The sequence below is a fragment of the Neopsephotus bourkii genome, unplaced genomic scaffold (genome assembly GCF_033783945.1).
Source record: "Neopsephotus bourkii isolate Nb327-2 ecotype Australia unplaced genomic scaffold, CSIRO-AGI_Nbou_v1 NB_323, whole genome shotgun sequence".
Taxonomy (NCBI): domain Eukaryota; kingdom Metazoa; phylum Chordata; class Aves; order Psittaciformes; family Psittacidae; genus Neopsephotus; species Neopsephotus bourkii.
Window position 1 is genome coordinate 23,596 of NW_026900831.1, and position 72,089 is coordinate 95,684.

Here is a 72,089-nt window from a genome sequence, read left to right on the forward strand (position 1 = left end):
TTCTGCGTTTTCAGAGGTACCAAACACTCCTAGACTGTCAAACAATCCCAAGCTAACATACATGGGTATTCAGTAAATCTGAAAACTGATGAAAGGGAGGGGGCTTTTTTTGTTTGACACTACATCCCTTCTTCTACTTTGGTATCTGTGTGATCCGTCAGCCCCACATCAAGCATCAAATCTTGGCATTTGCTTTTGAGGTGGGATGTCCTTACACTTAAAATTTTTGTCTTTGGAGAAGGAGATACTGCATGCAGCTGTGAACTCTGCAGTTGGGACAGTGAGGTGCTTCAGCTTGCTGTTCTGTCTCTTCTCCTAAAAATCTGTAAATTCAGATTTTTCATGGCAGCAGAAGCTGAAGCTTTTCATTAACTTCTTGGAACAGAGATGCACTTGGATGTGCATTGCATAAGCTTAACACTGAGTCAGGAATATAAAACCTGAGTAATACTACCGGGATAAGAAAGTGCTAAGAAAGTAACAGGTATGATACACAGGAGTTTGAACCTAACTGAACATACAAAGTCCCAGTACGCAGAAGTGATGCCTGATAATGCCTGTTCTGTGTTTCTTTCAGAACACCATAAGCAACACGTAAAATGTAACCTGGACCCTGTGGGGCAGGCAGAAAAGGGAAGCCTAACTTGGAAAGAGTCCTGAGCTTGTTACTTGAGAATAACTGCATCTGAGTAACTGTAGTTAATTATCTGGCACTCAGCTTCAGGATAAAAGAATTTGAGTGGATGGGAAAATAGCTGGAGTTTATTTTTTTACAAATACTAAAAGCATTACTGTATGTAAATGATAGATTCCAATATGTGCGGGTGGGGGAAGCTGAACAACTGTTATTTTTAGAGTTGCGTAGAAAATCTGTTTACCTTATTTCTTCAGAGGAAGAAAAAAAAACAATCCTCTGAGCTAAGACAAAGCAAGAAACAGCCTTAACTTTTCCTGAAACAAAGCCCCACACACATTGTGGTGAAGAGGTGGAGAGTAAATAAGCAAAACGCGACCTTTAGCTTCCCTAAAAACAGTAATGAATTTAGCTAGCTTTGATCTTTGTGTTTAGAAGTGGGAAATCAGAATACTTCTTTCATTACATTTCTCAGTTCATATTCACCAGTGTGTCTTTACTCTTAAGTTCAAACCCACCAAACGCAGGAAGCAATTACCCAGATTTCGTGCGACCTTACAGATAGCTTTCACAAGCCTGGACTTTTTCACTGGTCAGCTCCTTCATGTTCAAACTCCCCCTCAGTTCTGCTTATAAGTAGAGCTTTCCAAGTTATCATTCTTCCGGCTTTGGTAGGGGTCTGCTGTGGGCAACACGCATTTCCCTCTCTCCTTCTGCCCGGCTGCGGCACCGACCCTCACCTGAAACCAGAGCCGGGGCCGGGTGAGCGGGAAGGTCAGCAGAATGGGAAGAAGGCACTGCCACTATAAAGGCTGCTCTAGAAGGCCTGGGCCACCATGCAGGGTATGGGCTGCGTGGGGCCTGGTGGACAGGGACATCGAGAGAGGCAACGGTCACCAGCAGGTGTGGATTGTCAAGGTAAACTGGAATAACAGTCAAGAATCTGCCCTACAAGATGTTTTGAAATATATTTTACTATGGGGTTTGTTATTATTTTAGCGTTCATCAAATTCATGTGTAGGGTTTTTTGCCCCTCCCCCCTTTTTTAAATTCTTTTTTAAACCTGTATATACAATGCATCAAGAAAAAAAGACCTGGAAAACTCAGAACATCAGTCATTTACTGCCTTTAAGTTTTGCATAGTTGGTGTGTGGCATAATGAAGACATGGCAAGGGATTGGGACTATATGGTGTTTAAAGTCCCTTCCAACCCAAACCACTCTATCATCCTAAATAACCTTAGTCTTTAGGATTATAGCCGTGATTGTGTTATGACTCTTCAGTAAATTCTAATCAAGCGTAAGCTAATGAGAGAAATTCACCATTCTGTAATAGATCATCCACCATAATTTGTATATGAATGATTTAGCATAAAACACTACTAAAACTGGCTAAAAGGGCTACTGAGTTTGGTTCCATTATAATAGTTTGCAGTGTTCTTAATATCTCATTAAAAGTAGTTCTTTGTCACGCTGTTACCTTTTGGGGTGGGTTTTTTTTGAGTCGCATTCAAGTAAGACCATGTTCACATCAGGATGTAATGAGTCATGGAAAACCCCACAAATATTTTAACGTGATCTCTTTAAATATTTGTTATTTCTAAATGTTTTCTTGCTTTTTTGATACAGGTTTTGATTAAAGTGACTTCATCTCATAAATGTAAAACAAGAACAATGAAGAAATATGCTGTAAATTCCACAGAAAAGGACCTCTCTGATGCTGGTAAGCCACAGGCATGAAAGCCATGTGTGTGTTTGAAGGGTATTTTCCACAGCTCCAAATCTAAAGGTGCATTATAAGTCTTTCCTGATTGCTGTGGTGATTTCATGGGAAATTACACAAAGAGTTAACTAAAGCAAACACCTAGAAAACATTAATGTATAAATAATTCCACCAAGTTCAAGAAATTTCATTGCCATTTCTATTCATCTGGGTTTTAGCCTGGGCATGAAAATGCTACTACAATAATCTCACTAAGGTGAAAGCACATTATTACCTTCAAATGGTTGTCTAAGCAGGTCTTTAAACAAATTTCTGAATGAGCCTTATGTGAAAAAAGAGTATGTAGAAAATTCTGTTCATGGTGAGTCATTATGTAAAGTTAAGGTAAATATAAATTGGGTATGACTGGTATGTGGAGCCCTTTTTCTCCCCATGTGATTCACAGCCAGCTCCCTACTGTGGTTGCTCATCAGTTTATTTATCCAGTTATTACATCTCATTTTATACATTTAGAAACATAATATTTCAGGGGTAAGATTCCTTTTTTGCGTAGATTGCTAAAGCCCCTAGCACAAAGGAAGTGGGATATGTGGTAACTATTGCAATACAAAGGAATAATGAAGACTGCTATTACAGGTAAAAACATGATTCTTCTGTTAACTTCTATCTGCTCTGTGCTACCTACAGCAATTATAATCTTCTCCATAAGCAAGTCCACTTATTTCAGTAGTGCTTCTCCTTGTTTGCATTCAGTTGTGTAGGTGTCTGCAGGATGAATTCTTACTTTTAGATAGCTTTTATGCATAAATATATTTTAATTGTAAAAATGAAGTTTGTTTCAGTCTCATAAATGGACCTGGGAGCTTTTTTCTGGCATAGAGGAGATGAACTGAAGAAAAATGAAGATTCAAGAAAAATGGATGAGGATCTTCCAAGAACATGAGAAAAATTAATCCTAAAGATTTAAATAAAAAAGAATTAGCAGGGAAAGCTACAAGAAATCAGTACAAAAGATGGTTTAGTAAGTAAAAAAAAAACCAAACCCAAAATCAACAACCTAAACAAAAACTCTGCTTTTTATTTCACACAATCTTCAAACAAGAGATACAACTCCTATTTCCAACAGGATGAAAATCTTGAACCAAGTGACCAGTTAAAGCCCAAAAACAAAAAGTAGGTACTCTTAAAAGTAGGTACTCTTAAAAGCAAGTATTCTTTGAACTTAACACATTGGCCACTGGTGTACCAGGTAAAATGCCCTGTATGGGGGCAGGGTGGAGGAGGTGGGGAAAGAGTTTAATATAGCTTTGCTAGAAAAAACACATGTTCATTAATCTTTTTTATTTTCTTCTAGGAAGGAAAATGAGAAGCCAGAGAAGTAGGTGGTTAGCATATTTGAATTGGTTAGTGTCCAAGTTGATGGTCTGCTTTATATTTTCTTTTTGTTACTTGTCATTGTGAACTGTTTATGAATTGCAATTAATAGGTGATCAAAATTTGGAGAAAAAGCCTGAGACCTATTGATGCTAGACCTCTCTAAAATTTGGCCAGTTAGGTCATATGCCCCCCTCCATGTATTGGTAGCAGTGACAGCAGTTCAACTGTAGTGGTGTTGGAAGATGAAGCTCACCCCTGCTGAGGCCGACCTAGGACATATATACTGCACAGGCCTTTGCCTTTGCTTTGTAAAGGATGTATCCTATGTTTGACATTTGAGGCATCTGCTTTCTGAGAGAACTAGTGGTATGGTTTTGTGTCAGTTTGCCATACAACAGCTATTCCCAAATAACTTCCATGTGGACTTGCTTATTCGGGAACAAGAAAAGTTTTATTCTTCTCTGTCTTATTCATATGTCACTTACACTTTGGAAGAGTGTTAGGACAGTCAGGAGTAAAATGCTCAGATTTCAGATTAATCACATCCAGGAATAGCTACAGTATTTAAATTCATAAATGTTCAAGGGTAGACAAGCCTTATGATACAATCCCTGCTGCAAACATTTTCTGCTAGTAGATATAACACAGGTGCTGGTCAATAACTCAGTTTACACTTCAAAGGCATTATCTTAGTAAATATGTAACTAAGGGAACACAAAATAAAATATATTGTACAGAGAAGATTATCAATTAGAAAAATGTAGGGCATACACACGGGGTTTTTTGCTGCCAAGCTGGGGAAGAACCATGTGTCCCACAAGTATTGCCTTCGTAGCCATACTGAGTACTGATTTAAAGACGTATAAAATTCTTATGTTCTGAGTTTACCTTCAGTTGGAGTGTTGTTGCTACTTGGAATAAGTAGGTAGAAGCAAAGTGTAATCTGAAAGCCCACTGTACTATAACAAATACTGAACTGTGAGGCATAACTTCACTTTCTGGTTTTGGGTTTTTTTAATGATCACATAGTTTCACTATGCTGACTGTGTGGATGTCCTTTTGTTGGTAGTTGATTTGATCACAGGTGTTGCAAATGGTACTGGAATTGCAGAATCACAGAATCCCAAGGGTTGGAAGGGACCTCGAGAGATCATCTGATCCAACCCCCCTTCAAGAGCAGGGTAACCTAGAGTACATCACACAGGAACTTGTCCAGGCAGGCCTTGAATATCTCCAACGTAGGAGACTCCACAACTCCCTGGGCAACCTGTTCCAGTGCTCTGTCACTCTCACAGTAAAGAAGTTTTTCCTGATGTTCACATGGAACTTCCTATGCTCCAGTTTACACCCATTGCCCCTTGTCCTATCACTGGACATCACTGAAAAAAAATGCCACTTATGGTCATTGTCTATGGAGATACAACAAACAGGTTTATGCAAAGCAGAGTGCAAGCAAACGAGTCAAGGTAAAAGTTAAATTAGATTTCTATATGCCAGTTATGTTTCGCTACAGGGGCTAAGACCCACCCTCATTCCCCCCCCCCCCCTTTCCCTTCCCCAGACTATGCACTGGTACACATCTAAAAAAGTATATAATAAGCAAAATTCATCCTGCTGGAAATTACCTGGTCATTTTAATCAATCTGACTAGGTCAGGGCAGGAGGAGTACATTGGGTGTGCTCTTTATGAATGACTTCAACTTGGGCAAGACAGTAAGGAGCATGACCACCTTTTGTATCATCAGTTATCCGGCTCTAATTACAGGACATTCCTTAAAAATAAATGTATTTACTAAATTATTTTGTACTTTGCAAAACCCCACTTGTAAATTACAAAATATTCCAAATCCGATGACCCTAGATTACCCTGATTTATTTTCTATGTTACACTTTCACAAATATTACTACTTTTTTTTCTCCCACAGATACTTCAGTAAATAGTTCCAGCTGTCCAACAATTCCAGGCATATATATAGAAAGTGAAATGACAAAGTAAGAGTCTTTGTAGTTGTTCTGTTTACAGGGTATTGGGGGGATTTCCTTTTATAATGTTATTCCTTTCAGCAGAAGCCAAAGGTTTGCCTTCTCAAAAAGGCTTCTCAAGAATGTATCACAGGCTTCAGTATTTACATCAGTGGGGTAAAGGAAGACTAATTGTTGCTTTATGTGTCTAACTTCTCTCACAGCACACAGTGGGGCTTTTTGTTCCCTTATCACAGGTATGCTTACTACTGTGTGGGAACTGGCTTTGCTGTGCTGGTCCTGAGCACCATCCAAGCATGGACATTTTTGATTGCTGCCACGAGGCAGACCGCAAGAATCTGGCAGAAGTTCTCCTTTGCAGTGCCTCACCAGGAGATGGCTTGGTTTGATTCTGCCCAAATACTGAACCAAACTCTGAACACCAGGCTGACAGAGTAAGAATTCTATTCCTTTTTTACCTCTGTAAGTATAATGTTTTAAAGAAAACTGCTGTTTGTCTTTTATGGTATAGCCTACAGAGAGTTGAAAAAAAAAAAACAAAAAAAAAAAAAAAAAAAAAAAAAAAAACCAAAAACCTGAAATGTTCCTGCTCTAAGGGAGAATTTCATTATCCTTTTCAGCTTCGTTTGTTCAGTTTGTGTGATACATGCATCAGAAGGGGTTTTGCTGTGCAATGCTTGTCATTGGCTTTCTAATGTCCATGAAGTACATAGCAGACAGTCTATATAAACAGCTCTGCTGTTTCCATCTAGTTTACAAACACTGAAAGCTCTGAAAATTTATTTAATGGAAATGAGCTTGTATTTGCATCAAGCCAGATCTCAGGATGAACTCTGTCCAGTTAAAGTCTTCAAGCTTTTCCACTCATTTATGGGATGAGGGCTGTGTGCCCAAGATGCAGTGGGGCTGTATGCATGAAGACAGATTAATTATTTTTTTCCTGGGTCTTATGGTATCTTTGGACAGAGCTGTGTCCTGAGAGGTGTAAGAAAAGCTTAAGTGAAACCACTCTCAACTTTAATTTCTGTATGTTCTGAGAGAGAAAATGGGGAAGGAAGTTTGTGTGAAAGCCAGAGATTCTTCCAAATAATGATTGTTTTGGTAAAATGAAGATAACCCTTGATCTCAGTCTGTAGCCAAAACTAAGAACATTTTATAAATGCACCGGAGAGCTGAGCAGAAAGAACAATTTGGAGATGGTCACAGGATATGAGGAGGCTGTTTGGCTGTTTGCATGTATTACATTTGGATGCTGGTTAAGGAAACTAGGTCATTTGTGACATAGTGACAGGGTACAGAAACAGCAGAGAATGGTGGAAAATATAGAAAATTAGTCCTAAAAAATAGGAGTTTTCTGCTGTGTTGTGTCCACACAAAAGACTAACAGTATCGTTCGGTAGCTGTGGTTAGAAATTTCACTGTGCCAGTTAGGAAATGGCAAAGCTTCTGACAGTAGGCCACACAGCATGAAGCAGAATGGGAGGAAGTTTGAACGAAAGGCATTTAAAACTAATAATTATTTTTTTTTTTCCATGAAGGCATTGGAGAAAAGATCTGTATATTTGTACAGTTTTTTGCCACATTTCTGGCACGGATTATTACAGGATTCATCTACAGATGGAGGCTGACACTGGTGATTTTGTCTGTTAGCCTTCTGCTTGCTGCATCACCAGCAGTTTGGTCATCTGTAAGCGTGTGTGAATTAAAAACCAAAGCAAACCACAAAAACAGTACAACTCTTATGCACAGGAAAGAGAGCGAGCAACCTAGTGTGGTTTCTAAATTGGGACTGTTGGTCCTATGCTTAGTTTGTGGTTTCCACTCCTCCTGTAGATTTTCCGTGAATTCCCAAGCACGTACTTGTGAATCATATTCCTCCTGTCCATGTACTCTGTCCTTATGGCTTGTCGCAGGAGGGTAATCTACAGCACAGTATCTTCATTGCACAGTGATTTCTTCATGCAGAGAACTGGGGAAGTCCAGGCACACACATGTGGCCCTCACTCTTTAACACAGATACTTTTTAAGCTCTTTCTATCTGCTCAAGTACAATACCACATCTCTTTCAAACAGTTTACCAGGCTTCATGCTGTGTACAGAGTAGACTCTAGGCCATATATACAGCTGCTACTGGAGTGATGTAAATTAGTAAAAACACCTGGAGAGGTTTTCCTTTCAGATGGGAAAACATTTTCCCTTTGTGAGCTGTTGTAGCCACATTCATGGGTACCACTTGTACTCCTGAGTGTTATATGTACTTGTATATAGTACTAGGAGGTTTTTCCTACTAGAAGCATTTCAGATAAGCTAGGAAGAACATTAGAAGCTGTAATGTGACTACCTTCAATGTCTACTGGTGCTCTGAGTTTCTGAACACCTTTGGACACCCTGCAGAGCAGCAATATCACACCTTCCTGACACACACCCACCCATCATAGTGTAGTTCAGAGGCTGTCCTCAGGCTGGGAGGAAAGTGATCAGTCACGAAGCTCATCTGATGCTCATGGTAATCTTTCACTGTAGTGAGAATACAATCAGAGAATGAGATGGATTTTGGGGAAATTCAGAGCAAAGAGAAGAGTTGATGGACTCCTTCCTAAAATCTCAACTTGTGCTTTGACCAGTGATCATTCTTATTCAGTGATATAGTGTTTATATCCTTTCAGCAGAATGCAGTAACACTGTTTTTCAACTTTCCAGTTACTGGCATTCCTTACTGCTAGAGAGCTGTCTGCTTATGCCAAAGCAGGAGCTGTGGCGTTAGAAATTTTGACAGCAGTCAGGACTGTTGTGGCTTTCAATGGACAGCAGAAGGCACTACCAAAGTAAGTTTTTGAAATTCTATTATAAATATGAAACAGGAGATTGGCTGGGGGTTTGGTTTGGGGGCCAAGGGAGGGGGGCAGGGGAGTCTCCTTAGTGTCATTTTATCCTTCTGTTAAGTGGACAGCTTACCTGAAATAAAAATGTGTAAACAGACCTAGTCAGTGCATACAAGGTACTTTGTGTTATTACTGCAGCACAGACTCAAATTTCTCCTCTGAGAGAGATCTGGAGTGGAATAGAAAGTGAAAGCGGTAGGAAGGTTATCTTTACCTAGTAGTCAAATGCAGAGAAGCATGTGATTAATTGCTTAACTTTTAGAACCTTCACCGCTGTTCTGATCTCTGATTGATGAGCTTATGTTCAAATTTCACTGGATAACAGCCCTCAGCAAAATCACATTACTGGCTTTTATTATTTTAACAATTTGCAAATAACACTTGCAGTTGACCTAATCCATTATTGGCCCTAGTCACATGTAAAAGGATAAGGTGGATATGACTGACCACAAATTTATTCACATGTATATCAGATAACAAGCATAAACAATATGCAAATACAGGGCATCACCAGTACCATGCAGTTGGGAAAGGCAAACCGGAAGACCTGATTCATTTGACCCATGAATCTCTACCTTTTTTTAACCCTCATGTTTGCCCTGATCTTGTGAAATTTCTAAGGCAATGTTAGCCCTAGCTCAGAGTCCTAGAGCCTGCTGCTGCATTCACCTGCTTGAAGGGCTGAGCTCTGACTATCTTACAGCACTGTGTTCTGCTTACTGGGATTTGTCCTTAAGCTGCAACTATATTAAGACTCTTTCAGTTTATGCAGTAAAGGCAGAACAGCCCTAAGATGACCTACATAAGTTGTCCCTCTCCTTCCCATCTTTTCAGTCCCTGCAAATACCAGGGTCTGAAAATCCAGTGACAGGAGCTGTTTCAAACTGTTGTTCCTGCTTAGCTTTTTTGTCTGTTTTTTTGTTTATTGTTGTTTTTTTTTAATGAGGTCTAGAAACAAAATAATTGATACCCAGGTAACTCCATGCCAGCAGGGCCTTTCACCCATGGTTGTCCTATCAGCCTCTTCACAGCTCTACCTCCAGTTAATGTAAAAACCCTTGGAACTGGTGGCTCTCCTAGGAACATCATCTAGTAGGAACAGACACTTCTACCAGGGGCTGACTAGAGCATTTTACAAGCTGTGGATTATGGCTCCTACACAGCTCTTGAATGAAGGCTTCATAGTTAGGAAAACCTTTTGCTGCACAGTGCCTCCACTGACTGCAAATGTTTATGCTTGCAAAGGACCTTCAGTCGTCTTATTTCTGGCAGTGGTTTGGCTCCTCCTTTGTAGTTGGGTGATCACATGTACTCGTTACACTCCTTAAAGCCAGTTCCCATTTCCCTGGAGGACCTGTGGTGCTGGTGACTCGAAGGTAGGGCTTGGTTTTAAGAACACAACTAAGCTAAAACTTTTAAATATATTTGATTAACAATATTGCATTGGTAGCCTGTGAGCAATTTACATGAGCAAAATTAATACACATTGTTTTAAGATTCCTTTCCAGCTGACTCAATTTCATTTCTTCATTTTATGGCGTTGTTTTTCATAGAAAACATGTATTAGGGAAAAAGTGCAAGCTGCTGAGCATGCTGAGCATGAGATGGCAACTAAAAAGATACACTACCCATAGGCTATATTTTCCATAATGAGCTTGAGTAAGTGAAAGCTGTTACCTGGAAATTATAGATGAATGAATACAAACTGTTCTTAAAAGAAATAATTCTCCAGTTGAACTTGTCAGTCTTCATACTAGTCTTCCATGCCCACTTGTTTGCTATATTGCCATATTAATCAGTAAATTAACCTAAGGGAAGGAGTCCTGGCTTCCCAGAATGGCCAGTATGAGAACAACTCAAATGCCAGAGGGACCTCTGGCTTCTATTCGTTTACCTACCTTAATCTGTAGTGCCTGGGCTTGCTTTTTGTTTTACCTGTTTTGAATGTGGAAGACTAAACTTTACCTTGAATAGGTAATGCTGATAAAACTTTTTCAAGATTTTCTTTTAGGACTACTGCAAACAAGTGGCTCAAGAGTGATACTGTGTCTTGGAGAGTAACATACTATGTTATCCACTTGTTTTTTTAATGTCTTCTGTAATGGTATGACAGTGTTGTCAGTGCATCCAAGAGCAGATTTATTCAAATGAATTATATCCTTATTAGTTTTCTGTCAAAAAAAGAAGTCTGTGTTCTTTCTGTGAGACTAATTGTTTTTATGTCAGAAATCCATTTAATTGAAAAAAGGTCAGTGGGAAATATCAGTCAGAATGGCATGTGGTACCAATCAGATTAATGGTTTCCTTATCCACTTTCAGATATGATGTTAACTTAGAGGTTGCTAGAAGTGTTGGACTGAAAAAAATCCATTACCACCAACACACCTCTAGGTGTTTAACAGTTTCTCATCTTTGGACCCTATGTGTTTGCATTTTGGTATGGAGCCAAGCTCACTGCTGAGGATGAAAATTATTACATCAGCTGTGTGTTAATTGTAAGTGCAGCAATGCAGCTTTGAAAAATGCTCTGTAGCTTCAAGAAAATAGTTATGTCAGTAGTGTATATAATTATCTCTATTTTTCTGCCAAGTGCTTGCTAAATTAGCTGTTAGCAGGTCGCTTGGAATGAAAGAACTGAAAGGAAGACATTTGTCTTCCCTAGCTTCTGATACAACAATTTGAACAGGACACCTTGAATTCCCACTCTAATCAATGTAGAGGCAAAAGTATCTGTACTTCATCACTTGTCTTGCACCCTATTGTAGGGCAGGATGAACAAACTAGAGCTGATAGAGAGCGAAGACAAGTAATCTGGACTGCCAACAAAACTCTAGCTAGACACTAGGATTAAATGAATCCTGCTGGTGTGCTGAAAGCATACTGATAAGTCCTCAATATCTCATTTAGTCATGTCTTTTTGCATATTTGTTGTTGTTTACTTGAAGGTGTTTACCATACCTTACCCATATGTCCAAGTTGGTAATGGTTTGAGGATATTTAGCTATCTTCTTGTTCTCAAAAGTTTGGTTATATGCTTAACTTACACACTAAAGCAATGTCTGATGAGTTCTCCTCAGTATGGCTCCTCAAAGCACATGAAGTTAATCACGTGATGGTCCCATAGGTGGGATTTCAGTTAAGAAAATCTGCAATAAATTTTGTAAGCCTCTTCACTTTGAGAACATCTGGAAAGCAACACAGAAAGATATTTGTTCTATTCCTACATGATAGGAAACACAAGAATATCAAAAAGAAAAGTTACTCATGCCACAAAAGCATGTTTCGGTAGCTACCATTCACCCCAGGAAAATGAGGAGTGGACGTGAGTTACTGAAATGCTCTTTTTCACTTTTGTATTTATTTTTCCTGGAAAGGGTGCAGTCAAAAGACATGGGCATTTAACAGCTGGGCATTGGTGGCTCTGTAATCACTGTTAACTGCAATGCTTCCCTCTGTCTCATGCAGGTATTCTTCTCTGTGTTCATCAGAGCTTCGAACCAGGGCTAGGCAGCTCCCAACCTGGAGAAGGTGGCTAATGCACGTGGAGCTGCCTATGAAGCATATCAGATTATCAATTAGGTAATTACCCATGTAAGTGGAAGCCTTCCACCCCCCTCTTTTTTGTTCCTCAAGAGACATAACCAAAAGCATTTATAACTATATATATATTCAACCACTGAAACCTGTAATATTTCAATTCATATCAAGAAAACTGCTTCTTTATTTGTTACAATGAATGTTGGGAAATCAGACATGTGTATCTGAGATTGATGGATGAGGCCATTCTCTAATATTACAGTTGCAGGTCCAGAGGGAAAATATTAAGGCATGAAACTGTATGCACAATTTCAGCTGAGTTTGTTTTTTAGGGGGAGTTGGTGAGGAGGGGATTAATAATGCCATTGAAAGCTTTAATAATATAAAGCTGCAGTGCTGATGGTGCTATGGGAAAAAGTTATTATCAAGGTCTTATTGTGTTATGCAGCAATGGGATATCTGTATATATAAAATATTTTAAACAAGTAGGAAAAGAAAGCTCTTGAAGAAGTGGCTACATCATTCTTCTTGATGTGAGTGTAAGCTACTCCTACAGAGATTACTGAGGGCCATGTTTAGCTGCAAGATAGTACAGACAAGCTCCGCAATTACAGGTTTTCTGCTATGGATTTTGTTGCATTTTAAAATGTAGTCCTGTCCTGGGTTTAGCAGTAGCAGTCATTTTTCTCCTTCTTGGTAGCTGGTGCAGTGCTGTGTTTTGACTTTCGGCCTGGGAACAGAGCAGATAACAATGATGTTTTGGTCTGGCCAAGGACTTGGTGAGCCTCATGCTCTGCCAGGAAGGAGGGGAAGCCGGGAGGAAGCAGAGACAGGACACCTGACCCAAACTGACCAAAGAGGTATTTCATGCCAGGATGTAACTGGGGAGTTATGCAGAAGGACTAGGAGACTGCAGGGTTGGAGGAGGTATCGGTCGGTGCTTGGTCGGGCTGGAGGGCGCAAGTTATCGGTCAACTGGTGCTGAGGTGTCATATTCTCTTCCCTTGTTATTTCACTTATCATTATTATTATTGGTGGTAGCAGTCATGATTTGTGTTATACCTTAGTTACTAAACTGTTCTTATCTCAACCTCGGGGATTTGCATTCTTTTCGATTCTCCTCTCTGTCCCTCAGGGAGTATGGGGAGGACAAGAAGGGGGGAGTGAGTGAACGAGCTGTCCGGCTGGGTTTAAACCACAACAGTTCTTTTTGGTGCACAACGTGGGGCACAAGGGGTTGAGATAACGACAGATCTGACCGGATTAATAGTCACTCTTCACAGTGCTGATTTATTGGCTCTCAGAGTTGTTCCTCTTGATCTCACAGTTTCAGAATGTAGTACATTACTTAGACCCAGTATTTGTTGTGTTAGCATTTATCAAGCGTGGGGCTTGAGCTAAGGTTCTTGTTTCACTGTACTTCATGGTAATGATTTGTAATACGGGCGGGCTTCAGCAGCAGGGCGGGACGGACGTGGCCGTGGACTGGTACCTGGCCGTCCGGCTGCTCCTCACTGCCCTGGACCTCGTCTTTGTGAGGCTGCGGGGAGCTGAGGGGGAGCAGCCCCAGGAGCCAGCGGCTGCTGAAGTGGCCCGGGAGAGTGGCCCAGGGGACCAAGCAGTGGCGGGGCCGGAGGCCGGGAGGGAGCGGCTGCCGGTGGAGGAGGTTGGGGCGGTCGAGGAGCGGGAGGAGGCAGCTGCCAAGCAGTGGCAGAAGGCAGTGGAGGAGCCGAGCCCCGTGGAGGAGCCCAGCCCCGGGGCTGAGCCCAGCCCTATGACAGCCAAGAGCATTCCCTGGAAGGCGCCCGCCGAGCCCCAGGAGGATGTAGGAGACCCCACAGCATTTCCCAGCAAGGCAGAGGAGGAAGAGCTGGACTCAGAGAAGCTGGTGGTGAGAGAGCTGGCAAGCACAGCAGCTACACCAGCCCCAGTGACAAGTACAGCAGCATCGTTTGAGAGTTCTGAAGGTTTTGAATTGCCTTTGGGTACCCTTGGGGCCTGCCTGCTGATTGTGATGGGGATCAGCATGTTGGCACACACACAGAGTGTGTTTTACCCACCACCATTTTGTCTGATCTCAAAAGTTAAGCAGAGTCGGGTTTGGGTCTTGCCTAGGGTTAGATGATGATATAAGAGGACCAAGAGATTTTCCCCAAGGCTGGACAGTCATGAGTGGCAGGGCATGTGGGACAGTATGGGCACGTATCTAGTCCACTGGGCCCCTCCAGTGCTTTGGAAGTATCGGAGATGGAAGGCAGCTGTATGGAGTCCCCAGTGACAAGTTGCAGAAACTGCTGAAGGGGAGGGTGAATTATTTTGAGCTTGGTGGGCCCATGGCACCTCAGGCCAACAGAACAGAGATGCAACATAGAGATGGACTCATGATCGAGGGGTGGACTTAGAAATGGATGCTATTGCCCAGATTATTCACAAGTGTGAGCACTGCACACAGCCTCTCGTACTCTGAAAGACTGTTACAAGAGATGGAGCGTGACATCATGGACCAGATGGACTCAGCAGCTTTATAGGGACTGGTCTATGCACTAAGAAAAGAGTGCACTTATATAAGAATGCTGATATATTGAAAATGTGGGATCTGATGTGAACGGTATGGAATAAGGGGTGGATAATGTCCTGGGTTCAGCAGTAGCAGTCATTTTTCTCTTTCTTGGTAGCTGGTGCACTGCTGTGTTTTGGCTTTCGGACTGGGAACAGAGCTGATAAAAATGATGTTTTGGTTTGGCCAAGGACTTTGTGAGCCTCATGCTTTGCCAGGGAAGAGGGAAAGCTGGGAGGAAGCAGAGACAGGACACCTGACCCAAACTGACCAAAGAAGTATTCCATACCACAGCACGTCATGCCCAGGAGGTAACTGGGAGTTACCCGAAAGGGCTAAGTGGACTGCAGGGTTGGAGGAGATATCGGTCGTTGCTTGGTCGGGCTGGGGGGGCGAGTTATCGGTCACTTGGTGATGAGGTCTTGTATTCTATTCCCTTGTTATTTCCTTTATCATTACTATTATTGGTGGTAGCAGTAGTGATTTGTGTTATACCTTAGTTACTAAACTGTTCTTATTTCAACCCGGGGGATTTGCATTCTTTTCAATTCTCCTCTCTGTCCCTTCAGGAGCAGGGGGAGGGCAAGAAGGGGAGGAGTGAGTGAACAACCTGTCTGGCTGGGTTTGAACCACGACAAATATATTTGTCAGATCTTCCCCTGCATTCAGCATCCTGTGAGTAAAACACAGCAGTTGTGCCATGCTGTACTGAAATGTAAACCAGCAGCTGAGAAAGTAAAGAAGTATGTATCAGGCTGAAATAACAGCTCCAAAAGTGTAATAAGCAGCAATATATTTTAAAAACCTTTTTCCAGAAACAGCTTATAGACAGCAGTTCTAAGGAAGGCTACAAACCAGACAGACTCATAGGAGAAATTAAATTCAGAAATGTCCATTTTGGTTACCCATCCAGACCTGATGTTAAAGTAGGTGTTCATTTTAGATTAATCTACTGTACTGAAATTCCACAGCCTATGTACATATTATTTGCCTAATGTTGGTTTTGTTCTTGAATGCAAAATGCGTTCCTGTCTTGGGAGGCGGGACATTTCTTTGTGCATTATTGGGAGAAAAATAAAGCTCTAGATCTACTGCCTCTGGACAAGATTATGAGTTACTCGTAGTCTGAAATTCTGTGAACAAGAACTCTGATAGACCAAACAAGATCTTTCAAGATCTGCCATTAAAGCTTCTAGACTCTACACAGTTAAATCAGGAAGCTGCTCTTTCCAGTCTTTTGTTCTGCATTGCTGTGATATCCAATGTGAAATATGACCTCTGAGATAGGCTTTACAACAATATGCCATCACATGCATTGAAGCATATCATCCTAAATATACATTTGAAGCGAAATGTTATTTTGGGCAGATGTTAAAATTGCTGTTCAATAAAGTGAGGTTCCTCTTCTTTGCCAGTTGAACTTCCCTTAATACTCTGATCATGTAGTGCCATGTATGTCACGTCATGGTGGTTACTTTTGTGGTGATCTAGTTGATTTGACCTTTCTACCATATTCAACAGTTTGTAATCTTTTGATGACCCTGATAAAGGTGAAAGGAAAAGGGGTTTGCTGCTGCTGTTACTTGGTGAAGAAAAAGGTAGAAATTGAGATTTCAAAAGTCAGCAATTTAAAGCTGGCCATGCCAGTTAAGTGCTGAGAATGGGAAAGTTCATATCACTGTGTCTATTTCTTCAGATGGCTCTTCCCACCTCATTCATCTGAGGTCTGGCCCATTGTGCATCAAATCTGTTTCCAGGACACTAAGGCTGCCGAAGGGCAGAGTCAGTGCTAGGCTTGCTTCCAAACTGTAGTCAGTGCAATGCATCTTCTTTCACTCTTGGCTCAGAAATTAGAAGTGAAAAAGCAGACTCTTCATCCTTCTTCCTAAAAATGCTATTCAGGCCCATAAGCTAGCTGTGCAATGTGTCTACACACCAAAGGGAGGGAAATAAGAAATATTTTGTCATCCTTCCCAAATCTGAGTCACCAACTCTCCCTGCTGAGAGTATCAACATTATTTAATAGGGCCAGAGGGAATCAGCAAGGATGTTTGGGTGTTATCTACAAGTTATCCACGATTTCTCAAGCAACTGATGCAGCACAGTGTAATCTCCCCTATCCAGGCTAAACCAAATCAACCTCAGGAGTCTAGTTATTGTCAGTTTTGGTCTTGACAACACCTTGACTGATAAAAGAGGTTTAGAAATAATCTTTAAGGTGGTTGCGACTATTTGCATCTGGAGAAATTATGGTATCCAGAATACAGGTCTTACTTGATAATGCAGGCCCCAGGATATCAGCTTCCTGGAGATGCAAACCTTGCCGGATATAACATGGGAAGAGGAGAGCAATAGTGCAACTATTTTAATCTCTCACTACAAAAATGTGTAGACAAAATTATGAATCCGCCTAGTATAAACAAGAAGAGTTCCCATAGCAGCCAAATATCTTGGCAACTACACAGCATTACTAGTATATGACATGGATGTCTTTTGAGGTAAAATGTTCCTAAATATGAAAATGGCAACAGAGATTATCTGTAACTACTCCCCAGGTTTATGAGGCTGTTAGCAATAAGGATTGGAGTTTATTAAGGGCTTTCCAGAAGTTACCAAAACAGTCATTTATATTCTAAAAATAGAACAAAGAAGGGTTGTTTCTCAACAATAATGTTTAGCACCTTAGAAGTATTTTGTGAGACTCATAACTGTTATGCCATTATCTAAGCATTGGAAAATGAAGGGCAGCAGGAGAATGTAAGACCCCAAGCCTGCTACCGAATCACACAAATTGGATAAAGTGAACTATCAAGTTTAGAGTACTGTTGCTGTGTCTATATTAGTTTATTTGAGTGTGCTGGGGAATTTTCCCAGGCACTTGAATGCAGTGATCTGTGCAAGGGAACTCTTAAAATGTTTCTTGGCATGAACTTGGCCTGTTCTAGTTATCAGTCTTCTCAAGTAATTCCCAGGTTTGGTTTCATAGACAGAAGGATCCAGAGACCATTCCCAAAAGTCAGGTTGCATGTAGCCATCCTGTTTCAAAGTCTAATACACTTCACAAGCATAGATACAGTCTCTTTCATATCAGTGCCCCAGGATATTCCCAGGTACAATTAACTTACTAATATTGCTATCCGTTCAGACTGCCTTGATCCGTTTCTACTGCCTTGACTATTGCTACAGTTACCTTGACAGACTGTTCTCTAATCAAATTTGTCAAACTAAAATATAAATTTTTAACTTATTCTTCTTTCTCCCCAGGTCCTCAAAGGTCTAAACTTGAGTTCTAACTGGAAAGACCGTTGCTTTAGTTTGTGCCAGTGGCTGTGGGAAAAGCACTACTATTCAATTGCTGCAGAGGTTCTATGATCCTGTTGAGGAAGAAGTGACTGCTTGCAAGTAAACTGTAAAAAGCTGAGAGCCATTAGGATAAGCATTAATTTCCCATATTGACTGAATCTTGATTTATTTTTTAATACTTTTATTAAATTTGAGCATATCTCTGCATAGTTTAGTATTTCCACAATTTAAATTTCAAATGAACTATCTTCTGTTAGCTTGATTTCATTATTCCCCTCCTTCTTTGCAGTACTATGCCAGAAATAATAAACACCACAAGTCTTTGAATAGATGCAAGATCTGGATTCAAAATTATTTTCATCAACAAACGGCTTTTCTGTAAACGTTTTTAGGCAAAGCATAATCCAACAGTGTTCTGCTGTATTCTGCTTTTAATTGAACATAAGCTAAAACCTAGAGAGATTTTTCCTATTTTAAATGGTTGTTTTCTTGCCTCATTTTTCTCCGCCTGCTAGCCCACAGCCAAATTTTCCATTGTTACACACTATATATTTGCTCTACCGCTAAACACTAGATCCAGTCAGTAAATGGTAAATACTTTCCATAAGAAATTTCCAAAGGGCAAAAGAAGGAAAATAAACAATATATTTTTAAGGAAAATGTTTGGTTTATACCTAATATTTGAAGAATGCTACTTAGTGGCTGTCAGTGCTAGTCAGAACTAGGTAAGCATTTCAAATATTAAACACTGAACTATCACTATATAATGCATCAAGGTGGCTATCTATTATCAACACAGTTGTTTCTTTAACTTACTTTTTCTGCCACTGTTCATTCCTGCACCCATGACTCAGTTTGCTGTTCCTCCCCTGTGCTGATTTCTGTGTTCCTAGGACCACATTGCAAATGATCTAAGTTAAAAATAACTTTCCCTTCCTTTTTAGTTGACATGGGCTATTTCTTTGATCTGGTGTATAGCACAGCCACAGAGACAATTGTGTTGCTACAACTGCAAGGGCAGCAAACTGGCACAGGGGCATGAGAACAGGGTAGAAAATACGCAGAGAAGCTCAAAGATTCTTAAGCCAACTTTAACAGGGTGGTTGTTGGTGGGGAGAGAACAAGAAAAAATATGGTATGTTTTCTGTTTATTCTGCTCCTCACCATTTTCTAGCTTGCACAGTGGATGGAAAAACTGCAGTTACAATTTTTCCCCCATGGTAGTTTTCTATTAGGACAACAATTCTTTTCTTTTTGGTTCTTGCAGCTGATACTTAAGTAATAGTAAATAATTGTTTTATTATTAATAGAGTACATTTTCTCAACTTCTTTGACATATACTTTTCCTCTCAGATCACCTTGGATGGCTGGGATATTTGGACACTTAATGTAAAGGGGCTACAAGAAGATACTGGTATTGTGAGCCAGGAGCCTGTTTTGTTTGCAACAGTAGCTGATAACATTCACTACGGCTGAGAAGATGTTTCTGATACTGAAAATGAGCAAGCAGCCAAGGAAGGCAATGCTTTTGACTTTATCTCTAGACTGGGTGATGTGAGTTCATGAACTTCTTTTAAGACTGAAAGGTCCATTTAGGCTGGTGTCTTGTTTCTGAGCGGGAGAGAATGGGAATTCAGTTGTAGTATAACTTCTCAAAATACTCTTCTAGCCCCCAATAGTTTTCAGTTCATGGACTTTTTTAATTAAATATTGTGCCTTTGGTTGTCCGCAATGGATTTGTGCTTAAGTCTGGAAAAAATGTTAATGCCTTAACTCAGGAGAAGGGAAGCCTCAGAGCTGTACTGCCATGAGTACTGTGCATGAGGCACAGGAAGCGTTGGGAAGATCTAGGAATACAAAAACCTTCTGTCAGCAACTGTCTGCACATTCAGTAGAAAATGGGGGATGGAAGTAAATAAGTATGTCCAGAGCCAAGGCTATTTTTAGCAGCTGGAAGCTTGAGCTCTCCTAGTGCTTGAGATTCACAGCTTTGAACACTTTCCTAGCAGCAGGTCTCTTACTCCTTTCAGGGTGGCAGTGGGAAGTGAGGTCAGTCATTCAAAACATCCTCAGGAATGTATGGTAATAAGTCCTTCCTTTTGATCCTGCAGTTAAAAAGTGGAAAAAATGCCTACCTGGGACTTGATTTCAAATTCTTCTACTACCCCAGAGAGCTTGGCTCTCTCAAGCATGTGCCACTTCTAGTATGTCAGTTTGTTCCAAGGTTCCCTCTTCTCAGGAAGAATGGGTTAGAGACCAGATGAGCAATCTGGACATCCATAAATCCATGGTTCCAGATGGGATGCACCCGCGGGTGCTGAGGGAACTGGCGGAGGTCATTGCTAGACCACTCTCCATCATCTTTACCAAGTCTTGGGAAATGGGAGAGGTGCCTGAGGACTGGAGGAAAGTAAATGTCACTCCAGTCTTCAAAAAGGGCAAGAAGGAGGACCCGAGTAACTATAGACCAGTCAGCCTCACCTCCATTCCTGGGAAAGTGATGGAACACCTTATGCTTGGTGCCATATTAAGGCATATCAAGGATAAGAGAGTTATGAGGGGCAGCCAACATGGCTTCACCAAGGGGAAGTCATGCTTGACCAATCTCGTAGCCTTTTATGAGGAAATAACATGGTGGATGGATGATGGCAGAGCAGTGGATGTGGTCTACCTTGACTTCAGCAAAGCGCTTGACACAGTCTCCCACAGCACCCTCGCAGCAAAATTGAGGAATGATCGGGTAGTGAGGTGGACTGTGAACTGGCTGAAGGAGAGAACCCAGAGCACTGTAGTCTATGGGGCGGAGTCTAGTTGGAGGCCTGTATCTAGTGGAGTGCCTCAAGGGTCGGTACTGGGACCAGTATTATTTAATATATTCATCAATGATTTAGATGAGGGAATTGAGTGTACTATCAGCAAGTTTGCTGATGACACTAAGCTGGGAGGAGTGGCTGACACACCAGAAGGCTGTGCTGCCATCCAGCAAGACCTGGACAGGCTGGAGAGTTGGGCAGGGAATAACTTGATGAAATATAACAAGGGAAAGTGTAGAGTCCTGCATCTGGGCAGGAACAACCCCAGGTTCCAGTATAGGCTGGGGAACGACCTGTTAGAGAGCAGTATAGGGGAGAGGGACCTGGGGGTCCTAGTGGATAACAGGATGACCATGAGCCGACACTGTGCCCTTGTGACCAAGAAGGCCAATGGCATCCTGGGTTGTATTAGAAGGGGGGTGGTTAGTAGGTCGAGAGAGGTCCTCCTTCCCCTCTACTCTGCCCTGGTGAGACCGCATCTGGAATATTGTGTCCAGTTCTGGGCCCCTCAGTTTAAGAAGGACAGGGACCTGCTGGAGAGAGTCCAGCGCAGGGCAACTAAGATGATTAAGGGAGTGGAGCATCTCCCTTATGAGGAAAAACTGAGGGACCTGGGTTTCTATAGTTTTGAGAAGAGGAGATTGAGGGGTGACCTTATTAGTGTATATAAATATATAAAGGGGGAGTGTCACGAGGATGGAGCCAGGCTCTTCTCAGTGGCAAACAATGAAAGGACAAGGGGAAATGGGTACAAACTGGAACACAAGAGGTTCCACTTAAACTTGAGAAGAAACTTCTTCTCAGTGAGGGTGACAGAACACTGGAACAGGCTGCCCAGGGAGGTTGTGTAGTCTCCTTCTCTGGAGACATTCAAAACCCGGCTGGACACGTTCCTGTGTAACCTTATCTAGGTGTTCCTGCTCCGGCAGGGGGATTGGACTAGATGATCTTTTGAGGTCCCTTCCAATCTCTAACATACTGTGATACTGTGACTACAGTGAACTTTGAGAACCTCCACTTTAGAGTGAGTGACAATCAGCAGGAACCATTGGATATAGTTGCACTTTTCTTCTGTCTTTGCTCAAGTCAGCCAGATAAAGATACCTCTAGTCTAGAAACTAGGTACTTATGATCACACAGAGCAGTGAGGATTTAATTTGAGACATCCCATAACTTCTGTTTTGTTTTCTCCTTTCTCAGAATTTTAACAACTATGGTAGGGGAAAGAGGTGCTCAGCTGAGTGAAGGACAGGAGCAGAGAATAGCTATTGCCTGTGCCCTAGCAAGAAACCCCAACATTCTTCTTCTGGATTGAGCTACATCCACACTAGATACCCAGAGTGAATCCATAGTGCAAGCAGCTCTTGATAAAGTATGAGTCATGTTATTGAAGCTACCAGTCACCATGAAACGGTTCAATAACACTTCAGAAAAATTACCATACAATATTAAGTATAGGTTTTCATTTAGCTAATAGTTATTTTAATGTATTAAAAGCTAAGTGAAAAATCCTGCCTTTCACTTCAGTAGTAATGCACACTGAGCTATGAGTTTCAAGTATGGCTCAAGGGAAATACAGAATTTGCCACCTTCATGGTCCGTTTAAATGTGAAATAAAGCGTAACTTGATCTATACTGAAATTAGTATTGAGGTAACTATATCTTAGTGCAGTCTGAGAAGCAAAATACTAATCAGAGCTTACAAAAACACAGTGGAGTGCCAGGGTTCATCCTGAGATATGTGGGGTTTATACATGTGTTTACATAAAGACATATGTCCATATTTGCTGTTGGTTTAAATAAGCCACTCAAGGCAATGTGGATTCAGCATGGTTCAAATAAAAGTTTCAGGGTCTGGCCTTAAAAGCCACAGTTAAGACTGGCATTTCTCACTGATAGTCTATAGGCGCTTGCCAAAGTAAGTACAAAACAGACTCTTTACATATCAGAGAGTGTTTTGCATACCATCAAGTGAACTCCATTGTCTGTTGCCCTCTTATAACTGCTTCACAGATTGCAGGAAACAGCTACTGCACACTGATGTCCACATCATAAAATTCATTGGTATGACTGAGTGAATGTCTCTGGTAGCAGAGTAGGGAGGCCAATGACTAGATAGGCTGATTTATCTTCTAATGCTGCTGTGGCATATGAATAAGGCATTGCAACAAAACTTATGCTGCCTTTGCCATGTTGCTTCCTTTCTGTGGGAAAAGAGAGTTTCGAGTTCCAGTAACAGGAATGGCGCTTTTCCCAAGACTTACCTATGCAAAGGGAGTTGCAGGAGACTTTTTGGTGTCATTGATTTTGTTGTGGTGCATTATAAACAGAGTTAAAGCATCAGATGAGAAAACCTGACTCTCTTTTCTCCTCCAGGGATTCATGTTTGGGAAGTCTGGGAAAATACTAACAACGAGACTGCGCTGTTTGTCCTTCAAAGAATTACTTCAGCAGGTATGAATTATGCAAGTGTATCAGAAGAGCCAGATAGATTTTGCAGACTGTCACAAGGTACACATAGCGTTTTAATGGCATGGTCTGGAGAAAAGAAAACAAAAACGTGTCCCTTTTACCACTAGAATAGGAAAAAGTATAACTTTTCTGAATATCTTTTAATCCATGTACAATTTGACTCAGTGCTGCTGCTGCTAATAGTCTGATTTTGAAGACGTGTTGTTGCAAACATTTATATTTCTGGCCTGCTAATATGCACACAGTCTGTGTGTGCAAAGATCACCAAAAAATATTTACTGTCTCCTTTCTTGGGTGGTCATGATGCACGTATGTAATACATAGATTGAAGTCTGATCTGTTTAGTTATTTATATTTCAATCTGCATACTACAGTCCATATTAAATAGACAATGTGATAATATGTCTACTGGAAAAAAAAAAAATCACATTACCCTATTGCATCAAGAATTATCCATGAAAAGAATAAAGTCAATATATTAAACCTTTCCTATTAATTTGTACAAATTGATGTCACTTGCATAGAAGCTTTGAGAACACATAACTTGGCACCGCACAGACCCATTGGGGACAAGAAACTGCGTTCACAGAAACATCTGAGAGGATAAATTAGTGATTAAAAAACCCTTGCCATAGCTTTTGGAGGTAAAATAGCTTCACTTTCTATATGTGCATACAAATATAGATGAGCAATTGCTCTTCTATAGTTAATGGAATAGGTAACATGTAAGAAGAGAATAGCTAACTTCTTCAGGCCTAAGAAAGGACTGAGTAAAAGGGGTTTGTAATAAAAGTTTCTAAATAGGCACATACATAAAAACATCACAGCTCATAACACTTTGATTGTAAATAATTAGGTGTTCACAATAATGTTTTTTAAGCTCTTTTTAAGCTTTCTCATTTTGGAAGATGCTGATTACAAAGGAAAAATAATGCAGTTAGCCACATGACTTGTACTTCCTTTTCTCCATATCCTATCTGAGCTGGAAATGTTAATTTTATTATTAATCCTGATAAATCTGAAATATGGTAAGAACATTTAATTTTTTGAAACAAAAATTGATGTCTTTTCTTGATGGTATGATGATCAGAAAAATGCTGTTGGTGTTCTGTTAACTTGGCTTGCTACAGATGCTTCCCAAGTCAAAGGGGTATGCTGACTCTCTTTTGTATATTTTTTAAATTTTTTTTTCTTAGAAATATTGATCGCAATTGGCAAGGGATACTGAGATTACACAAGGTAGTGAATCTGCCTCACAAAATGTTGACACCTTGGAAATGGTCTTCCAGCTGATGGTTTATGACAGCTATCAAAAAATCCAGCAGATGTTCACATACCTTTCATTTCTCTCTGTGCAAGTCTTTAAGCTAAGTATATAATAAGCATAGACCACTTCACCATGCAAAATGGAATCTGCATATGTACTGGGGACCAGAATCAGTGGACCCAAGGTTTTTATACCTTATGATGGGTGTCACCTGAGCACCATGAAAAGGTGACTTCTGCAGATGATGCAGACCCTTACCAATCTTAATGAAGAGAATGCTTCTTCCTATCCCTGGCAGTTATGCTTCTCAAGCGAGCAGACCAAACAGTAAGAAATTGCCCAACATTAATAAGAATCACCAGGGAAGATGATGGCCAAGGGAGGGAATGGCTCAGGAACCAGTACGGGAGAGGTGGACACTAGACATTTGCAGGAAAGTATGGCAAATTTTACACAATTCTTGCTACTGCTCACCTCAGCAGCAGTCCCCACAGTCTGCCAAATGTCTGTTTCTTTCCTTCTCCTGGGGTGCAAGAGGGAAATCATTGCAGGACTTGTTGGGGAAATGTTTACTAATTTGTTTTAAGATGTCTTTGTTTCCTTCAAATATGTACAACAAAAGCCTTTGAATCTCTACATTTTTCAGTCTCTGTAGAGAGAGACTTTTGTTTCTCTCTCCTGTCCTCCTTCCTTATGGATGTGTAGTTAGAAAATGGTCTTTGACAAAACTTAGTCGTTTTCATCTTTTTAAGTTCTGGTGTGCTTCAGTGGCATTGAACTGTATCACCTTACCAGGGCAGTAGAAAGAAGGGATGCACAGGGTTCCCTCACTACAAAAGCCAGCTAAGGGCACAAATTGGTTTCCAAAGCTATTGTGTTGTCTGGAGCACTACAGAGTGTCAATAAGTAAATACCATACCTCGTGCTGCACTGTCTGAAATTTCCAAATCCATATTTATGTGCAGCCCATAAAACATTCAGCAACAATTCACTTTGCCATTGGTTTAATTATTACTATTTTTCAGGGCAGGAAAGTCTTTGGTAAAAGAGAATTTTTTGCTTCCCACCCAAGGATTTTTGTCAAGCCAAATTTTGGAAGATGAAGTGTTTCCACAGGGCTGTTTTCAGACCTTTTTTTTCTGCAGATCAGAGCCCACCCTGGTGCTGAATGCTAATCATCTCTTATTTTAAAGTTTTTTTATGAAAAGGTTACACAGGCTGGAGGAGACAGTTACTTCTTCAGTATGAGTTCATATTTTCCACTCATTATCTCACAGAGATGAAGCATTTCTGCAGGGTGGTCAAATGCAGGTTTTTATTCAGACAGCCAAACCCCAGGTGCAGCACTGTGAGAACCTGAGGATGAATAGTTTCCAGCAGCATTAATGGGACAAGTCAATGGATGAGGCACTGGCACAGATTGCCCAGACAAGCTGTGGCTACCACATCTGTGGCAGTGTTTAAGGCCAGGTTCAATGGGACTTGGAGCGACCTGGTCTAGTGGAAAGTGTCCCTGCCCATGGCATGGGGACTGGAACTAAGTCATTTTCAAGGTCCCTTCCAAACCAGACCATTCTATGGCTGTTGTTAGGGTAAAGCCCCTCTTACCTAATGCTGGGTACCCAACTGCCAACCTGCTCTACTGTGACAGTCTTCTATGCCTTCGATAGTGTGAGAAGTCCCAGATACATATTTCATTAAGCAGCTGTCATGACCAACTGTTTAGTCTGCTTTAACCTGGCTTGAAGGCCTGAATGCTGGCGGGTATGAGGAATGTCTAGAGCAGCTATTTCTAGGTGCATGATGTCCACACATGTGACCACTCAATGGTTTCATTTTCCAGCTGTACTGCTGGCCCTGAATATACAGTAATTTGAAGTGGTGATATAAGTAACAAAATCTAATGACTAATATTTGAGGGGCTCTGGGGTTTTCTTAGGCAACTGGAAGCTGACTTGGATGGATGACTGTGACTGTCCTTACCCTTTTGACTGCCATCGTTGCTTTTGTCTACAGCTGGCAGTTAACTTTGCTTGTCCTGGCATGCATTCCATTCGTTGTTGCTACAAATGCGGTGAGCCTTAGCTCTATGTCTGGTCATGCTGCAAAAGATCAAAAAGCTTTGGAAGAGGCTGGAAGAGTAAGTTCTCCAATTTTAACTACAGGGTTATGGTGTGAGATCACTTTTAAGGATAACATTGTAGCTATATTACAGCTGACTCAATTATCCAAGATAGATGAAGGGGGGAGATTTCAGGACAGAGTGGGGAATGAAGGGAATGTTTACGTATCCCCAAGAAAAGCAAAACATAGATAACACAAACCATCTGTAAATTAGGCTATAAAAATGCATTTGAAAGCCCGCATAGACATTTCTGGGCAGGGATAGCTGTAACAGCTGTAACCCCAGCACTGGTGTGCCTCATGCCTAGGGTGAGCAGCATGGCTCTGCACTGATCTGTGCTGTGGCCCGAGGTGCTCCAGAGCTGAGCCACCAAGCCCTAACACTGCATTTTATGATGGAATGGCAAATCACTAATGTGCTGAAGATTTTAAGGGTACTGCCTTTTTTTACCTGATAGCACTCTTCCAGGAGACAGAAGCAGTCCATATAAAAGTGCAAACTGTCCAAATGACTGGGGTTTGATCCTATTTTATTAAATGAGGTTGAATTCACTGAGATCACAGCCCACAGGTTTGGGTGGGGGCTGCTGACACGTGCTGTGTGCTAGCCCAAGGTTCTGAACTCAACTGTATTGTTCGCTTCAGCCCAGCCTTGTCTTGTGACCATGGGATGAATAATTTCATTATTTTGAGGTTTCTTTCACTGGTGCTAGACCTCTGTCTCCTCTTTAAAGCAAGCACATTCTGAGCTAAAATAATAAATGCTAAAAAGGAGATTTGAGTGTGTCCTGGGTTCAGCAGTAGGAGTCATTTTTCTCTTTCTTGGTAGCTGGTCCAGTGCTGTGTTTTGACTTTCGGGCTGGGAACAGAGCTGATAAAAATGATGTTTTGGTTTGGCCAAGGACTTTGTGACCCTCATGCTCTACCAGAGAGGAGGGGAGGCCAGGAGGAAGCAGAGACAGGACACCTGACCCAAACTGACCAAAGAGGTATTCCATACCACAGCACGTCATGCCCAGGAGGTAACTGGGAGTTACCAGGAAGGGCTAGGGTTGACTGCAGGGTTGGAGGAGGTATCGGTAGGTGCTTGGTCGGGCTGGGGGGGCAAGTTATTGGTCGCCTGGTGATGGGGTGTTGTATTCTCTTCCCTTGTTATTTCCTTTATCATTACTATTATTGGTGGTAGCAGCAGTGATTTATGTTATACCTTAGTTACTAAACAGTTTTTATCTCAACCCGTGGGAGTTGCATTCTTTCTGATTCTCCTCTCTGTCCCTCCAGGAGTAGGGGGAGGGCAAGAAAGGGGGGGAGTGAGTGAGTCAATGCTGTCTGGTTGGGGTTAACCCACGACAGAGTGTTCAGGAGGTATGTTATAGATTGCAGTTGCAAGGGATTACCTCCTGTTTGTTTTATGTGCCAATTTAGATTTCAACAGAAACAGTTGAAAACATAAGAACTGTAGTTTCACGGACCAAAAAAGTATTTTATGAAAGATACATTGCCAGTTTGAATGGTCCTTACAGGTGGGATGTTTTTTTCTTTAATTACAGAATCACAGAATCCTAAGGGTTGGAAGGGACCTCAAAAGATCATCTAGTCCAACCCCTCTGCAAGAGCAGGGTAACCTAGAGTACATCACACAGGAAATTGTCCAGGCAGGCCTTGAATATCTCCAACGTAGGAGACTTCACAACCCCCCGGGCAACCTGTTCCAGTGCTCTGTCACTCTCACAGTAAAGAAGTTTCTCCTGATGTTCACATGGAACCTCCTATGCTCCAGTTTACACCCATTGCCCCTTGTCCTATCACTGGACTTCACTGAAAAAAATTGTTCTTTCTTTGTACATTTTGGCCTTTCAGATTTATTGTAAACACATTTCTTGCAAACTATCCAACATCCAAAAGATTGGGAAGGGTATCAACAGTTGTTTAGAAATTTGTTCACTTGGTATATTTCAAATACGCTCTTAAATATGTAGTGAAACAACATTTACAAGACTTGCCTTTTCATTATGCAAGCACCTTATAAACTGCATTCTCTACATATGTGTGAAGACAATATTTTGGGTTTGTGTGCGTAGGGTATAGTACATATATTCACTCCACTTCAGTGGACTTGCATTCATACTAGCTAACTCCCATACCACGCCCTTTATAACATAAATCAGTTTATTCCCGTCATGACTGAAACCTTGAAATGAAGTTCACGTGTTTTCCGTGTTTGACCTGCTACATTCCACTGACTTGTCTTCACTGAAACACATTCAAATCATCAGGGGTGCTGGGTTTTTGTAACTCCATTTTATTTGAACAGAACAGCCCAAATGTAATTTGTTTCCTGCTTCAAGGTAACTAATGTAAAAGAAGGAATTGAAAATAGTGTTTTGTATAATCTATCCTTGTCCAAAACAGTGTTAAAATTCAATGTCTGGTGAACTGGTAATACCCAGATATAGGCAGGACTGTCAAAGGTCTCTGATTTACAGCTTGGACTAGAAAGGCATTCCTGTTTCCTCAGAGAGTATCCTAAACCATGAGGGCAAAGAGTCTTCCAGACTCTGATTAAGTGTAAACAAAATGAAACTTCTCCATGAGCACAGACTGAGAAATAGAGGCTTAGTCTGAATCCCTGCAGGGGTACCAAGCAATACGTCCCTGCTCTGAACTGGGACAAGAGGTCTCTGCTTGGATGGGAAGAACTGGCAGATGCCCACAGGCAGCTCTTAGGCTGGACTGGAGCCTGTTATTTTGTTAATAAAATGGGTCATATGTGATAAGAAAACAAACAAACAAACAAAAAAAACAACCACCACAAACAAAAATACTGTTCTAGTGATTTGACCTTCTATCGAAAAGCAAAGAAAGGGATTCAAGTGAGCATAACTGAGAATGAAGAATCCCACTGCTTTCTGTCCTCAGGGCAGTTCCATGTCACAATGTGGTGGGCTTTACGGGCTGACTGGGGTTTCTGGTTTTGCCTGTGTTCTGGGTTGATCTGTTGTATTTTGGGGGGGTGAGCTGTGTTGCATGAGAACTTCAATCCAGAAATTTGGCCACCCCCCGGCCGGCGTCTCTTGTTTCTGTTTTACAAGTTATTTATGAGAAGTCTCTTCCTTTATCAGAGATGCTCTGAAAAAAGCTCCTTTATATGGATTTACCTATGGAGTGGCTCAGTCTGCAAACTAGAAGCCGTCTTCAGATTTGGGGCATGGCTCATTGCACATTGTCTGAGCGACTTTGAACGTGTATTTGTATGAGTGTACTTTATAAAATGAAAATATATATATATAAATGATGGGTAGGATAGTGAGTTCAATGCATGCAATTTCCTCAGCTTACAGAGGTGATGGGACATATAGATCCAGGAATTCTGTCTGTTTGGCAGTATGGTTTGGACTGAAGGGTTCTTTTGGGGATAGGTGCTTATTTGGGCAGTAAAACAGCAAATACAAGGGCAGTGGAGCAGCTGGAATGAGCAGCAAGCTCAGCACACCTACTCTGTAGAAGTATTTGCTATTCAATGTTTCTTCTAGGCAGAGGGTGTTACATAGAGATGTGACACCACTGCTCATCTATATAGTTGTTCTAGGAACAACTAGAACTTACTAATACTGGATGACATTTTGGGGGATGGGGAGCTCTAGAAATGTCATAATCTAAAGATGCTAAAAACCTTCACTCTGAAGGTTTCTTTTGCACAAGAGGAAAACAGTGCATTGTCCTATCTGAAACTAATGATGCTTTGTCTTTTGTTTTTTTAGAGGCTACTATTCCATCATGTCTGCAGCTATAAACATTGGTCAGTCTACTTCCCTAGCACCAGATTATGGCGAAACTAAATTTTCAACCCAAAGAATTTTTAAAAATTTGGACAGAAAATCGCTAATGGACAGTTTCAGTGAAGGTGAAAAACTGGTAAGGATGGGTGTTTTGGCTTGAGGGTGTGGGTTTTTTGGGGGTAAGGAATGCGTTTGGGAGGCGGGGTTTGAGAGTTTGGTTTTGTTTGCTTGTTTTGGGGTGGTTTTGTTTTGTAGCTTGGTTTTAGGCTGATTTTTGGTGGGATTTTTGTTTGTTTGGGGTTTTTTTCCCAAGAAAAATGTTGAAACAAATTGATTTAGTAATATTTATTGTCTGCAATTATATTCATATTAGGGTGTCACAAAAGACAGACATCATATAAAGTAGTAGTACTGACTCATGAATGCTTTTTGGTTTGGTTTGTTTTTCTAATGGACCATATTGTTGACAAGTAAAAATGTGGTCTTGTGAAGTTAAAACTAACAATGAATAATCTGTTTTGCTCTAAAGCTGGCGACAGTGGGGACAACAGCAATATGAAAAGCACAAACAAGACAAAAAAAATCAACACTCAAAAAAAATGACAAAAACCACATTACAACAAAATTGTCATTAAGAAAACTCACCTCAGGATTTGCCAAATTTCTGCATGAAATGCTTTCAGTTTACCTGGTGTGAAAGGATTACATTTGCACATCCATCTAACTTTAAAATTAACTTTCTGTGTAGGCTTTAGATGGTAGTGCCTACTCAGGAAGCCATAATCCAGTTCCACAGAATCATAGAATAAGCTTATACACAGGATTTTCAGCCTTTAAAGTTATGAACATACTTACATATCTTCTTGAACCAGGGTCCTCTGGCACAGAGGTTGAAAAACTTAGCAGAAGGTCCCAGTAAATTAGGACTTAAATTAAAATATTTCTAGTGTGGAGTGTACTTTAATACCAGTGATGCCTGAGACTTCATCAAAGCAAAGATTTGAGCCCATTAAATCAAATCATCAGCTACTGTGAGAGCACTATACTACCAGTGTTCCTAGTATGTACATAGGGCTGGCTCCTACCGCAAACACCAGGGGAGAGACAATAGCCTTAATATGTGCCCCCTTTCTTCCACTTGTGCTTAGAAGTCAGCCTGGCTAGAATGGCTAATTAACAACTGTCACTGCTTTTTAAAACACAGCTTGTCCTACATGCCTGCAAATTACTTACCAAAGAATTTATTTAGCTCTATCTTAATAGCTGGTCTTGACCTTGTGTTACATTCATTCCAGTTGTGCTACCTGCAGTGTGAGAAAAGGAAGGCAAATGTTAGATTGTTATTGATCTATATTTGATTGTTCGTTTATTTGTTGTTTATTTGCCTAAAGATATTCTTTTCAAAGGTGAAGTGAAAAATAAATACAAGAGATGCAGAAAACTTTTTCTCCAGAAGGACCTAGCAACTTGCATCTGAAGATCATCCCATAAATAATACTATGCTCAATACAATATGTAATTTAAAAGAACTTAAAAAGCAGTTTTGAAAACACCCTCCCAAACTTTCTTATCAGTTCTCTCACCTTAACAACAAAGTCTTATTATAGTTAAAGCTAATAAGTGCTAATACAAATATGTGAACTCTCTGTTACTTTTCAGAGGAATTTTGAAGGCAACATTGAATCCAGGAATGTCCATTTTGCATATCCAGCAAGGCCAGAAGTTCAAGTCTTGCAAGGACTCAGTGTGAAGGATGACAAAGGACAGACTCTGGCATTAGTAGGAAACAGCAGCTGTGGCAAAAGCACACCTATTCAGCTCTTAGAGAGATTTTATAACCCTGTGGAAGGACAAGTGGTAAAGGTAGACATGTGTGGCTATTAACACAATTATGTCTACAGAACTCTTTATCTTCTTTCAGAGGCTTTAAGCAGTCCTGGCAGTATCTCTGTTAAGATGCCTTTTTTCAGATGTGTGCGTTACCGAGATGGTGGCGCTAGTGGAGCTGTAGACAAACTCAAGACCCCTGTAATTGCTTGCCCTGTGAACTCATCACACCTACCAGCATTGGCACCTACGTTGGCAAAGCATGCTGGCTCAAGGCACAGATCTCTCTGTGGAAGAGAATGACTGTGTTAGACTGTGTTGCCTCTCCAAAGCTGCTCACAGTCTGGTCACATAGAGGCATAACATTCAAGGAACTTGCTTGTCAATGTGTAACTCTTCATGTCCTTATGAATTCACATTAGGGACATAGCTACATGTTTCACATAGTACAAATATAACCCTACAGGGATGCTACTGCATCACTGTCAGAAGTTCGCAATGGGCTTTTGATTCAATCCCTACTAATGGGTATAGAAAGTCCAAAGAAGCCTCCTTGGCAGTTTTAAGATTGAGTTAAAAGCCTACAGCTGAAAATATTTTGGTTGTGTTAAAGCTTCTTAAGGATAGGCTTTCCCATGAGGCTCATTGTGCTTCTTCTGGTGATTAGGGCTGGAAGGTCTGCAGGAACAGCCTGTGATCTGCCCTGTCTGCTGGAAAATGGAAGCAAACATACATACAAAATTAAAAACTAATGAAAGGAAATATTTCATCTATACTGTTGGTTCTTTTCCATTTTGCATGCAAAATTTACTTGGTTTCAGCTGAATCTAACATATAATAGGCTTCCTCTTACAATTTGTGTTTCCTGTTTACAACACGTGTCTGTGGATGAGCTCTGTAGTCAACTTTGCATCATTTTTTCTGATTTTTTTCTGTTTAGCAGATGGATTCAATACCAGATCTTTGCATATACAATGGCTGAGGTCCAGACTGGGCCTGGTGTCACAGGAGCACATTTTGTTTGACTGCAGCATTGCTGAAAACATTTGATATGGAGACAACAGTAGGGTGGTTAGTCAGGACAAAGTTGAAGAAGCAGCTAAAACAGCAAATATTCATAGCTCCATTGAAAGAATGAGATGGTGATCTTCTCTTTACAGTGAGATTAGATGTTTGGAATAATGTAGAGAAATCCAAGTAATGCTAACTTAAGTAGATGAAATTTGACGTCTTTGTTTCCCTTCATAGCAGGAAGCAGAGTTTTAAAAACGTGTGTTTAAAGCTTAGAAACATTCTTATTATGTTCAAAAAAAGCAACTGTTCCAATTATTATAGTGGTGACAGCAGAATATGAGGGGAGGAAGTAAAAGGACACTTTATGTACAAGTAAGTCCTCTTATTTTATATATTATTTTCCTTTGAGAACAAAAACTTCCCAAGTTCCTCCAAAAAAGACAATTTATTTGGTTTTTTTTTCTAAAATAATTCAGTAAAACTAAATGTTCTATTTCTAATTGGATGGGCAGGAACAGAAAGTTTTTCTTAACAAATATGAAGGGGCAATAAATCAAAAGTAAATGACATGGCATTTCACCTTCATGCCTGCCAAGAATTTGGTTCTAACAAGGAAAAAGCTACGATAGTTTGTTTTTGCTGTAGTTCTGTGTAACCCTTAAATGATGTCATGATGCTGAAAAATGTTTTTGCTGTAGTTCTGTGTAACTCAAAAATGATGTAATGATGCTGAAAAATATTTAGTCTTCATTGATGACTTTTGGGATTCTTTATTCACAAGTATTGCAGGATCAGTTTCTTCCTGTGCATGTCAGTAAGCATTATATCTCTAGTTACTCTTATGATCATATGCTTATGATAGGGCAGATGAGTGTGGACACCTCAGTGCTGTATCCCTGGTGGTACTTATTCAAGACCTAATCCAGTCTTTGGAGAAGTAAATTTTCAGGACAGGTATAAATATGTGTGGCTGTATATGTAACTGCTCATGCTAGAGTTGTTTATAAAACCTTAGCTTCATTAAAACTTGCACTATTCTCCTCTTTCAAGATGGATAACTAATCATTCTTATAACCACACATAAAACTTTACTTTTCCTACCTTCCTTCTCAAAGGTTATTCACAGGCCTTCTTTTTTTGAATTTTTAACATTCAGAGATATAATACCCCTGTGGGTGAGAAAGGAACACAACTTTCTGAGGGACAAAAAGCAAAGAATAGCAATTGTCCATGCTCTGTTTCTGTAATCCTGCTGTGCTGCTTCTGGATGAAACTACCTCTGCTCTTGACACAAAGTGAAAAGGTGAGTAATGATTATTAATGAAAATATATATCTATATCTATGTACATGGCTAGTTTCTTTCTGTAGAATAAAATCAATACAAAAATATTCAGCTGTGAAACAACATCACTGTAGCATTTCAAGCCTTAAGCTGTGAATTGAACAACACTAGGAAACTATGCATATCTACAAACAAGTAGAACCCCTCAAAACTTTAAGTAGAAAACACCATGTGGAGCTGTGATAGGACAAGGGGCAATGGGTGTAAACTGGAGCATAGAAGGTTCCACGTTAACATCAGGAAGAACTTCTCTACTGTGAGAGTGACAGAGCACTGGAACAGGTTGCCCAGGGGGGTTGTGGAGTCTCCCACATTGGAGATATTCAAGGCCTGCCTGGACAAGTTCCTGTGTGATGTACTCTAGGTTACCCTGCTCTTGCAGGGGGGGTGGACCAGATGATCTCTCGAGGTCCCTTCCAACCCTTGGGATTCTGTGATTCAGCATTCTTCCTATTGGCTGTATTTGGTGGTAAATACTCAATCTGTGTTCTGACCTAGACTGGATGCGCAAGAACCCACTTCTGAATAGCTCATGCTTATTTGGTCAGTCCCAGTGATAAATCCTGTTGAGTAATGATCTCCCATATGCACTGACTTGTAGGTCTGTGGAAATACATTCAGGTGCTAACAAAGAGTAAGAAATAAAATGTGGTTCCTATGACAAGTGAAGGCTATCTATGTGCTAACAGCATCTTCACAACCTCTGTGTGCAAGTTGTTCAGAAAGCTCTGGATAACGCCCAGCAAGGTTGAACCTGCATCGTCACTGCTCACCACCTGACGACCGTACAGACTGCAGGCATCATTGCAGTGATCCAGAATGGCAGGGTGGTTGAGCAGGGCACCCACAGCCAGTTACTGGAAAAGGAAGGACACTTGTAAGTGTGTAAATGCCCTTGTAAATGCATAAGAGTCTAATTAATAATGTTTGATGTTTTTTAAAAAATGTTTTTCCTGGGAAGACGTGATAAGCTTACAGAGAATTAATGTTGGTTGTGTCTGTGCTGATGGAGCAGGCACCATGTGTTGCAGCCTGGTTATTCTACCCAGCATAGTCCTTGACCCAGCCCCCCCATGGGGATATGCAGTGCATGCCCTTGGGTGGGTCAAGGAAGGTACATGGGGGAGTCCTAGGGGCTGAACCTACTAGGCAGTTGGTGGGATTGTGTGATCTGGAGGGAGCCAGAGCTGGAGCAGCCTTATCCATATCATGGCTTGGGTGGGGCACCCTGCTCTCTGATCCATGCCAAGTACCCTATTGCAAAACAGTACCAGGGTTATGACAGTGGTTAAGCATCATGGATGAACAGTGAGCTGGTGCTTGTGCTTGCCACTTGGGTTTCTTCACCAGCCAGATACATCTGTAAAGCCTTAATTAAAAGTGACTGACAGTTCTTGATGACTGCTGAGATTCCAAATAAAGACACTTGTATAAAATGCAGAAAGAAGGTGCTGGATGTGTTTTTTGTCTGTTTTTTTTTTTTTTTTTTTTTGCTTGGTTTTGGTTTCCCCCACTTTCTGATATATTTCTAATATTAATGGGTTAGGGTTGAAAGTTCATCTAGTTCCAATCCCTCTGCAATGGGCAAGGATACCTTACACTAGACCAGGTTGCTCAAGGCCCTATCCAGCCTGGCCTTGAGCACTGCCAGGGATGCACTATTCACAACTTCCTTGGACAGTGCCTCACTATTTGTGCTTCACATATTTCTTGGAAGTCAATATTCTGTCAGACAATAATTGTAATAGTTACAATCTTTTCATATAAACTGACACATAAGCTACCATTAGTTGGGTGTGTTTTTAATCAGTTGCTGATCTAACAGTTTAATTGTTCTTTGCATCCATCAGGGTAATTTCTGAAGTCTTGCAGGGGAACTAAGATAGCTTCTTTTGAAATGGACTCAAGTCAGCCACATAAATAGCTTTTCATTTTTTAAAAGTATGTGCTTTTCAGTATGAGATCCTTTATTTTGAATAGACATGGCATTTAGTGGTGGACTTGGTACTGTTAACCTAACAGTTGGATTTGATAATCTTAAAGGGCTTTTCCATCCTAAATGATTCTATGAATAATTCTAAAGCTTGTTTGAAGTGTTAGCAAAACTCATTTACACATGTGCTTTAATAATTGGCTGTTCCTCTGATATATTCCTGAGGGTGCTGCAGTATATTCTTCAACAGTGTGTACTGTGTAGTCAGAGTGACTCAGCAGCTGGGGTGGGTTGTTTTTTTTTTTGACTGCTTAGAACGAATTGCAGCATTTTAATTTTCCAAGGCTTTACATGTGGCTTAAGGTTAGGATTTATGGCCTGGAGCAACCTGCAGTACTTTATAATTTCCAGATAACTCTTCTCAATTGTAGCAGACAGAACTTACAGTAATGAATATCTCCTTTGCTCATTTCAGTTGTCTTCTGGCATGTGGATCCATGAGGAGAATAAAACAGACAAAAGAAAACAAATTCTAGTCTCAGATTTGCCAAAATAAATATAGTCACTCTGCCTCACACGTTTTTTCTCAGGGACTGTTACAGTAGGAGTTGCCACTGATTCGGAAACCCCTCTTGTATGATCTCTTCACTTTCTCCTGATAGGCAGATAACTACAGGAGCTGCTGCCCTTAATACATTCCCAATTATCCAGCGTGGGCTCCAAATAATTCTTTTTTCCCTATTTTGTTTCTGCACTGGAGTTAAAATTACAAGTTTGATTCTCAGCTTTGAAAGTAGAAGACCTTCCTTCTAAATTCAGAAATCTTTTGGGCAAAGAGTTAATTTGTACTTTTGGGTTAGATGTATATGTGTTTTTCATGACAATAGTGATGATGTATCTTTGTCACATTACAACTCATTATGGTCTGCTACAGAAACAAGATTAAGCAAAAATGGGATAAAATACATAGAAGATATAACAGTCACTAAGCTAAAGCTCTGTAACATAATGAATCATCTAACATCTGCGGCTAGTTAATGGAGCATCTCTGGAAAATACTGTGTTCACACCCATACAGATAATGGAGAAGAATCCAAAACATCCTTCCTTCCCACTAAATTGGAATTATTTACTAGCACAAGGGCAAGAGCCATGAGGAAATATGCAGTATTTGACCTGGAAGGTGTGGAAAGAGCTGCAGCATGGTCAGCCTAGAAAAATAAGTTCTGTGACTTGTGTTTCCCCTTATTTGCACTTTTCAGGTCAACATTACCTACATGGAAGGAAGAGTGACTACACTTGCATTCCTTTTGGCAGGTTCCTCACCCCTGTTTACATAGTGAGTTCAGCTCCAGCTATGAATGTTAAGTCCTTATGGAATGGTAGGTGTGAGTTTCAGTTGGAGCCAAAAGGAGCAGGTGGTGATGTGGTAATGGAGGGAGCGTGGATGTACTGCTCTGGGCTGTGGGAGCCAAGTGGGGAAAAAGCAGTGCCTGACAGCTGTGCCTTGGGAACGGCCTCTGCTCATGCATGAGTGAAAAGGGGAAATTGAAGTGAATAGTATTGATGTACTGAAGTTCACAGTAACCATATGAACGTATCTTACAGATGTCTTTCAATACAAACATACTAAAAGCCACTTGTATCACAGCCCTGTTTAAAAGATCAGCTGCAGACAAAATGAAAACACCAGACAAAAGCACATCCTACCCACCGTAAAAGAGAGGGTGAGCAAGGAACCAGCGCATGCGTAACATCTCTAAGAGTGACAGAAGGGCGCACTACTGCACGCCTGCTAAAAGACAGGCTCATCTGAATGCCTTTACTGACTCTATGAGATACGCATAGATTAGCATGTTCAGCTTGTAGGTGCTAATAACAAAAGCCATGCTCTGATGGTTTATTTCAGACCATGCAAGTCACCTTCCCATCTGGCTATGCCCATATTACTTGCAGACTAACTCTGCTCTGCTTAGAAACAGACCTAAATTCAGACACAAGTGTATGTCAAAAGCACCTTTTCAGCACCAAACTCTAGACAATAAAGAGATCAAAAGAATCATCCTTTGCCAAAACAGAAAAGCCTATGAGGACACATCTTAAGAGCCAAGGATTTGTTGGCCCCATCATGTAAGCACTCAATTCTTTCTCCAGATTCCCTTATGAATGAATTCTCCGAAGTCTTTACTTTTGGGGATGTAATATCTTAATAATTCCATAAGAGGCTTAGATCAGTGCTGGCATAAAGCAAGTGTCTGGGCTAAGTGCTTCTTGTCTAGTCATGAATGATGCCTTTGCTGTTCCTTGACAAGCCTGGGCTGATGTGTTTCCTTCATGGCTACCCCTCTGGCAGTCATTTTAGGGGTGAAGTCCCCAGTGACACCAGCAGTGACTCACCATATTGTAGGCATGTTTGGAATACACTAGCTCCTGCCCAAGCAGGCATAGGGAAATCTTTTTAACATTGCGGTAGATGATAGCACTGGACAGAATTCTGAGGAAAAAAAATAAATAAATTATATTAATTTGCAGTTTTGCAAACAGCATTATTCCTAAATTTCTGGCAGGTATTTTAAGTTAAAGAATAGCCATTTACTTTGAATTTAAATTTGTATAGTATTGATAACAAAACATTTTAAAATCTTTGATAAAAATAGTCTTCTGGATTAAGAAAGTATCTAACTTTATTACAGACCAAATCTAGTCTCTCCCAACAGCAGAAGAATTCCAGTGATTCTTCCACTAAAAATATTACCTTACAGTTATATGAAGGACAAGGGGTAATGGGTTAAAACTTAAACAGGGGAAGTTTAGATTGGATATAAGGAAGAAATTTTTTCCTGTTAGGGTGACGAGGCACTGGAATGGGTTTCCCAGGGAGGTTGTGAATGCTCCATCCCTGGCAGCGTTCAAGGCCAGGTTGAATGAAGCCTTGGGTGAGATGGTTTAGTGTGAGGTGTCCCTGCCCATGGCAGGGGGGTTGGAACTAGATATCTTAAGGTCCTTTCTAACCCTAACTATTCTATGGTTCTAAGGAAACAGGATTGTCAAGGAACACTAAAGGCCTGTTCATGACTACACAAGAAGCACTTCTCCCAGATACTTGCTTTAAGTTTGCCAGAATAAGTATTGTTGCTCTACCTCACAAAGTTTTTCCCACTTGACTCTATTGTGGTATTATATATAGCTGTTAAATTTGATTAAAACATTGCAATTTTTAGTCTAGTTACAATGTAATTACTAATGCACTGAAAGCCCAAAAATGGGATATGTACCTAACAGAAGCATGTAAACTAGAGGGCACAGGACCCAAATATCTTCATGGCCTCAGAAAATTAATAGTCTACTTGTTAGAGTGAACATTGGAGTGCACTCCCAGTGGGTGTGGATGTTTCCCAGTCCTGGATGTGCTGTTTCAGTTTGAAATACCTGTCGGCAATTCAGGAATAATGTTGTTTGCAAAACAAGGAATTAACATGATGTTTATCATCGCATGTTTTTTTTTCCCAAATTTCTATTTTTCTCTGCAGCCTATAAAATTTCAATTTATATTCACCTAAAACCTGCAAAATATGTATCCTCATAAAGAAGTTATTTAATAATATTGGTGTATGGCAAGAAGGAAAGTCCTCATTAAAACTGCAATCCAAAACCCTTGTGCTTTTCTTCTTCTTTTGACAAGCAGGAAGAAAAGGACAATTGGATTTTTTTCAGTTGAAATACCCATACCTCAGTGTGTACCTGGATTAGGTTTATGAGTCTAATCAAAAATCAAATTGTGTTTTATCAAGGTTCAAAGAGTTTGCAAAATTCCACTAAATCATCTGTGGCAGGCAATACCCAACCTCTCCTTTCTTGGCTACCACCAACATACATTGTACTGCTGACATTTCACTTCTCTGTTTGCAAGTGGGAACATGTCTGGCCCAGGGAAAGCTGGTAGGGCTCTTGTCATACTGAGCTGTAGGAAAATTCCTTTCATGCTTTGGCAAGGGCCTATTTGAATGTTAATGTTTTGTAATTTCACCTAATTAGTAAGGGAAATGGTAAGAAACTATGTGGGATCCTTAAGGTCTGCTCAACTGACATTGCTGGAGGGTTTGAAGTGAAACTGTGCTCTAGGAAAACAGCTGCCCTTGTAACAGAAAGGTAAAATAAAAAAGTAAATAGAAAAGCCAGCTCTTGATCTGATGAATCCTACCATACAGGTATCACTAGGACAGTGGATAACCTAGAGCTGATGGAGATTTCAAGGGTTAAATATCTTTCCTGGATAAAGCTTGTGCCTCCCCTTCCATGAATAAGCATTTTGTCACAGCAGTGCTTCAGCTCTGCCTGCATGTAGGGCTCACCTGCTGCCACAGGCACTCTACCTGGGTCACTCATGTTTTGTTTTTTAACAGAGAAACAACCCAAAGCATAAGAGTTCATACAGTTTACCTGGAGCTGTGGCTGAGCCTTGCTGAAGAAGGAAATGTGACAGCTTTCCCAAGGTATTTCCAGCTCTTCTGTTTGCAAATACTGAAGAAATGTGGCTTGGCAATCACTACAGCTATATCCAAACTATACATGAACTGGTAAGACAGTGGAAAAAGTACATTACTTGACCTCTTTCTGTGTATCCATACATGCTGTATGTAGAACAAATATGACTTCTGTAAAATACATCTTCTCCATGTCTGAGACATTCAGGTGTTTCTAAAATCTACCAACATAGTTAGGGAAGAAGAAAACCAGCTTGGCAACAAGGCCACAAACAGCATATGTGTAGTTTCTTCTTGTAAAATATACTTGGGGGGGACTTCTTTGCTAAGTCCTTATCCTTAGGTGCTTGTAAAGGACTGATTGTTTTCCATGTAAAAGTAGAAGAATCCACTTGCCTCACTATGCCTTATCAACTTCCATCCGTCCTATATACAAGCCTTATCACAGCTTGCCCACTGCCCTGATATTTTCCAGGGTTATAGCTCTCCCTGGCTGTTATCCTCCAGTTACCTGGGTTGCTTTTCTTCCTCCAGCACCTTCCCTAGCACACACAGCATATGCTGCACCACATGAACCAATGCTGAAGGACAGATAAAGATGAGAGGGGAAGTGCCAAAACCAATAGCGATGCAAAAGGTTTACTTTCTAAAAGTAACAAAGATTTCTCAGCAGAAGACTGGTCATTGCTCTCAGTAAGTGAATCATTTACACTGGATTGCTTCCTGTGCTGTTCTTTGTCATCTAAGACTGCAGGCAGCTCTTACCTACCTGAGACCCTACTAGTCATCTTCCCATTTTAGCATTTGCCTACCTGGCTTATCAGCAGTTACATCCCGAAACTATTTTCCGAAGTATGTTTTTCCATCTGGAAATAATGATTTGCTGTGCCCTTAGGGAAGCTCACACATCCGCTCAAGTTATCCCCAGCCTGTCCAATGACATCAGTATTACATGCTCCAAAGCAAACTCTCTGAGCCTTCCTTTAACTCTCTTGAAGATGCCAATCATTATTTTGCAGAATGTTTACACAGAAAGATATTTAAAGTCATGTTAGCTCAACAAATGGATTTTGTGGATGTATTTGAATTGACCATATATATTTTCATGTTATGCTGTTTTCATAGGAGTAACATCTTCATCTCTTTCTAGTCACTATGAACTTCTGTGACTACTGCTCTCTCCTGTTGTCCAAAGCAAAACCACGTTGTAATTAATCACCACTAGAATAGTTCCTTTTGTTATAGTCCTTGAGGTTTGAAAGAATGACCTGAATATGCCTATTTTGGTGGAAATAATTGTTTGAGTTCAGCTCTGGTTGTAGAAGGATATCCTCAGTGGGGTATGTTCACCATGGACAGCATTCCCAGAGAACATGCACAGTATTCTACCAAAAGGGAAACGAAGGAGAAAGAGGCACTGCCGTGGGACACTTACCACACAGCTGCAGACATTTAGGGCTGAAGCAATCCATCAGGTTGCCTTTAAAGCATGCTCATCTATTTCCAAATGTCTGCCAGAGCATAGTCACCTACATCAGGGAAGTGTGTATTTCTTACTGTAAATCTAAATAAGGAGTCTCAATTTCAATACAGATTATGCATTTGTGTTAGGTGGACTTCCACTCTGAGTGTTTGACCTTTCTTAAAGAGATTGCTAGGTTAGCTTATCAGTCCTGCAGATAATTTTGGAGGTCCTGACCAGAAAGGCACTGAGGAGTGCAAGGAGGAGGAAGGGCCTTTGCAGGGTAGGACGATGAAGTTTCTTCCTCTAGGTATTAGCAGTGCAAGAAGACTGAAGTACAAATGTTCAGGAAACAGGAATTGTTTATGCTGAAAGTGTAAGATGGAGAAGAAATGTACAGATTGCAGAAGCATCCAAAATGGCTTATAATATTGAGTGAATTAGCAGAATCCAGTGGGAGTTTTTCCCCACTTGGATCGCATGAGGGGAATTTTAAACACGGAATTAACATTTTCAGGGATCAAAATAAATGATGACTCTGAAAATCTCATACATTGCCTGTTTTTTTATGAAACCACACTAGAAATGGTAAGTAGAGTTCCCACTTTCATATCTGTTGTTCGTATGAGCATACACCTGGCAATGTAGTATGTGTGTGTTGCTTCAGAGGAAACTCAACCAAACTATCACTTTATACAGCACTAACATTCTTGGTTATAAACCCACTACATGTGTTTTATTTACTGTAAATTAAGTGTATATCAGCAACACTGAATATGAAAATTAAATTTTAATGGGTCACTTTTATGATGCTAGAGCAATGTGAAGAGGCATCTGTAATATGATTTACTTTTTAATAGTCAGTAACATAGTTTTAGTTGGAATAAATACGTTTCCCAATAAAGACTCACATGACTATTTTCTTCAATTTCTTATTTCACACATACTTTCAAGACCTGGAACAACTTTTTCCATGAATTTATGCCAGTCCTTTTGGGACTCTTCCAGTGTTATGTCTTAATGTTTTCTTTCTTTCCCTCTCTCTTTTTTCTTTTAATATCAACATACCTTGATATAATTATTTTACACTTACACATTTAATTGCACAATATGATAAGGTATATTGATTCTGATAAATTTGTCTGCATCCAACACTATTAAATAAATTTTGCATCTTAATTGTTTCTCATAAATAGAGTTATGGATGTGCTTTTTCTAAGAAAAAAAGTTTCATCTGCCCTATTTATGGAAGAGATGAATGCATAGGCTTTGCAATATATGTGAGTATACTTTAATGGATACATAGTTTTAGTTTTATAAAATATATATTGTTATATATTTAAATACATTAGAGATTTCTTCATGATGAGAAGTTTTGAAAGAATCCAAGCAAAAATTCAAGTGAATCATGGGAAACTTCTATTTGCTTTCAGCATTTTAGTTCATTCTTTTTCTTCTGACAGCCATCAAGCTTTACTGATGCAACTTCTCTTTTCTCCTTAGTCAGAGACTCAAGCCATCACTTTTGACTCAATGTACTTCACTCACATACATGTTGTTAGTTATGCATACTTATTCCGTTTATCAGTAGAGAAACCATGTTAGCTTTAATGTCTAGGTCTTGTAACCACACCTCCTGGGAAAGCAATTAAACTTCTTGCACTTGAAATACGCAGACAGCTCACACTATGAAAGCAGAAGCAGGTCTGTCCAGACCCCAGAAACGGCTTCCTGGTTTCCAGAGAGATGGTATTATAAAAAGCTACACAATCCAAACCAATTTCTCTGAAAACACGTCTCAACAAATTCGAACTCTCCTTGTCTCACTGCTTTGCCAGAGGCTTGCTCTCTTCCAAAAAGCATAGCTTCCCTTGAAGGCTTCATATTCTCCTTACTCATTCCCCAGTCATTCCCTGGTCTCACATTTTACTCAGAAAAATGTAGGGGCAGCAGTGCCCTGCTGCTGCTCCAGACACCAGCCAGTGCCAGAAGGAGCCTAGAAGTGCCACCAGCAATGGGCCAACATCCTCACACAGAGTGTCCTTAAAAACTACCTCAAGCCAGCAGGAGCACGGCTTATCCCACCCTAGTCATCATTACATAGTTACTATCAAACATCAGTGAAGAACTGTACTATGTGAGTGACATTTAAAACACATTTTGTTTGAGTTCAGCTTTTACCATATCTTCTTTAGCTTGTTTTCATCTTTATGGGTAGTATAGAGCATGTAAAATTGCATTTTATCTTTTTTCCTGTTAAGCACACTCTATCATAATGACACTAGGACTGGCACTTTCACATAAACATTCACGTGTGTTTATGATAAACTTGTGCTAACACAAGTCATATTTAATCTGTCTCAGTTTTTTTTAATAAAACAAAAACAAAAGCGCAAGCAAAAGAAAACAGGCATCGATAAATGTTTTTTAATATTGCATGTAACAAGTCATGTGATTTGTAAATAACAGGATATTTTTTAAAACTACTGCACAATATTTTTTTACATCAGTAGTTCTATTTGTTTTCCTCAAAATGGAAAACACCATTCTTCACATACACACACACACAGACGCACACACAGTTCCTTCTCAGTTTGCCCCACGTTTTAGTCAATATCTCAGCTGCAAACACTGCCACAGAGAAAGAAACTAAGCTACCCTGGTAGCTCTATTCTTCACCAAGACTAGCAAAGGGCCACATGGTAAGGCCATGTTACTTGACATACTGTTTCCCTGGAAACAGAGGTACACAAAAAGTGGCTTGCCGTGTTTCATTTACTGGAAGGTGATAAAGATGGCCAGATTGGTTGTTAGAACTGGAAGTGTCTGGGAATTTCCAGTATCGAGATGCAGTTACTGCATGTAAGCAAAGTTTGATGGTAAGTCAAAGTCAGAAGGGGCTTTACTATAATTGTTATCATATTTATTATTTAGACAATTGCCTCTAAAATGTGCCAGCTTCTTTCTGATGAACCAGAGAGACTCCTGTACCCAAATGAGAACAGTCTAGGAAAAATAAATCAGGGAAAACCCCACTTTGAATGTTTCTGCTTTTGCATATTCATCTACCCATGTTCTTCAAGTGTACAGAAGGAGAAATACCCCCAATTCTTTCTTCAGGACTGCACTATTTTAACCTTAAAAAAAACTTGGCAGCCATTAAAGGTTGAACTGAATGATAGTCAGATGTGAGTGTTTTCTGGAAGTATTTCATGAGGCTCAAGGTGTAAATGATGTAGCCATGCATCTTTCATGTGGCATTCCATCTTTCAGCTCATCACATTCACTTGTTCTATCTTGCTTCAGATTAAATGGGAAAGCTGTCAAGAGAGAGGGACGTATTTCCCCAAGCTGTTTATGAGCTGACTAGCACCATTCAGCTTCAGTCCTGCATGAATACTTTCACACACATGAAACACAATAATAAAGTGTCTTAAACAAAGAAGTCCTACAGATGAAAAGGGTAAGCAAACTCCAGAAGTGGTAATGATGTTACAGGAAACTAACAAAAGACAGAGGATTTCTGTCCATATGGATGCTCTCTGGGATTAGTAGTAGGGATTTCAGAAGGTCATATTGTTCTAAGAAACCTCATTATGCACAGATCACAAGATGGGGGGTTTCTCTATCCAGCAGCAGTTGAGGTAAGCAAACTGTCCACCCAGTCCCAGGTTTCAAAACATGAGGGTCTATCATACTCCTGGTACCACACTGAGAGCCTTGAGGAGACAACCAAGAGGCGAGCTGTGTCTGCGGGACCAGTTACTTTGTTAGATACAGCAGAATCCGTGCCAGCATATATATCAGGTTTCCAAAACTGTGTCAGGGTCTTACCTGACACTGTTAATTCTGCCATGGCAAGTTCTTCCCTAACAAATTGCAATTGAAAAGCCATTGCAAGGACATTCTCCCTTAAATTTGAATGAAAATGCATTATTTCAGCTAAGCCAAATAATTTGAACATTTTGTTCAAGAAGAAACTGAAAGTTTTGTCTTTGTTTTTAAAATTCTTGATTAAAAACAATTTCTGCAGGTAAAAATATCGTTTTATTGTTGTTCTAGAAGTGTTTAGTTGAAGACCTTCAACATTCTCAGCAATTTCTCACAACTAAAACCATTTTCCATATTCGGCTGTGAATAGTTTTAGTTAACCTCTGCTGCCCTTTCTTACTGAATAAAGCCAACCACCCATTCATGTTTCTAAGAAGCTAGAGATGCAACTCTGGCAAGTGACTCCTGTGAGAAAGGGAATCTGGTGGGGAAGGAAGGCTGAGGAGATTAAAGCAAGATTAATTAAAAGAAAATCAAAATTTTCACATTCTGGTTATGCTTTTTAGTGCATCAAATGGTGTCATCTCACACATGGAATGAGACTGCTGTGTCCTTAGCTGTGCCTGCCTCATCCAGGGAAAAGGGTTTGGCTTAATAAGTGCTTGAAAAGCCCCCTTTGCATGGGGAGGCTGGGCTGAGGCCACAGGACCTGAAGTTGGCAGTGGGAAGAACTTGTGCACCTCACAGAGCCCTTTCCATCCTACTGAGCAACTGGCACCCTAATGGTCACCCCACTGATGCTCACCCAGTTGCTCAGGCAGGATGGGAAAGAAAGGTTTATGGCAGATGGATGGAGGCAGATTTGTGGGAGAGGAAAGGGAGGACAATGACAGGAAGCCACAGCTTCTGGTCCCCCCTGGTTTGTTAAGAACTACCCCAACCACTGGTCGTGGCACCTAACAGCCACTGCCCACCATTGCTGTGCCTCTCCCAGCACCTGCCACACAAACACTGGTTACAGCATGATGAGGATGGCTGTGCTGCTCTGCACCTGCCCAGGCACCACCCACACCACCCAGGGGACACCCCTTCCACTTCCCTTCTTCCATGGGAGACAGGTGGGGTCCAGGGCTGTTGATCATGCCCTCTCTGGGCCTTCTAAGCAAGCCTTGCCCCTGTGACATTCTCACTCATGGGACAAACTGTGCCTGGAAGGGAAAGGAGAGGTGTCACCTATGTTTTTCATCCATATTTGGTTTGATGACCAGATTTAAACATTTTTACTATTTAAAAAAATCCAACACCCATCTTGCTAGATTAAATAAAAATCCACTCTGCCTCCTTCCTTCATACATGCCCACAAAACTCTCAGGGCTTCTAACGCTTCAACGTACAGTCAGATATTTTTAAGTTGCCATAATTCAAGATGTTTTTAGCCAAAACTGGTCTTGAGCAATGCTTTCATCAGAAATTCTCTGGATCCCCAATGCAGGAAATTTCTGAGATTCCTGAGGAAGAGGCAAGGTGATGATACTTAGTCTGTACATCCAGTTTTTGTTACTAGGATGACAAAGGTTTTAAGGTGGCTTAAGTTTGAGGTATTCTGGCTTCTAAGGTAAGATTTGTAGCTCACATGCTCCAAACATTAAATACTAATAATTTAGCAGAAATGATTTTTTTATTAGGAAGAGTGAAGGGGAATTGGAAACAATAGCCCTCACTTAAATGTGCATTCATTTCCTCCAGCCGCATTTTTTTAAGTATATATTGTGCAAGTTGTATATGAAATTATATGGTTGAGGAAGGAAAGGAAATTAAAAAAATAATGAAGGAGAACAAAACAGTGTCTTCTCAACCTTTGGACCTTTCTGTGTAATCTACAAGGAGAATTCTTCAGGTCAGAGTCTCATCCATGGGGATTTTGCACATCACTCTTGAGGAAGCCGTGGGGACACTGACATCCACCACTGACACCCACCACTGACACCCATGGAGAACTGAACCATCTGATAAGAGATTGCTTGTTTCCCTCGAGCTCCCATGAAGGTACTCAGTGCACAGTCCAGTATCTGTATTACGCTGTGAACAGAAGAGTTTAGGCCAAAAGAAGCTGGCAGCCATGGCTTTTTAATGAACCATGCACTGACAAGCCTGGTTGTGAGCTGTTACAGATGTGTGCTGGACATTCTAATGCGCTGCAGGGTATTCAGGAGGCCAAAAAAGCCTCTTTGGGTTTTCTGGTTACGCTGGCAGGATCAAAGTCGCTTGTCTCCTACCTGGCATCACTGAGCAAGGGATATGCTCAATGTCCTTAATGAAAACATTACCATTTGTGGTAAAGGCATTGATGCATGTGGATTGCCATAAGGGGGAATAAAAGAGAGGCTGAGTCATTAGCTAAGAATGAGAGCGCAGGCAGGACGGGATCCTGCAGTGGAACGTTAATTATAGTAACATTTTCTTTGATTCCCCTGTTACGCATCCAGAGATGCTGAGCCATGAGCGGGGCCTCAGTGTGGAAGAAGATTGCCAGGATGAATGATCTGGTAAGTAAGGGAAAGCAGACCCCTAGCAAGAGAATAAAACCCTCTTCCCTGCAGAGCAGAGTCCTCAGCCAATGTGTCCAGTATGGAAGAGGCACCTTTTCCCAGTGCTTTAGCAAAGGAGTGTTCTGGTATTTCTCTTAGAGCATGAGTCAGACACAGGGGTTGCCAAAAAGCCATGCCAAGTCCTGCTCTCATCTATATATGCCCACAACAACACTGCACGTGAGCAGATGTTGTCTCACCAGCAACTGAGACATCGGAGCAACTGCAGGCTGATATTTGCAGCTCTGCAGCTCCTTGCTTCCATCTCTGTTATCTCTATACACTCTGATTATCAACTGTATTGAATATGGTATTGCTTTCTGCCAGGCCTGCAGATTCAAACAGGTCAATGGTAAAAGTTTGCTTTTACTGATACATGACAATTAAAACTTATTTTTAACTAACTGATGAAGCACTTGTCAGCAGATGCCCCAGTTGACTTGCTTTTTTGTCATACAAACAGGCTTATATATAAAAAAGCGTAGTTATGGAATGAAATAGGGCCCATATACAGACCTTTCCCTGCACAGCTGGGTGGGATAGCAGTTGCCAGCGCTATACTGCATAAAATATGCAACAGTGACACCTATTGGCACACAAACTTTGTACAGTTCGCTGCTTTATTCTGCAGCAGTATTTTTAGCTGCGTTATTGATAACACGAGTGTCCATCCCACGCTGCTGTGATACCATGCTGCCATTCTGAGGCACAGACCTTGATAGGTGGCAGAGCTGCTGGGGAAAAGAGCTTCTTGGATGACTTGACATTAGGACTCAAAGGAATTTAGTCTCTATGAGTGGCCTATTCTCTTTGAACAGTATAAACTGCAAATCATGCTTTTGCAAATCCCTGCTCACTGTGGACTCTTTGGTGGTGTTTGGTTTTGTTTGTGTTTTCTTTTTTAAGACATTTCCACCCGTGTAAAACTTCATTTGTAGCAAAACACATTGTTTTGTGACATGCTGGGCTGGGAGACGAGGGAATGACACTGAACCCAGTGGTCCTCCAAGGCACAGACTGCTAGCAAAAACATTTCTTCTTTTTGGCTGTAAAGTCCTTGAGGCTGTGTGTTAAGTCCAGCCCAGGGAACTACAGCAATCTTCAAGCTCCAGATTTCCCAGCTCACGAGGAAATTGCAGAATTACGAGTTCTGGAAGTCCCTGGGTTTGTGGTTTTAGGTCACTTGATTTGCCAGACCCATCTCTTTCAACATGACAGAATTTACACCCCAGGAGTAATTTTCCTGAGAAAGATAACTAATCCTGATCAGGGCTCCAGAAAGTCTTGACGTCAATTCCTTTGATGCATCTGTCAGTATGCCTGTGCATTGAGAGGGTGAGATACTGTCAAGGAAACAGTTAACATGTATTAGACACTATACCTTCTTCTCCTTGCCTGGCTGTGAACAATAAACAAGTGGATTTTACTCCCTTTCTTATTCACCATAACACTGTTCTTTCGTCTTTTCTGATTTAGGATGGCATGTTTTAAGTGTTTTGAGGTTTGCTTCTAGGTAAAACTGTCTGCTTACTGCATGGGCAAAATGATTCTAGCTGAGTATGTGCTTCAATAACTATTATTAACTCCCTGTGATCTTTTCAAATTTCCACAATTATACCTGAAACTGTGTGGCTTAATGCAAGAGGATAAACTGAGCTCCTATAAGACAGTGTTCTCAAGTATTTCAGGAGCATTGTTATGTCAAGTTGAATCTCCAATTTTGTTAGGTTTGTTAGATTTTTTTAACCCTTTTTTCAGTGAAAATATTTCTGACTATTCTGATTAGTTGCAAACAATTTACCTAGCACCATGTGTCTCTGAAAAGATGTAGGGAAAATGTTAAAAAATGATGTATTTTAACCAAGTGATATTTGTTTGCTTTCCTTGTCCCATCAGAGAAGCCTCAGAAAAAAAAAGAGAAGAAACCCTATAAAATTTACTTGAAAGTGAATTTTAATTTCTATTTTACCTGTTCCTTGTGATAAAGTGGTGTCTAGTCAAATTTAATTGTATGAATGTTTTAACTTTCTCACATCTAAGTCAGCTGTCTGTAAAGAAACCAAAGCTGAGCAAGATCACACATCATGAACATTATGAAATCTTGTGTAAATAAAGCAGAGGAGGAAGGGACTGCGAGAAGACTGGATTTCCGTTGTGGTCACAGTCTTTGGTGTTGCCCAGGGAGAAGTGGTAGCTGATGCATTCACTGCTAATGACTAAAAGAATGAGACAAATTCTGCCTCTGGAAAAAGTAGCTTTCCTGCACAGCAATGCAATTAAAACTCCAGTGAGCAGCCAGAACAAGAAACCTGTGGCATCAGAGCTCTCCTGGGTGAACAGTTTTATGCATGCAGTACATGATGATGCTCTTTGGGTTACGAGGTTTTCCCTTTGCACAAGTAATCACTGTGCTAGGTGTCACTAACAATCCCCTGGACCTAGAGCTGAAAACAAGCAGAAGCAAATTCACAGGTGTATTCACACAGCTTCATTCCTTTCTTCTTTTTCTTTTTATCACTTTTATCTAACTGTTTTCTACAGCTCTCATAATTGATTGTATTTGTGAATCTAGATCTATGGGTTTAAAAGACATCTCCAAGCTGGAGACACTTGATCCTGATTATAAACTGAGCCAGTTTGAGAAGCTAAATGTTACATACAGCTCAGATGATGATCAACCAGCATAAAGCAAAGTGAAGAAGCCACAGACAAAAGGTCATATTGCAAATTAGCTGCATTTCTGTATAAAATGTCCACCATATTGCAATACTTTCCTCATCAGTTCTGCAGATAAGCTTGGCTTTTAAAAGTCTCTGCAACTGTCTGGCTGCAGAGACAATTTGCTGGGGTTCAGAAAAGCGCTTCCAGTCTCCTCCTTGGCTTCTTTCTTCCACATGTCCTTTCTTGATAAAACTGGCCAGCACAGTATTGCTTGGATATCCACCAACAAAAGCATCCAGTCACCAGCATGAGGATTAGAGGCACCAGCCAGTGAAAGAATTGTTAAGGTAGTATTAACATGGAAACGAATGTGAGGAAAAAAAGAAACCAAACACAATTAAAGGATAGTCCAACAGATTTTCTACTTTGCTCCAAATTTAGCTTGGTGTCTTTTCCTATGGTGTCAAAACTAGTTCGAGCTTGCACTTGGGAAGAAGCCATTATCTGTGGTTTTGTCCATAAAATAGAGTCCTGACAGATACTGACACTGATGAATCTTGAGAGCTGGCATGCACATTCATCACTTGAAGATGGACATTAAGGAGAGATGGACATGCAGTTTTTGGGGTTTTATAATTCCTTATATTTTTCCAGTATGTTCTGCAAGAAATGCTCTTTGATAGGAAGATCCTATCTATCATTGCTCAGCCACGTGTTCCGCTGAGATCAAAGCAAATTGCAGAAGAAATGTCCTAAATAAAAAGCCTATTCCAAAATGCATCATGTCTTTCCATAACCCAAGTACAACAGCTAAGACTTGTCCTTTAAAAATAAATGGCATATTATTTCAGAAATATATCTTCATGTTCCCAGCCCCATGCTGTCCACAGGCACATTTTTCCCATAATCTAAAACTTTCTGTTAAAGTAGGAAGCTGATTTTTATGGTGCATGGCTGTTTTATATTTACTTTTGGCAGCAGGGAATGCTTATTTCAATCAAAATTTTCTTGTAAATTCACTAAGCTGTAGGAGAAAAAAATAAGGTGTGAATTCAGAAAGGCTTCTTTATAAAATTGAGAAGCTATCCCACTCAACTTATGTTTTGGCAAGCTATTTATTATATGCTCATAGTCAAACATCTCAACACAGATATGATGCTAATATGAAAATCCTTTGAACATATTGATTGGAGATTTGCCAGAATTCTCAAATGCTGTACCAGTCAAGAGTATTAATCTTGGGGAAAGCAAGGGTCTGACTGGAATCTGTTCAGAAAAAGAATATCCTTTGTTTTATTTTTTAAAGGAAAAATAGAAAAATACAGCAATGTTCGTAAGCCTAAAGTCAGTCTGTACTCATGCCATGACACAACATCAAAAAATTGATCCAGCTCTGTTTTTTAAAAAATAAATTATACTCTAAAAGCAAAGATTTTATTAATGAAGAAAAAAAAATATGCTGACCCAAATTTCTATACTTTTTCTGCAGAAACATATATATATCCATCTGGAAGAAAATACAAATTATCTAACATATAAGTGTAAGTATATATCACGTCCAATGATGCATTTAATACATTTGAAGTATCACATGTAATATGCATATATAATATATAAATATATTATAAACATATAGCACTATTTATTTTATGACAAATATTTAAAAGTACGTAAGTAGGTCCACCACTTCAATTGGAAAAAAAAAAAAAAAAAAAAAAAACAACAGAATTTTGCTCCCTATGGCAGAATTTGCTCTGTAAAAAGCATCATTAATCCCTCTAAAACTGACACTTATCAGTTTTGAGTTGAGTGTAGTTAGTCTATTTTGTGGAAAAAAGACTTTTTTTCTTTCAGTTTTCTTCTTTCTCATTTGTCTTTTTAACTGTCAGATCCTCCCTCAGGAGTTTTTTACTTCTTTGAATGGATCAAAAGTTATAGGTTGCATAGCCATTGGCACGTTTCTCTGCTTCTTGGGCACCTATATCCTTCCTCTGAATACAGAGAGCAGCATTTTATGCAAAGCCAGCTTGCATCACTGCTGGAAGAATCTAAAGAAAGTAGTACAAAAGATGCTAACCTTAGAGAAGTATTTATAGATTCTATACATTATGTCACACCTGTTGAGTGTAACTACAGAGGAAATTGAAGGGAAACATATCTGTCAAATAGAAGCATTTTTCAGAAGAGTATGTTTCTAATCATAGCTCAATCTTTGCAAATCGATTTGTACACTCTACAACTCCAGTTGTGTCACATTTTTATACTTATATTAATATATTAATTTAATAATATATTATTTGTTTATTTGTGTGTACTTTATAAAGTCCCAGAATTGTTCTAACACCAATATAATTTCTGATCTGAGCATCTGCTTCATATGTTGTAGTAGTTGCATGAACTACCAGTCTTAAGAACTTCATATACTATGACACTCTACCTGAATATAAAGGAGGAGATTTAATTCTGAGATGTTTTGCAAATGGAATATGCTGCTGGTGTTGAACCTGTTTACTTATATTGCACAGGGGATTTTGGGGGGGGGTTGGGGGCTTTTTTTCAGGGTGTGTAGGTCATATACATCCCTGGGTGTATATAGAAAATTTGCACCAGATAGTTTAAATAGGTCCTTACTTATGTATAGAAAATCTCTCTTTATTTAACCTCCTGATTTAAAATTTGATTTTTGTTGATGCGGGAAGAATTCATTAAATTACTGATTATTAAATCGAATGAAAATTACACTTCTTTCTTCTTGTTTTATTTGCTTCTAGAGGCAAAACACGGATTAAGGAAACTGATCTGAAGGTGTGAGAGATCTTGAGAGCTTGGTTTCAGACGATTCTTTAACCCTCAAACTTACAGTGTCACAGGACAGCCTCAGTACTGCTGAGTGGCTAACACAGCAGGTTACATCTTTCACCGAAACTGGCAGGTGGATGGTCTTTCTTTGTATTTTTCTTATCAGTCCCTGATACTTTCATTTCATAATGCTTTGCACAAGTGTTTTCAATATATCTTTTGCTGCTTTTTGCTTCTAAAATAAAGGTTAGTAGTATTATTTCTGCCTTTACATACAGTCTAAGTCCATTTTTTCCAACTTTTGCTTAGATCAGCTGGAAGCAGTTCTTCTATAGCTATCACAACATAGTAAATAAATAATAACCCAAGTTAAATATGGGCTCATACAGAATAGTCTCCCATGGCAAAGAGCAGGACATTTATTGCAGTTGAACTAGTATTTCTCTTGAAATGATCCACAGCTGCTATTTGCTACACAGCTTCTGCACACCCCTAGGCAATTCCAAATGCCTTTGTAAAACTCTCTGAAGCTGCGTGCCTGTGTATGGAGAAGTAGTGTGATTTCTCATACTTGTAGCTTTTTGGTACAGCAGAAATGCTTGACTATATAGGAGTGCTGTAAAAAATGTAGAGTGTATCAGACAACCCATATATAGTATTTAGTCATCAGCACGCTTGTAGTAAGCATGAGTAAAGCCCTTCCCAAATTTTCACTCACAAAGTCAAGCCATGATGATGATGATGATGATGATGAGTATTTCCTCTTTCTGAGTAGAGAATAAAAGAAGTGCATCTCAAAATAGGGAGCTTCCATCCAGGCTTGTAAATTCCTCTGTCCTGGATATTTTAAGCAGCTAAAGAGGCAAAACCACACAAAAGCACACATACAGTTACACATATATAGGTTAATATATTGGACATAAGGCTCAAAACAATTTTTTGAAATAGATGTAACATTCTTGTTGCATTCTGGATATTTTGCTCCTAGATATTGAAATTGCACTATTGTTTTTGTACAGAGAGGTATGAAGACATTTCCAATTGCTTTTCTGTGTACCCTATATACAAATCATGCCCTATCCAGTCTCTCCCACGTGAAATACTCACAATCTTTTTATTTTATTTTTTTTTAAATCTATTTCTGTGACACATTTCCACATTCCCTGGTTTTCAACAATTGTTCCTTCCACTCCAAGTGTAGCTGGTGAAGGGACACTGCAAGCAATGGCGATGTCAGAACTCATATAACACAGGAGCTGGTGGGATATTACATGCAAAGCTATATTTTGTAATGATTTCTTATAGCCACCATCGCAATAGAAAATGCGTTCTTTATCAATCAAAAGAATTTCCAGTAAATAATAATCTTAACATAACAATATTTTTCAGGATAAATAGTCTATAGACATGATGGGAGGGAAACATTAATACACAAAAATATTCAGTGATAACATGAAAGCCTGTGGTAAGGAGATTTATTATTATCTTGTTCTGAATGACTTTCTTCAGTAGATCAGCTGTCTGAAAAACATGCCTAACATTTTCACAGTAAGCCTTCAGAGCTGATACTGAGATCATTGAATGGCACTAGTGTTCTCACAAAAGCTTCACTGCTGCAGTGGCCACATTTGTTCCACTGCAATTATTCACTCCCCAGTTTATATGAAGTGAAGGACCCCAATGGCACCACTGACACTGCACCTGGAACTATCCTTACTTCAGTCAGCTACCAAACAGAACTGTAGTATGACAGGAAAGAAATCTTAGCCACATCAAAATATGTATTTTGCTGCCTGGTGTAAATATGGCAGTAGAATTGAGATGTCTTGAAATGTGTGTGGGAGATGACAGTAAAATTCACTTTCCAGACTCACTGAAGATAAAAATATGACTTGTGAGATATTTATTTAACTGAGGACATATACAATGTTGTGTGACTTCATGGAAAATTGGATTTTTAATTTCACATACCTAAATACAGAACATCATAAGCTATATAGGGACATCCCAATAGCAGTAGAGTATTCTTGGAATTTCTGTCACAATATATTGACTCATCTAAACACCACATAGTTACCAAAGCCTAACCAAAGTTCAGGTTGCCTTTCCTCTGAGCAGTATTCTGCTGGGTAAAGCTGAGCATTTTGAATACACAGAAATAACTGAAGCTTTATTTGCTACTCAGTGCAAGACTGTAAGTGAAATAGTCATGTTTACAATGCAGCCAGGTAAAAAGTTCTCCCTGTGCAGATGGCAGAAAGCTGCAAGTTTTTTTTTTTTTTTAATTTAGTATAATAATAACTACTTATGTTAGACCAATGAGTATTTGAGAATTACCTTCTCCTTGTCTCCAGGACAATCACTTTTTCTCCACAGGAGACGAGAAAACAACCTATTCATCACTTCCTAACATTTCACAGAATCATAGAATGTTTTGGGTTAGAAGGGACCTTAAAGCTCATCTAATTCCAATGTCCCTTCCACAGGCAGGGACAACTCCCAGTAGACCAGGTTGTTCAAAGCCCTGTCCAACCTGGACATGAACATTGCCAGGGATTGGGGAAGCCACAACTTCTCTGGGAAACATGTGCCAGTGTCTTATCACCCTCATAGTAAAGGATTTCTTCCTAATATCTAATCTTAAACTATCCTCTGTCAGTCTAAAGCCATTCCCCCTTGCTCTATCCCTACATGTCCTTGTAATAAGTCCCTTCCCAGATTTCTTTTAGGCCCCCTTCAGGTATTGAAGACTGTTATAAGGTCTCCCCAGAGGCTTCTCTTCTCCAAGATGAACAAGCCCAAGTATCCCAGCTTGTCTTCATAAGAGAAGTACTCCAGCCCAATTTCAGCCTATAAAGCATTCTAAGTTTAAATGCAATAATTTTTACATCTTATGTGAGCATTATTTTGCCTGGGTTTAACCATCTAAAGGTTTTCTCTCTAGCCTAAGATAACCATTTAGGCTCCCTTTATAACCAATAGAGGGAAGATAAATATGCCTCTAGAAAGGCTAAATGAAAGAATGGAAAATGCTGGGACAGATAACACTTGTTCAGTGGGATTGAGTATAGAAAACTTAGCAGAATTGAAGCCATTAAGGCAAGCATATTGTCTTTAGATCAATCTGTAACATGGCAAAATACACTCAAGCCTAAACTCCAGTGCCAGGTACTCTTCCATTAAAAATCATGAGGCACTGATTCACTCTGTGACCACTTGACATAGAGATATATACCTAAAGTGGACAAAACATTACCTAATGACTTGTTAATCTGGTATCAGATTGCCCTGTATGTCAGTTTGATTCAGAGATGAAAGGCACAGTTGTGAAATTGCACAGTGCAATTGTGCACTGTGACAGTGCAATGTTTTCTGCAGTTCACCTGGGAGAGCATGATGTAAAAATTGTTTTAATATAAGAGGTTTCTGAAAATTCATAGGCATGGTCAGGCAGGCAGCCAGTGCTCCATCCCTGGCAGTGTTCAAGGCCAGGCTGGATAGAGCCTCAGGCAATATGGTCTAGTGTGAGAGTGTCCCTGCCCATGGCAGGAGGTTGGGACTAGATGATCTTAAGGTCCTTTCCAGCCCTAGCTATTTTATGATTCTATGACGCTATTATTAGAACAAGTGTAAAACATGGAAGAGAAAATGTAGCTGATTAAGAAGTTGTCACTTCAGCAAAGTTGAAGGAAGGAAATACGGATGTTTACCTAGTGGATTTCCTTTTATGATATTTAAATAACTTTCTTCCTTGGAAATCAATAGACACCAAGTTCAGTATTGAATAGAATATTCATATATGTGGTGGAGTTTTGTGTGCTTATCTATAAAACAGTTTACATCTAAAATATAACTTATCTTTCAGCTCACTGAAATAAAAAGCAAGACATGAAGAAGCACACTGAGAATAGAGAAATGGAGATCAACAAGTTAAAGAAGTACAAAGAACAAAGCTACAGCAGGAGTAAATGAATTTGAATGCAGTTGAAAAGTTAGACTAACATCGGCATCGGGGGGTTTGGGAGGGGCGATTATATGCCAGTCCCAAGTGGGTCGGTCATGGTTTAACCAATGCCAGACAGCTTGTCCACTCACTCCCCCCCCCCCCCCCCCTTCTTGCCCTCCCCTATTCTCGGAGGGATGGAGAGGAGAATCAAAAAGAATGCAACTCCCACTGGTTGAGATAAGAACAGTTTAGTAACTAAGGTATAACACAAATCACTACTGCTACCACCAATAATACTAATGATAAAGGAAATAACAAGGGAAGAGAATACACCACCTCATCACCAGCTGACCGATAACTCGCCCCCCCAGCCCGACCAAGCACCGACCGATATCTCCTCCAACCCTGCAGTCCACTGTTTCCCTTCAGACTCACTCTCAGTTACCTCCTGGGCATGACGTGCTGTGGTATGGAATACCTCTTTGGTCTGTTTGGGTCAGGTGTCCTGTCTCTGCTTCCTCCCAGCTTCCCTCCTCCCTGGCAGAGCATGAGGCTCACAAAGTCCTTGGCCAAACCAAAACATCATTGTTATCAGCTTTGTTCCCAGGCCAAAAGTCAAAACACAGCACTGCACCAGCTACCAAGAAGGAGAAAAATGACTGCTACTGCTAAACCCAGGACATATGTAAATTTCCTAATGAGTAAAGGAAAAGTTTATAAACTTACACAACCAATAGATTTGAGAAACATAGTTAATTTGCTCAGATGAATAAATCTAAAAGAGAATAGCAGAGTACTTATGTGAAACTACAAACAGAAACTAGTCTGCTTTTCACAGCCACAGTGACCAACACAGCACATTTCTGACTAATTTTTTTTCTTGTCTTATGCTCTTTTTATTAGTTTGAATGGATAATACTAGAGGAAATAATGACTACAGCAGATCCTAAGGATTCATTCAACATCTACAGCTTGAAACCCAATAGAACAAATGGGAAATCAAGCTCCACAGTATGAACATGATTACCTCAAAAGGTAATGATTTACACTGGTGTCGTGGCTTAACCCCAGCCAGACAGCTTGCTCACCCACTCCCCCCCCTTCTTGCCCTCCCCCTACTCCTGGAGGGACAGAGAGGAGAATCAGAAAGAATGCAATTCCCATGGGTTGAGATAAGAACAGTTTAAGAACTAAGGTATAACACAAATCACTACTGCTACCACCTATAATAGTAATGATAAAGGAAATAACAAGGGAATAGAATATAAGACCTCATCACCAAGTGACCGATAACTTGCCCCCCCAGCCCGACCAAGCACCGACTGATACCTTCTCCAATCCTGCAGTCCACTTAGCTCTTCCAGGTAGCTCCCAGTTATATCCTGGGCATGACATGCTGCGGTATGGGATACCTCTTTGGTCAGTTTGGGTCAGGTGTCCTGTCTCTGCTTCCTCCCAGCTTCCCCTCCTCCCTGGCAGAGCATGAGGCTCACAAAGTCCTTGGCCAAACCAAAACATCATTTTTATCAGCTCTGTTCCCAGCCCGAAAGTCAAAACACAGCACTGCACCAGCTACCAAGAAAGAGAAAAGTGACTGCTACTGCTGAACCCGGGACAATTGGCTAAATAGGCCCAGGAGTCTCACTGAACCCTAAAATACCTAGCATGAAGATTCTGTCCAGGGCCAGATGAGGAGCAAGTGGAATGTCTGTGGGTACAAATTAAGGGACAGACTGGTACGGGTGATACAGTTGTGGGGGTCTATTATAGATCTCCTGATCAGGATGAAGGAGTTGATGAGGCTTTCTACAGGCAACTGGAAGTAGCCTCGCGACTACATGCCTTAGTCCTCACGGGGGATTTTAACTATCCCGATATTTGCTGGAAGACTTACACAGCCAATCATTCACATTCTAGGAGGTTCCTCCAGTGCATTGATGATAACTTCTTAATGCAAATGGTGGACAAACCAACTAGGAGAGGAGCACTGCTAGATTTAGTACTCACCAGCAAGGAGGGTTTGGTTGAAGGGGTGGTGATCAATGGCAGCCTTGGCTGCAGTGACCATGAGATGGTGGAGTTTAGGATCCTGTGTGGGAGGAATAGAATACCTAGCAAGGCCACAGTTCTGGATTTCCGAAGGGCCAACTTTGGCCTGTTCAATCAACTGCTAAGAGAAGTCTCATGGGAAAGGGTACTAGGCGGTAAAGGGGCTCAAGATAGTTGGTCAGCATTCAAGGACTGCTTCTTCCAAGCTCAGGATCTGAGCGTCCCAATGGTCAGGAAATCAAGTAAGGGAGCTAGGAGACCAGCGTGGTTAAACAAGGAGCTGCTGGGCAAACTCAAGTGGAAAAGGAGAATCTATGGATTATGGAAAGAGGGGCTGGCCACTTGGGAGGAATATAGAACAGTTGTTAGAGGATGTAGGGAGGCAGTTAGGACAGGTAAGACCTCCTTGGAACTTAATCTTGCTAGTTGGGTTAAGGACAAGAGAAAGGGTTTCTTCAAATACATAGCAAATAAAACAAACACAAGAGGCAATATAGGCCCACTGCTGAACGAGGTGGGTGCCCTGGAGACAGAGGATATAAAGAAGGCAAAGGTGCTGAATGCCTTCTTTGCCTCTGTCTTTACTCCTGCAGACTCTCCCCGGGGGCCCCAGATTCCTATTGCCCCAGAAGGAGTCAGGGCAAAGGAGGAGTTTGCTTTGGTAGATGAGGATTAGGTTAGGGATCAGCTATGCAATCTGGACCTCTATAAATCGATGGGTCCGGATGGAATGCACCCATGGGTGCTGAGGGAGCTGGCGGAGGTCATTGCTAGGCCACTCTCCATCATCTTTGGTAAGTCATGGGAAATGGGAGAGGTGCCTGAGGACTGGAGGATGGCAAATGTCACACCGGTCTATAAGAAGGGCAAGAAGGAGGACCCGGGTAATTATAGACTGGTCAGCCTTACCTCCGTCCCTGGAAAGGTGATGGAACAGCTTATTCTTGACTCTATTTCTCGGCATATCGAGGATGAGGGGGTTATTAAGAACAGCCAACATGGTTTTATGAGGGGGAAGTCATGTTTGACCAACCTTATAGCCTTCTATGAGGAAGTGACTAGGTGGATGGATGATGGTAGAGCAGTAGATGTGGTTTTTCTTGATTTCAGTAAGGCATTTGATACTGTCTCCCACAGCATCCTCATAGATAAGCTAAGGAAGTGTGGGCTTGATGATCAGGTAGTGAGGTGGATCAAGAACTGGTTGGAAGGAAGAAGGCAGAGAGTTGTGGTCAATGGTGCAGAGTCTAAGTGGAGGTCTGTGACTAGTGGAGTGCCTCAGGGGTCGGTGCTGGGACCAGTGCTGTTTAATATTTTCATCAACGACCTGGATGAGGAAACCGAGTGTACTCTCAGCAAGTTCGCTGATGACACTAAACTGGGAGGAATGGCTGACACACCAGAAGGCTGTTCTACCATTCAGCAAGACCTGGACAAGCTGAAGAGTTGGGCGGGGAGAAACTTGATGAAATTCAACAAAAGCAAGTGTAGAGTCTTGCATCTGGGGAAGAACAACCCCACGTACCAGTACAGGTTGGGGACTGACCTGCTGGAAAGTAGCGAAGAGGAAAGGGACCTGGGGGTCCTGGTGGATAGGAGGATGACCATGAGCCAGCAGTGTGCCCTTGTGGCCAAGAAGGCAAATGGCATCCTGGGGTGCATTAGAAAGGGTGTGGTTAGTAGGTCAAGAGAGGTTCTCCTCCCCCTCTATTCTGCCTTGGTTAGGCTGCATCTGGAATATTGCGTCCAGTTCTGGGTCCCTCAGTTCAAGAAGGACAGGGAACTGCTTGAAAGAGTCCAGCGCAGAGCCACAAAGATGATTAAGGGAGTGGAACACCTCCCTTATGAGGAGAGGCTGAAGGAGCTGGGTCTCTTTAGCTTGGAGAAGAGGAGACTGAGGGGTGACCTCATCAGTGTTTACAAATATGTAACGGGTGGGTGTCAGGGTGATGGAGCTAGGCTTTTTCCAGTGATATCCAGTGATAGAACAAGGGGCAATGGGTGTAAACTGGAGCATAGAAGGTTCCACGTTAACATCAGGAAGAACTTTTTTACTGTGAGAGTGACAGAGCACTGGAACAGGTTGCCCAGGGGGGTTGTGGAGTCTCCCACATTGGAGATATTCAAGGCCTGCCTGGACAAGTTCCTGTGTGATGTACTCTAGGTTACCCTGCTCTTGCAGGGGGGATGGACCAGATGATCTCTCGAGGTCCCTTCCAACCCTTGGGATTCTGTGATTCTGTGATAAACGTTTGCCAAACAGCGTAGCTGTGGAATCTCCATCCTTGGAGTCAGTGAAGACCATCTTTGGAGTATAACTGAAGAATGAATTGGTGAGGCCCAGAGCAGCCAGTTGGACTGGATGACCTCTAGAGATACCTTCTGACTTACGAGGTTCTATGAATCTGCAAAAGTTAGTGAGAGCTCCTGCATATGGATTCCCCTTTCATACTGACATCATTTCTTCAGAGGAATGAAACAAAGACTATTTCTGTAGCAGTCAGGAGGACTATTTCCTTTTCCTAAAATTGATGTCATTCATTGAGCCCAGCTATTAAGATGTTTTCTGTGGTTACCCGTGGTCCTGCAAGAGTGTTACAGAATGATTCAAACTTGTTTCCTCATTCTCAACAACTACCTTGCTCTCTCATGCTTTGGGTCTCTTCTGTTTGATTCTTCCTGCAAAAGGTGAAGCAATATTCAGATCAGTTTATCTTTAAAAAGTAGAAAAAAATGTAATTTAATTATTTAATTCTTTAGTTCTTATTTCTGTTTTATAGAAATCCCAAATTTATTGCCTGAAGATATGGAAATTAAACAAACATGAAGGGTATTTATTGGGCTGTGAGCACTGACCACAGTTTGAGGGGTACTTAGTTCTCTGTTTTCCATTATGTTTCCTGAAGGTGTAACAATAAACAAAGAAGTGACTTTTGTTCCCATAACTTAATAGTAAAAATAAATTAATTGAAGTGACCCAATATGTATCTTTGACAGTGTTTGATTATCCACACCACAGGGAAATATCAGCTGGAATTGTTTCTTGAATTGATCTTTTATTAAACATTATTGTCATCACTTTTCTGATCTTTACTGCACCAACTTAAAAAGCTTATGACTCTGGTTTCCCAGAAAGTCCTGAATGTGGTCATGCTTCGTCAGGAAAAAAACTGTTGAATCATACCACTCAAAATAGGTGTTCTTGACATAGTTTCTCAATGGTATAGCGAGCCCTAGTACATATATTGTACATTTTCCATTTATAAAGCATGCAGAATTAATGACTAGGTATTTGCAGTATATTTGTGAAGAAATTTTCTCAGCAGTACACTTTGTTATGTCTCAAGAAAATATGAGGCTTTCATTCATTTATTCTCTGCTACAAATGAGTCCTTAACATCTGACTGTTAGATTTGTGCAATAAAAAACATCCTGTGAGGCCTAAGCAAAACGATGATGACTGTGTATTTTAAACAAAGCTACATGTATTACTTTTTTCTTCATATATAAATGCGCTATGTAATATACTCTGTTTCTAAAATCAGAATCTTAACTTCACTAGAGCAACCTACCATTATACTCCTTTAGGAAGACTGAATTTATTTTATAGAATCATAGAATAGTTAGGGTTGGAAAGGACCTTAAGATAAGCTAGTTCCAAACCCCCTGCCATGGACAGCGACACCTCACACTGAACCATATCACCCAAGGCCTCGTCCAACCTGGCCTTGAACACCGCCAGGGATGGAGCATTCACAACCTCCCTGGGAAACCTATTCCAGTGCCTCACCACCCTCACAGTAAAGAATTTCTTCCTTATTATCCAATCTAAACTTCCCCTGTTTAAGTTTGAACCCATTACCCCTTGTCCTACCACTATAGTCCCTAATGAACAGTCCATCCCCAGCATCCCTATATGCCCCCTTCAGATACTGGAAAGCTGCTACGAGGTCTCCATGCAACCTTCTCCAGGTTGAGCAACCCCAACTTTCTCAGCCTATCTCCATATGGAAGGTGCTCCAGTCCCTTGATCATACTCATGGCCCTCCTCTGGACTTGTTCCAACAGTTCCATGTCCTTTTTATGTTGAGGACACCAGAACTGCACACAGTACTCCAAGTGAGGTCTCATGAGAGCAGAGTAGAGGGGCAGGATCACCTCCTCTGACTTGCTGGTCACGCTCCTTTTGATGCAGCCCAGGATATGGTTGGCTTTCTGGGCTGCAAGTGCACACTTAATCCAGCTCAAGTTCATTTTCTCATTGACCAACGTTCTCAAGTCCTTCTCCACAGGGCTGCTCTGAATCTCTTCTTTGCCCAACCTGTAGCTGTGCCTGGGATTCCTTCCACCCAGGTGCAGGACCTTGCACTTGACATGGTTAAACTTCATAAAGCTGCCATCAGCCCACCTCACAAGCGTGTCAAGGTCCCTCTGGATGACATTCCTTCCCTCCAGCATATCAACCAAAGCACACAGCTTGGTGTCATCAGCAAGCTTGCTGAGGGCGCACTCAATCCCAGTGTCCATGTCACCGACAATGATGTTGGAACAAGAGTGGTCCCAACACCGATCCCTGAGGGGCACCACTCGTTACTGGTCTCCAGCTGGACGTTGAGCCATTGATCACAACTGTTTGCGTGAGGCCATCCATTTATTTATTGACCATTTATTTGTTGATCCATTTATTGACCAGTCCATTAGAAAACAAAGTCAAGTTAATATAAACCTAATTTTTTTCCCTACTAACTGTTGTACATGCTCTGTAAAAGTCTTTCTAATTTCCTTTCTCATTTAATTTGTGCTTCCTCTTTAAGATTTCATCTAAATATTGATTTGTGGAAAACAATTTACGTCAAAGTGCTAGATATAAATGCTTAATTCAACTGCAAGTTTCTCCATTTTTCTGATGTAGCAGACAGCCAAACCAAACAGTGAACAGTTTGATATCATAAATATTTATCCTAGCCTACTTATGATTTGTTATAGCGAGTTTAGACTGTGTCTTCAACATGACTTATTTACACGGTTACAGGTGAAACTAACAAAGTCCATACTATCACACTGAGGGTGTTCTTTCAAAATGTGCATTAAATCCAAATGACATTTACAGAGTTCACAACTCAACTGCTTTGGAAAATTTTACACTCAGTCTTCATTCTCAGTCCGGAAATAATCATTAACATAGTATTCTCCTCCCTTCTCTATTCCACTGTCAGGATTGTGACTAAGAACTATATAAAATTCATCAACTACAGCAGTCCTTAATGCGTTCCTAAATCCATACTATTTTATTCAAAAGGAAATATCTTAATTCACGCTTTACTCTTGTCCAGATCAATTTTATTGTATCAACTTCCATAGGGAAAAAAAGAAAAAGAAAGAATAACTAATACTTGAAGCATTTGCTAATTACCTATCTTTTGTTGTAATTATCAGCCTCAGAGGGAAGCTTTGCTAAGTACATCCACAACTAAACATTGACTTCTCACACAATTCCCGTGACTGGTAGTGGCGCTAAAGTACAGTGGGAATGGAGTTCAGCTTCCTTTAATAACTAGCTCAAGTAATGAGTAACCAGGCATGTTGCAGTAAGTGCTTGTCTGTTTATCTCCATCACACATCATGCGCATATGTGCACAGCAAGTTTATAAGAACTGCTTGGCCACCATCCCCATTTCACTGATTAAGACACAAGACATTGTTTCTTATTTTTAGCAGTCATAACTCTGCCTGCCAAGAGCAAATGATTAATCAGGTCCTTAAAATGACTTAACAGCTGTAAATCAAGTAGCAATTTTAAGAAGCAGAGCTCATGGACAAAATAGCTGTTTCATTTGCCAGGGAGCAGGAAGATATATTTAGTCACCTCTGGATGCTAAATTTGCCTCCCCATCAAATCTTTTAGAAGGTCAAGTTGATTATTCCACAGGCCTTGTCTGCATGTTTCTCTTGAAAACTCTTACTGTAACATGAATAGATTTCTATTTTTTTCCCTCCGGATTTCCAAATATCACAGCCACAATTCTTTTTGAACCTTAGTCTTGCTTGAAAAAAAAGGAGATGATCAGTTTTTCATGCTGCTCCTTGCATCTTTACATCTTCCAGGTCCATCAGTTAAGATCAGTGAAGAGAGTTTGGCTAAAAGCAATTATTTTTCCCAGAATCACCTATGTGTTTCTTCGTCTTATATCACAGCACTCATGATTATTCCGGGAGGTCATTTCTGGACATTCTCAGTACCAGGTTCTGAACGTTACTAAAAGCCATTTACACAGTATTCATGATACACCTTGACATGCATTTTCCTGGGTAGGAATGACCATGCTTACAAATGTGGCCAAGGCAACAATGTGGGCTGGAGACCCAGAACTACAATTGGTGAAAGCTGGGGAAGTATTCCTATGTATCTACTGCCAGCAGTATTTGCCATAAACAAATTACCTGTTACAGCTGGTTCTGAAGAGCTTTAATCCTGAATCTGGAAGAGCTGGTAGAGCTTACATCACCTTCTGGTTACTTTGCAGTAAATTTCTCTTTAAAAGGCTTGTTCTTCCACCCAGTTCGGGCAATGGAGCATCTTTATAGTCTTTAGGGTCAGATCAATCTTTTCTGATGTCAAGAAAATATTCTATTCCATGAGCTCTGCAATACATCCACTGAAAAGTTTTTAGTAATGATTTTAAGATTCTTTCTTTAACCTTGAGAAGGCATTTTAGTTTTAGAGAAAACATTTGGGTTTTTTTTCAGACCATGTTGAAGTCATTTGAACCACAGCGTTCCTTCAGCAAGTGTAATATGGACTGTAATGACACAATGAAAGCACCCTCAGTTGGAATCAAAACACCTCCATCAAAACAGCCTCCTCACTGTTAGAGTGATGCTTAAGTTGGAGAAATATTTGAAAAATTAAGCCATGTCCAGATCTTCATTTTGCAGTTACATTCACTTACTCCAGCCTTGGAATCAGCCTTATAGAGCTATTAACAGACCAGCAGGTTTCTCATTGTATCCTATAGCTGATCTTCAACTGATCAATAACTAAAAGTCAGTCTGATATACAGGATCACCCAAAGTCCTTACACTAACATGCCATTATTTTGAAAAAGATTGAAGATTTTGTTAATAATAATGTGGGAAGGAGAGAAAAGTCCTCTTTACACACTGTAAAACCCCTTTTCTTCTCCTTTTGCCTTCATCCTCTGCTCCAGTCTCTTCTTAGAGGAAAGCCCTGATAAAATATAAATAATACTGGAGCTCTGGTGAGGAGGTTTGCCAAAGAAAGAGAAAAATATCTAATGCTGTGCCTGTTTCTGGCATTTCTGTTCAGTTTAATATTGATGTTAAATATGGGCCAGTCTTACAGAATATAAATCATATCAAACTTACTACAGAGTGCATATTTCTGTAGTGAAGCATTGCAAAGCAAGCAATGAGTCACATTTGGGAAAAAAAAAGCAGGTTATCAATAAGAGAGAAAGCAACCAAATAAACCCAAACTGTAGATGCAAGAAACCCATGTAGAGTGCATGCATTAGAGCCAAAACAAATTCTAATTAAGCTCAAAGCATGAAGACGCAATAGGCATTGGGCTGTGAAGTTTGAACTTTGCAGTACGATTTTTCAAAAGGTTGAGTCTTCTCAGATCTTGGATTGATCTCGTAGTTGGTCAGCCAACTATAGTGAGGGATGTCAAACTTGAGGGCTCCCCAGAGTTTAAGTATACTTGGAGGTAAGATTTCAGACTACCCCAGTTCCAAAAAGAACAAGGAAACAATGAGAATGAAGGAGGTAGAATACATGAATGAATGTATTTCAACTGAACTGTTACAGAGGCTTATACCAGACAGATAACAGATTAAACAAATAAATGCAGGTAGTAAATCTGCCCGTTCAGTTTAGTTTTTCAAGACCCAAACCAATTTCCTACATTCAGCAAATAATAAGGAATAGAAAAGGGAAGAGATGAATTTGGAAAAGTCAGAACATTTCGTTTTATATATTTAAGCTGAAAGTTTCTGTTTCAAAACTGGCTTTAGCCCAGATTAACTTCAACTTTATAATATTACTCAAGGAAGGTTGAGTAACTCAAAAAAGGAAAAGAAAGAACTTTGGGTAGTATTAAACTTTTTTTAAAACAATTTTTTTAATCACTGAAAAATACAATAATTTTCTGATTTGAGCCCACTTTGCGCTATATTTAATTTTCTTATTTTGTAGTTCAGCTGCCAGACTAAAACTTGCCATTATTTTCAGTGTCTTTACTTCTATATTCCAGTCTGAACTGAAACGAGGTAATACAAAATCCTGTGACAGGCTACTTTCCAAAGAATGGTGTTAAAATGCAAACTACAATGAGAGAGACTGTGAAATCTCAAGGTGTCCTAACAAAGGTGGTTTGATTCTGCCCTCCAAACTTATCACTTCTAGCAATTCTGTGCACAGACTGCAAATGCATGCAGTCTGGGAGAGTAAAAAACCCTGGTCACTGGGTGGTTGACAGATTGTAATACACATTTCTGTCAAGGGAGATGAGGCCATGGAGAATGAGTTCTCTGACATGTTCATGGCCTCTTATTTTTCTCCTCTCCGCTTCACCACCTTCTTTTAGTTCTTGCTGTGAGCCAGAGGATGAGATCTAGAATTAATTTAATATCTAATAACCCAATGGTAAGCAGTAATTTTTTAAAAATTACCTGAATATAGCTTACTGGCACAAGACTTGGAGCTGTAACATAAAACATCTCTATCTTTAGGGTTTCTGGCATTATCTCTTTTATATATGGTTAACTGCTGATCTTTTTCTATAGCATCTCTGCTCGCTGTCATAGGAATACTACAGGTGTCATGGCCAACCAAGATAAAAAGGGATTTGTGGGTATTACGGAAGGAAAGCCAGTGCCACTCCAAATCTTCATGATTTAAAGGTACTGCAATCTATGCGGTTCCCTTCTTAAGATGCATTTTCTTCACAGCACCCTTCCTCTCCATCTTTACCAGACCTGTGGTAGACAAGTACCAGACAGTAGAACTGTGGAGCTCTTGGAGCTACCACAATGATGCATGTTCAGTATCAACACAGTAATACAAATTACCAAATAACTCATATTTTAGACATACACCTTATGCAAACTGGATAATATTGTCACCCATTCAAGGGAGGGACACACACGTGTTATTTTCTATAAAGAGCACATTAAAATTCTCAAAAATCACTAGGATTTATAGCACAGAATTAAAGGAGACAAGCCAAACAGAGTCAGCAAACTTAGAGATAACTCACATAAGTCTTGAGGATTGCCCAAGAACCTTGTGCAGTGGGTTTTCTTCTGACACATATCACAGCTAGAATGAGAGCTTCTGCCTTATGGAGAGAGAAAAGCCACAGTGCACTGCTGGAGCACTCTGCAAAGAGGCACATTCCCTTCCTTTCCATTCATATAACCTCAAAACATTTCTTTTCCTCTGTCTAGTACAGCAGCTACCAAAGTACTCCAAACCCCTTCTAAGAAAACATCAATGCAAGATGTTATTGAAAAAAGTGACTGATAATTTTTCCATCTTGTTTTCCTATTTCACTAAAGGTTGTAACTTAACTAGGAAGAAAATACATTTCAGTAACAAAAGAGTACTTCTGGAAAAAGGAGAAAAAATCTATAGAGGCTATATGTGTCAGAATTGATTCAGGCAATCAGGTCTTATCAACCTGTGTGATCTCAGCCATTGGAAGCATTGAAGTTTGTTGTGGTTTAAACCCTGCAGGTAATTCAGCACCACCCAGCCTTTCACTCATCCCTCCCTCTCCCCCTCCACCTCTGGGGAGGGAAACCCCACAGGCTGAAATAAGAACAGTCCAATAACTAAAGTATAATATAAAATTGCTATTACTACTACTACTAATAATAATGATAATAATAATAAACACAATAACAAGGGGAGACAATGTAAAACTAAAATGGGAAAGGGAAAAAACCCAATAAACACACATGATGCACACCATAATTGCTCACTATCGGCTGCCCCATAACCAGACTGACCTGAACAGCATTCTGCCTCTCCAGGTGGCTCCCCAAGTTTATATAGTGAGCATGATGTGCTGCGGTATGGAATGCCCCTTTGGTTAATTTGGGTCAGGTGTCCTGTCTCTGATTCCTCCTGGCTTCCCATGTCCCTCCTCACTGGCAGACCATGAGAGATTGGAAAGTCCTTGATGAGGTAAGTGCTACTCAGCAAAAATTAAAACACTGGTGTGTTACCAGAATTGTTCTCAGACTGAAGCCAAAACACTGCACTGCACCATTGACTAGGAAGGAGAAGAAAAAGTAACTGTTACAGCTGAAACCATGTTTATGCATGGTTTTCTCATCCTTTTTGCAATCATCCCTTTAATTTTTTTGATTTTGTTGACAGAATTAAAGAATAAATCAATATAATAAACTCCAGACAAGCAAAATGCAAGAGGGAAAAGCTAGCAGAAAGTTGTATTAGTATAGATGAACACAGAGCTTTCTTACAGCCTTCAATACAAACTTGAGGGTGAAAATAAAAGAATACAGAAGAAGCACAGAAAGCGTGGCATCATACATAGTTCTTTGCTAATCCTTTTCAGCTCATTATATTATTTCCTGTGACCATTATTTTTCATAATTAGGTATTTCTTATGTGGGAAATACATTATACGTAGCTGACTAGAGGTTAAATTCTGTCCTATTACAAACAATTAAAACCAGAATTTATATGTGTAGTTTTGTGACCTTACCCTGCAAATACTTTTGCTCTAGTATATGAAAGAGAAGCATCTCTTACTTTGGGTGACCCAAGAAGAGTAAAACCAAACCCCTGCTGATTTCTTAGGAGCAGAAAGAGAAGTTTTCAGATTAACTGACCTCCCACTAAAACTGCAGGTATATACTGATATATACAGGCCTCCATGGAGTACTAATAGAGCAATGTGTTGTTAGCAACCAGTGCACAGATGCCTCTCTTGAAGGATGCTAGTCTTACTGGTTCCAGAAAGCTTCCCTCCCCCTTTTCTAGGGATGAGTGGCTTCGGTGATACAAAGTTTGGGCAGAATCAATGCATTATAAAATCATAGAATTGTAAAATGGTTTGGTTTGAAAGAGATCTTTAATGTTTATATACAGTCAAACCCCCCTGCAATAAGCAGGGATATCTTCAACAAGATCAGGTTACTCAAAGCCCCATCCAGGCCTTGAATGTTTTCAGGAATGGGGTATCTACCACTTCCATCAGCAACTTGTTCCAGTGTTCCGCCACCCTCATCATTAAAAATTTTCTCCCTTATATATAATCTGAATCCATCCTGTTTTAGTTTAAAAACATTAACCTTTGTTGTACTGCTACAGGTCATACTAAGAAATCTGTCCCTACCTTTCTTGTAAGCCCTCTTTAGGTGCTGGAAGCTGCTCTAAGGTCTCCCTGGAGCTTTCTCTTCTCCAGGCTGAACCATGCCAATTCTCTCAGCCTGTTTTCATAGGAGAGGTGCTTCAGCCCTCTGATCATTCTTATGGCCTTCCTCTGGACTTGCTCCATAAGGTCCATGTGTTTCATGTGCTGAGGACTCCAGAGCTGGATGCCATGTTGAAGTGGGGTCTCGTCAGAACAGATCGGTAGTGGTGAATGCTCCGTATTAAAAAACATGTTTACAAGTATTCACCAAACAGTTATTTGCCTTTAACTGCACCTGGGTTATAATTCACCACTTTTTATACAGGTGCCCTGGGGAGAACAGAGGGAAAGATGT

General features: G+C 40.4%; 1 pseudogene; it reads left to right on the forward strand.

Moving 5' to 3' along the window:
• The first annotated feature begins 3,338 nt into the window (after positions 1–3,338).
• LOC133209242 (ATP-dependent translocase ABCB1-like) lies at positions 3,339–35,515 on the forward strand (annotated as a pseudogene).
• Positions 35,516–72,089: the final 36,574 nt, after the last annotated feature.